We start from the raw sequence: 72089 nt of genomic DNA, 5'->3' as shown, positions 1-72089 counted from the left end.
TTTTATGACATTAAGTTTTCAAAGTAATGGGTGTATGTTCATCTTTTATCTTGTTTTGTTGTAATTTATGTGTGTTGATTAAATTCCTGGGCAGACTTCAGCGTGCTTGTGAGTGAGCAACAGTTTAATGAAGAACAAACATTTTCAGTCTTTATCTACCTCAAAAAAAAAAAAAAAAATGCTGTAGAGGTCTTCTTATTTTCAAAGTGAAAAATTCTACCTACATGGTGTTATTATTATAATCCCAGAATTGGTCAAAACAATAGACCAGTATTTTCCCATATCTCATGAAATATGGACCTATGTGCGATAGTCATTTTTTTTTCTTTTTGTTCAGTTTATTTTTGTGTGTGCAAATTCAGTTTTGAAAGGCAGTCATGTATGAAAAATTAGTACTGATTATAGATTTTTAATTGGCTGCAAATGAGAAAATCTTTTTATTATGATTTGTGATGACATTCTGTATTCATTGTTATGTTTCAGGACGTCTGTCGATCACAGACTCGCCCAGAATCTCTCCTTCAACTCCCCTTCAGCAGCGTCTCTTCCAGTGCTTTATGGAAGAATCCAATTCCCTGAATCCCTCCCCGAGCACCAGCGTGAGACTCCACAAATCTGGCCCCACGACGCGAAAGAGGCAAGCTGTTCAGGCTGATTCAGAAGTCGAGGACCGATCCACTGGCAGTCCCGTGGCTAGCATCCACAGAGGGCGTCCTAGCGGGGAAACGCCTCGATCTCACAAGCGAGGAGCTTCCAAGACGAGGGGCGGCAGCGAGGAGAAAGTGGATGATGGTGATGCTGAGAAAGCTCTCAAAGATGAGGACTCCACTGTAGAGGAGGAGAGACGGCCTGAAGAGAGAGAGGATCTCTGCGTGATGAAACCATCCTCTCTGGTGGCAGATGATGATGGTACTGACAGGAAAGTTCTTGTCCCAGATGAACGTGATACCAAAAAGGGGCGTGGTCACAAGAGGAAGACCTCTGTGGGCACTCCATCAAGGAAAAGTGGCAGTGGAACCAAACCAAGGGGGCAGGGATCTAGGAAGAGTCAGAAAAAGAAACGTGATGGAAATTTTGGGGATGAGCCTCCAAGTGCTGAGCAAAAGTCAACAACATCATCTTCAGCGGCGGCATCATCTGACTCGCCGAGGAATAATTCACTTGCTCCCACCGATGGCAATTACAGCAAGGAACGTGCAGACAGGCAGTCCCAGATTGCTGAAGATGTTCCTCAGGGGCCAGCAAGTAAGAAGCGCAAGCTTCTGTCCTCCCAGCCACAGATGTTGGACATTGACGGTGTCTCACTGCAACCACCAGAAGAGTACCCACTCCACAACAAAGAGTACACAAAGGAAGAGGAGGAGGGTAACAAAGCCACCTCTTCCAAAGGAGGAAAATGGCCATGCAGGCTTTCGGGACCTACTCAAGCTGAAACCAAAGGTACACTATAGGCGTTTTCACATCAGCCCGATAAAAATCCAAGCTCGAGATATTTTTCGCCATCGCAAATTAGTGCGCTATTTCATTTCCTATTCACATCAGCCCAAAGAGAATTAGCCCAAAATTTTTTCGAGCTAATTCGACAGCTGAGCATGCGCAAACAGTACCCGCGTGATCGCCATTTTTGTGTGCGAGTTGCCTCAACCGATTGATCGATTACACTACACGCACGTTTTGTTTATTAGCTGTTCTGATCTCGCTGATTTCCTGCTCTAGATTTGTTCAGTTTTGTGTTTTATTGTATTCATCGCTCATGGAAGTTGACGAAACCCTGCTTAATATTATGATGCGAAAGAGAAGACGCCGTGAGGAGAGGAATCATGAACGATTCTTCGAATTTGTGAAGAGAAGGAACTGTTCATTTCTTCTGCTCACTGCCATGGTGTTCACGTTGTTTCCACGCTAGGCATTGTTGTTTTCACGCTAGGCATGATGGGATGCATCGCGCTAATTCTTGAGGCGATTTCACAGTATCAAATAGCGCGCTAGTTCGCAAATTATCCCGCTATTTCGGAAATTTCCCGAGTTGGACTCGAGAAATTTTCTCGATCAGAGCGATGAAATTAGCGCGCTAATTTGTATTCACATTATCAAATAGTGCGCTATTTCGTCAGAAAGTAAGAAAATAGCGCGCTATTTCAAAACATCGGGCTGATGTGAAAACGCCTAAAGAACGCACAGGCAGCACCAAGACTTCATCTTTTAATATCATAGACATACAAGTGTACATGCAACTTTGAATCGATCCATATGAAGTGCCATCTCATAATGAAATGATAAAATCCCTCGGCCAAAACAAGATAAATTCAAACTTTTCACTTCTGTCCAATACTTAGATTATTGCTGTATGTGCACCAAACATTGTTTTATACCTTCTGTTCCACAATGTGTTCTAATGCCCCATTGTTCTCCGTGAGTATCCATAGATTTTATATGAAATATTTGTGTTTGTCATAGGAGAATTTAATACTTCACAGAGGTTCCAAGAGCACTAAGTTTTATGTCAGAGACCCTTCTGCCTAGGTTTATTCTTGTCAAAAAGAAAGCAACTAGAAGACGAAAGGATTATTTGTTCATGGTTGTAAAATCTTTTGATTTCCAATGACAAATCTCTTGAGATACTGATTCTTACTCTGATGTTATATGTTTTCCTTTGCCATTAAAGATGAAAACTGCCAACCAGCTAGTCTCCAGGAATGTAAAGTGGAACTCTCATCTGCCTTGTCGACAGACCTGAGCAGGTCATCTGTACTCTCATCATTGGACAACCACAACAGACCAAGCATTGAAGAATTCAAAATGACAGGTACAGATGTATGCCCTGGCATCAAATGCAATGAAATGGCAATAGTAGAAGCCCTCGTGTGCAATTACACTCAGTTTCCAACAAACATCATCCATGGTTAGCACTGGGTCATGATCATCTGACTGTTGTGAATGTTGATTTTAAATCATACAACACTTGGCATCAGCTATATCATTGTGAAAATATTGCAGCTCACTTTTTATTTCACTTCTTTCTAAAATTAAGTGCTTCTATCAGCATGTAATATCAATAGGCAGGGTATTTCGCATTAGAAACGAACAATAGAAAGGCATTGGCAATCAATGGTGTGCCTGCAGTTTGATGTTACAATGTATGCATGATTTTATATGAAGAAACCCAAAACTGCATTTTCTGAAGTTTCCAACTCTCTCAATCATACCAAAACCTATATCCAAAACTGTGCATCTGTCCATGGTATATTCTTTCAAAGGCATGTTTAAACATGTACAACTTAATTACAGGTACCATCACTTCCTGAGGAAGAATACCACTTTTATGCCGTACATTTTGGGACTTATATGACAATTTCTTGAGTGGTTTTAATGTGGGATTGAGAACTGGAATGAAAGATGAGAAATAAAGAATTATCCCTTTTCTAATGAAAAGTATTAGTGATTTCCACCACGATTTTTGGTGCATTCGTGCTCTTGGAGGAAATATATTTGCAAGTTGTTAATTTCACAAATACCAGTCGACTCAAAATTCACTGAGAAGACTAAAGTAAAAACACTTTCAGATATTGTGTATACTGTGCTTGTGTGTACATGCTTTATAAAAAGGCGTATTATTTCTGATTTATTAGTGGAAAAGTCAGCAAAGAAAATGGGATTCCATCGGAATTCAATCCCGAGACCTCCAGATTGCTTATTTCCGATTTAATGGACTATCACTCCCTAGGAGCCAAAAAGCTGTCAGCTACCAAGAAGGCAGGGAGGAAGAATGCCAGGCAAGGCAGTGAAAGCAGCATTTTGTCCACTTCTTGGGCTTCTTCCAATGATGATGAACAGGTGGACAAACGCGACAAAGGTAAAAGCATAAACTCAACTTGAATGTTCATTAAAAAAAAAGAAGAGGTCAAATTGGATAAAGATTAAAAGCTTTGTGTCTGGTGAGGTAAGTCTTGACATCAACATTGCTAGATACAAAATATGTAAGACCTTTTGTTTGTTTCTTCATATTGTCACTGCAATCTAGATGACACGTTGGGCAGTGCTGCAAACTTACGACGCTTTGGAAAAAGTATTGTATCTTATTCACACAGATTCTGTCATTTGCGTAGATGCTTCAGTTTTGTTTAGTTTTAGAACAAGCCTGTTTGTATGCCCATGTCATAGCAAAGTATGTGAAGGGAATAACATTTTGCAACTGAAACTGAGATAGGGAAAAGCTCAAGGATTTTATGGAGTACCAATAGTCAAAGAGCCAGAAAGCTTTGCTGATGTAGCAATGACTAATATATGAAATCTATTGAAATGCATGAAGTTTGCTTAGGTGGCTGGAAAAGCCTGTAAACTGGGTTCTCAGGGAAATTATATATCAAGTTTTAAATTACTAGTAAACCAGCAAGTTTGGCTGCGTGTCTTCTGTTGAACTACAGGTACATGTTATGTTGTTGATGAGAGGCCTTTTCAATGTCTATTTGTTTGCAATATATGCCACTGATGAAGATTAGCATTTTTATGTACATCTGATATCTAGTCTACTGCATCATGTTTTGATGAAACTGATTGATTTGTCATGATAACCATAATGAAGGTGATGCTCAGCCAGAACAAGACAAGGCCAAGAAGAGGAAGAAGGTGAAGATAGTGGAGGAAGGTAGAAAGGTGAGACAGGGAACATTTTGATTCAGACTTCTCCAGTTGACTGATAGATATTGAAATGGAAAAAATCAAATTGGTGTTCTTTGTGCAGAAACAAAACAAAACAATTTTATTTAATTATATAATCTTGATGTCTTGAAGTTAAACCTGATTCTTATGACATTTGCGACATATATTGATAATATTTGATATTGATAATAATATTTCGCAAATTGGAGTGGACAGCCTTTTTTATTTGGCTTGAAATCTTCACGAATTGCCACTGGCATTCAATGCAAAATGATTCATGGTAATGTAGTCTAAACAAGAATTTTCTCATGCGTTTTTATTTTCGTGAATCTTGGCTTTCGCGAAATTTTTGAAATTTTTAAAATGCACTTATAGATTTCTGATTTTACAGTAGCTGCAACTTAAAGGGACTGTACAGTACTGGTTGAGGTGGGGATTCATGTTTTGAACATTCCTAAGTGAGATAATGAAAAGCCTTTTATGAAATATGAAAGAGCATGTAATTTTAAGAAGGATTCAACGTTTATTTGATGAAAATTGGTTTTCAAATGGCTGAGATATCCCAAAAAGTGCTAATAATAAAAGGCGACATGCCACAACTTTATTAGGATCTCTTTGTTTCACCATGTTTTGGGATATCTCAGCCATTTCAAAACCCATTTTCATCAAATAAACTTTTGATACCCCTTAGAATTGCATGTTCTTTGACATCTTATAGAGTGGTTTCTGAATATCTCACAAAACGTTAAAAGCTAAATTCTCACCTCGACCAGAACTGTACACACCCTTTAACATGATTACACTTTAAAATGTCAGGGTCTGGGGAGAGTGTTTGTGAAGACTAAATCAAACAAACTGTTGAAGTTAAACTGGTTAATTTGAGTGGTTGTGTGCTGTTCGTAGCTTATTGCAGACAATTTAACCCGTTGAGGACGGTTTGATTTTGCTACGACTCATATTTCCCATAGACACCTGCCCGGGATTCGTCCTCAACAGGTTGATATTTAGCGCAAAGTCAAGACTTTTTTCAGATCTTTACCATCAGCATACACTGTACATTATTTTAATGTCTACACAAGTAGAATGTTTGCTAATTTTTTGTGTCGGACAATTTCATATCTTTCTCCACCATGTGTTTCTGTTTTTCTTGCAGAAAAAGTCAACATTAGTAATGACCAGCTTACACAGAAGGTGAGTGCCCTGATATTCAGTGGTTTGCATAGTCAATCTTTATATCATTGTTAGAACTGGCAAGGTTATGCATGTTGATATCTTCAAGACCTTGTTTTCTCAAACATATTTATGAAAATTATGAGTGAGGTATATTTGTATTATGTATACATTTATGATCAATACATAGAATGATGCTGATAATTTTCAGTCACTTTTCTGTTGAGCAAGTACAGTAGTATGCTGATGCAAGACATGGCTTTGAGGGAGCAGGGTGCCAAGGTCTAATGGTTACCGGTATTCTGTATGAAAGTCCATTCACTGCATAGAATTGGTCAAGAGAATTGCCCAGAGAGGGTAAACATATCACTATGTGCGCATTATAAATGAAATAATCTGGGTATGTCATCAGGGGAAATCATGTTCTGACTTCACAATCCTTCAATTCTACTGACAATCCTTCAATTCTACTGATAATATTGTTTTTAACCTGTTGAGAACAGACTGATTTTGCTACAACACGCATTTCCCATAGACCCTTGCCCAAGTATACTCGGGACTCGTCCTCAACGGGTTAAATTATTTAAGTCAAATGCAGAAAATGGGAATTGATTCATGATTTGTAATGGAACCTAGGAATGTTGCTGCAGAGCCAGAGGAAAATGATTGGTTGAAAAGTGTTTTGAAGTTTGCTGCAAAGAGCAATGTCCTTCAGTGACCTCTAACCCCATGTCTACAATATGTCTATGCTATATTATATAATATGACCCATACTATGGTCATGAAAAGAGCCTTGCTTTTGACAACATGGTGATGTCAGTATGAGATACCAATATAAATGTGACCCTGCATCGCAAAACCACCAAAAAGTCTCCATCCAGACATGGATTTGTTGTTCAGGGGCAGATTCTGAAAGAGATGATGCTATTAAGCTTTGAACTGTCCCAGGTGTTTTCCTCAATACAAGTGGACTTGCCTAACCACGCTATTAAAATAATGGAAAGAAAGTACTCACTCAGGCAAAGTGTTTACTGAGAAAAGAGGCTTTAAAGTCTAGGGTTTATTCAAGTGCTAAATCTCACCAAGCTGTGCTCTATGCAATGAATGGGACAAAAAGCAGGATGTAAAACTCTATAGCAGCCACAATGAAGGGATTATCGGATTAAGCTGATATTTTGCACCCTCTATTTAACACAGTGTAATCATGACTAATCCTAACTTTCAAAGCAGGCACATTATCCCTTCAAAAGTTATTAGAGTTGAAAGTGAAGAGTGTGTAAAGGCTTTTTAACCCAGTCATCCCACAATTCTCTGAGAGCCTTCAATGCCCCAAAATGAGATTCTTTTTTTTTTCAGGTCAACAGAAAACAGACATCATCCTTTCAAAAGTTCTTGGAGTTGAAATTGCAGAGTGTGTAAAGGATTTTTTAGATATTAGAAGGGACCTCTGAGCCATACCTAATCACACAATTCTATGAATACATGTAGGTATTCCAGAAACACTGAAAAAACAAACAAACAAACAAAAATTTCTCATCAGATTAATGATTCCAAATTTCAGAGTAACATAGAAGAAGAATTGCTCTTTCAGAAAATATGAAACAATAAAGATTGGTTAACTTGGCCCATATTTTGAGTCCTCCCGTAAAATCGGCACACGCAACTTTTTGTCGGTTTTGTGATACGCGGTCACAAATGCAAGATCAATTTAACAAAGATTATCCTTACATAGTTTTCTCTGTGTCCGCAATTATGTTACCAGTGACCAGGAGGTCCTGATATCTGTGGTCAACGAGCTCGGCGGCTTCTCCGTCACGGACATGGTGTGCGAGACGACGACCCACGTGGTGATGGGAGAGAACAGACGCACCCTCAATGTCCTGTCGGCCATCGCTAGGGGCTGTTGGCTGGTGTCCATGGACTGGGTGAGCTATTCAAATTGATTTTTGCATTGATTTTGATTCAATCTGATCTACCCATTTTCCGGTCGGATGCAAGAGATGAATTTGATGATATATTTCGTCAGAGTACTCTGACTAACCAATTTATAGAGAACATGGAGTATGTTGCAACCTCAGGGTTTGAAATGCTACGTTTGGAGGAGGTTACTCGTATTATAAGTTGAAAGGTTTATGAGGCAGGTACATTCAGTGGCAGGAAAATTTGCCAATGTGTTTTCCCAGAAACAGCAACAACCCTGAGGAGATACATTTGTAACAAATATATTGTTGCGGGAAAATGGGTGTTGTTGCACTGACTACTGGGGGTGGCAGGATGTTTACCGAGCGGGAACGATACCCCCAATAGAAAGGCACATTTTCCGCAGTGGAAGAGAGTTAATTAGTAAGATATAAGGTGCATCAGGTACATTCACACAATTCATTCACCATCACGATGAGAGGGCTGCAACATAGTTCAATCGGAAGAGCGTATGTTCCGGGCAAAAACTGTTATTTTATTGGCAGATATACTTCACGTTGACAAACGTACATGATCAAAATGAGTTATGACAGGACTTGCCTAATTACTCTAACAGCATGACACGACGACTTTCGCTAAAGTCCTTAGATTCAAGAAGTCGCTCCTCTTAAGAAGTAAAGTGCCAGAAGTCCAAAAAGTTAAGTCCCTTGCTTAGACAGATCAATCGATATTTATACCTTTATGCTCAATGTATTTCTTTAAACTTAAAAAGGTATTCGGGCAATTCAAATTATGCGGAAACTATGAGGAACATAGAATATTTGGGGCGTATACCTTCATATTAGGTAAAACATAGAATTCTTTAGTGGACTATACACAACATAAAATTCCAAACGATGTAATGCGAGGAATGGACAGAATTTACGGAATGTGCAAGGAATGTGTATTTTATCAGAGATTCAGTCTAGAACGGAAACCCACTTGTTATGGAATGTGCCCTACTTGGTACTTTATGAGGTAGAGTTATGCCAAAAATCCCAGGAGGAGAAACCCTAGAAAGTGTCAACATGGAGGGGCGTGCTTGGCACGTGTGGAATGTAAACATTGACCCATGAGAATTCGCTGCGGAGGGTGAGTGGTTTTCATCTACAACAAGGCACTTATTGTTCTGCATGGTCAATGCAGGGAGGTGGGTCCCTGGTCAGTGGTTTCCTGCTCCTCCATATTCGTAACAATATAGTGGCTGCTTTTTTTTCTTCGTTTTTTTTTAATACATGTACTAGGGTATTATGGTGAAATCTCTGTGTTTTGATATTTTCGTATACATGTCACAGGTGTATCGGTCAGTGGAGGCAGGGTCCTGGCTACCAGAGGAGAGGTTTGAGATGAGTGACCACTTCCCAGGGGCAATGGTCAGTCTATTCATGTCTCCAGATGCAGTTTGCTAACATGTATTGATTTTTAAAGCATAATAATTGGAATTCACAAATAGAGTTTAAATCTAATCCACAACAATTAGTCCTTTTTATGCTATTACAAGAGAGACCCTGCTGTGGGTATTTTGGGCAAAATTAATGAATTCTAGTGCAATGATGATATAGAGGTGATTTTGCCAAAATTGCTATTCCAGAGTTAGAGTTGAAATACATTCAGCGTAAAAAAAAAAAAAAAAATAAGCCATGATTGCAATGTCTGATGGTTTTTTTTTTTAACTCTTCTGTTATCTATATTTCAGTTGAATTCAGTTTGCTATGATCTTGTCATGTTGAGATATGAACCACCTGCTGTCAAACGCACACGATAGTGTTGCTTGCCATTCAGCAAATATTTGTTTTTATTTTTTTGTGTGTTTTTGCATTCAAGTTCAGCGTGGATGTTCATAACAATTTGTGCATGGATAAATTGTACCATTGTCCTCCTATCCCTGTATAGAAATTGACTTTTTTTTTTTTACACCTGATTTTGTGTTGTTTGCATGTTTCTTTTTGTTTTTTCATCGGCAAACTTTTTAGTCATGGTCATGTTTGGGAGAAATTAATTGAATGCAAGTTAATAAAATCTCTCTGTAGGTTATTGCCAAACACATTGATACACGTAGGCCTAATCATTCAAATTGTATCTGTCACCAACATCAGGTATCCAGGCTGGCCCATGAGCAGCAGGATGCAAGCGGCCCATCCGACGGCAGGCCAACCGACCTCTTCTCTTCGCACAGCGCCCTCTATGTCGCTCCGGAGAGCAGTCCCCCGAGGGAGAGGCTGACAGAGTTGATTGAAGTGTGCGGTGGACACGTCACGAGGAGAGTCTCAGAGGCATCAATGTGTATTGGGAGCAGGAGCAAGAGGGGATCAACACCAGCTGTGTCTGAAAAGTGGATCCTAGGTCAGTGTGCGACACTCCTCTGTCCTTGTTCTAGTTGTTATTTGCAAACTCCTCGCCCCCCCCCCCCCCCCCCCCCCTGTTGTTTCATCTTTTTTCTCTTTTCTCATTTCGGTAGTTTGTATGGTGCAGGTTCTCTATTAGAGAAAATGTATTGACTTTGTTAGCGAGCTGTAAATCCACGTTCTCTTTTACTGTGTCAATAATTGGGCTTTGTTTGGATCAATAAATCAATTAGTCTTTGGGGAGACTAGTGCTCCTCTGGAGCAAAGCATACACTTATCATTTGATTTAATTTTGAAAGATAGCTATACTCTTTGCTTCCAAACCAAAATGAAGTTAATTGCAAGTTGATGAATGGTGAAAGTGAAAATATGCAGGATATGGAAATTTTTGCAATTTCAGTGACCAGAAACTAGTGTAAAAATAAATCCATGTAGATATTGTGCTTGTTATATGTAATATCAGTTGACCCGTTGAGGACGGTTTGATTTTTCTACAACACGCATTTCCCATAGACGCTTGCCTGAGTATACTCGGGACTCATCCTCAACGGGTTAATGTTATGATTCGCGGAATTAAAAACATGCGAAATTCATTTTAAGTTGCTCAAGCGAAAATTTCCACTTTTACAGTACCTGTAAGTAGAGCAGCCTCCAGATGGATAAACTTGAAAATGAATGTCTTACTTTTTCCTTTTTCTTATTTGTGAGGTGGAGATTAGGTCAAAATAAAATCTAGAACTGTGTTTGCTCTTGCCACATCGGAAAACAAACCTTACAAAGAAATGTAGGGCCTAATAGTTGAGAGTGGCTATGTAATGTTTGACCATAACCTTTGCAGAACATTCATCACTGTATACAATATGAATACTCTAATGAATTTACCCATCACTTTTTTGTGTGCTTAGTTTCATCTCAGATTTCTTTCTGATTCTTTTCACTGCAGACTGCATCACCAGATACCAACAGTTGCCATGGAAACTATATGAAATGAAATGAAGACATGAGCTGATGAGGCGAAGCATGTGTGGTAAACTTTTTTGACCTCTCTGAATGGAGAGACACGCAGAAAAACAAAAGGAGCACAGACTTGAAGAGTAACTGTAACTAAAGGGGTATAGCGCCCTCTTTGGTCTTGATTTACAGTTCTCTCATGGCCCTGGTCAGACCACTGCACATCTAGTGGTCAGATGTGGATCAGTGATGCCAAGTTTCTATAAAACTGGGTGAGAGTGACAAACTGATTTAGCTTCTTCATTTTGGAACTAGAAATTATTGAGCAATTTGGCGCACACTTTCATATAATGTAATTTTTACTTGCATAAACCTCATCTATTGTTTTGTGGAAGATGGCCTGCAAAACATCATTTTGAGCATTTTTTGGCCAAAATTATGGTCAAGGGTGAATGAGTCTGGAGGTATGACTGACATCAGTTATAAGGCGTAGTTTTTAGATATCTCCTTGGATTATTTGTGTAGAAAGGAAAATATTTGTAAGATGCAGCCATCTAGGTGTAATAGCTATGCACCTACTATAGCCAACAAAAAGAATAAGGAAAAAGTTTACCTTTTCTACTCAGTTCAGAATATGTGGGTTTTTTTCATCTAATGCTTATTACTGATCTACCTGCGTGACATTTTTTCCTCTTCTTCTTTGTGGGAGGCGTGAGAAAATTATTGCTGGGTGAATGAGCGTGAGATGGGTTGCTGGGAAGTGAGACTCACGCTGTAGGTGTGAGACTTGGTAAGTCTGGTGGATACAAATAGATTTGGTAGTAGCTTGCCATTTTACACATGCATATCAGTGATTCTCCTTGTTGTAAACCATGTTGGACACATACATGTACAATACAGTGTTTTTTAGGATGAAAGATATGATCAGCACGTCGGTGCATTGTACTACATGTACATGTATTTCAAATTGAGAGCATTTGAGCTGTATTTATAAGAGCATGCATTTTGTCTGTGTACTAATATCACTCTGGCCTTGCCATTGGAGTGTAGTGAGGTGCCTGCACCTTGTCAGGGGCCCTGATGCCGTCACCCTGCTAAAGATTGTTACAAGCACACTGAACAAAAATTTATGCCTGTGACTGTGTTCAGTACGCTTGAAACTTGGCAGGGTTACCACAACCAAGCAAACTGTGGTGAAAACCGAACAGTTTTTCCTGAAAATCTCAAATTCATTTGAGTAATATGTGTTATAAGTATCATCATAGTTACCCGCACATGTCTTTTACGTGCTTTGTTCATGGGAGCATCATTACTGTCACCCGCACATGTCTTTTATGTGCTTTGTCTATGGGATCGCGGGGTGACGACGTGTGGGCTCCTTCCTTAGTGCACAACTATTCCGCATCATTCGCATTTGATGGTCATAGCTGCAAATTTCTGGTATCAATCAGTGAACTTGTGGTTCTGTTGGAATCTTCAGTATTTTTCCTGTATGTGAGTGGGATTTCATAGAATTTCAGTAACGAAATGGGATTTAAACATGCATAAACATTAACTGTGATGAGGCACCGGTCACTCAACTATACTATACAAAGTAGCCCTACCGAACCTCATGGTGTCCACTTATAATGCACTCTTTTTTATTGCATAATTGTATATTTTTTGCCAAAAAAAATCACTGTACAATTGTATGTGTACATTTCTACCAGTTATGAGAGATGCTGTCATAATTTTGGTGTTTGCAATTTGTGACCCGCTACAACAATAGGATCCGAAAGTCGGGAGGACAATTTTCTGAAAATGTCATGATATTTAATATTCCCTTGCTCTTCCACTTCAATTTCATATATAACATGACTCATGAAAGTACTCTGTTGCGGAGATATCGATGATTTTATTAGCGCATATCGAGTGGTTTAGGAAATCAGCGTTTCGAGAAAACTCCCATCAAAGTTTTCCTTCTGACGCTATCATGATCAAGAGGGGAGGCAAGACAGTTTTCACCGCTTGACAATAGAAGGTATGCTCTTAGCAACCTCCACGATGTTCATTCAAGCTTAGCGCCAGCGGTCTACACACGACCAATCAGTAACCAGGATGCCACGCACTGACCAATAAGATCACTCCCTCGTTGCTATGGGCGGAGTCTAGCTGCGGCGCTAAATCCAAATCTTCGGACACGTTTCTGTTCCGTTGAAAGTCGGAAAATCATGGCCCAGAAAAACGCTATTTTCTTGCCTTTCCTTTGCGCATTTAGCTTTGAAATTTCGGCAGATGATAGACAATACATTGGACTTTAAAATTATGTAAAAAACAGAAAACCAAAAGTTTTGACCGATTTTGACGATCTGACTTCAAATTCGATTTTTTTTTTTCAGCTCAGCCATCAGTGACTTTAGGATCCTTTTGTTGTAGCGGGTCACATTTGCTTTTGTCAACTCATTTTTTTGCCTTCTCTTTGCCATTCAGTGAAGGCAGGGCAAGGCACCCAATAAACTGTAGTTGCCCTCATTTCCATAATACAGTCAACCTTGCATAAGTCAAATTCCAAAGAGTGGAGAAATTAAGTGAATTTCAACTTTCACAATAGAAATACAGTAACACATTTATGTCCATGCAGGGTAGAATTTTTCTTGACTTACCAATTTTTTTTCTTTTATTTTTCAAGGCCAATTTAGGCAAGTTTGATGGTACAACTGTGTACGTCAAACTTTGTACATGAACGAGTAAAGGAGTACAGAACCTTCTTCCAACGCCATTTTATTTACTTTCATTAATATTACATGCTTGAACATGTGCATTGTACTCCTACATGATTGTGGAGTTTTATACGATATAGCAGTTGATCGTACCATCTACATGTATATTTTTTATTGTTTCAATCGTGCTGCAGTTTTTATTATTTTATGTTTTTGTGGACAGAATGGATGAGCATTTTCTGTTCCACCACTGTAGATTTTAATTTTTTATGTCTTTTGCATCATTACATTGACTTGTACATAAATTTAATAAATTCCTTTTCTAACATTTTACATATTGCTATTTGTATGGTTCTGTGTCACAAGAGAGCAGATTTCCAAGTGTTGATGAGATGAAGCCAGATATTGAAAGTAGGACGGGATGTACGCCAGTACATACATGCATGCACGCTCAGACACACTAAACTTGTACAGTAATTATACAAATGATGTACAGGTCTGAGTGCATCAGGAGGTCATTTGTGTGCACAAGGTTGCTATGGAACGTTGAACCCACGAGGCGAAGCCGAGTGGGTTTCGATGTAATTCCATAGTTACCGCATGCACGCTATTCCTACTGATGCACAAAGACATGTACATCATCTGTTTTATCAAACAGAGGGACAATTTTTTTGCAAGACATCCAATTTTTACCATTGTACCCCAACGGCTAATTTACTGGATGCTTTTCCTTTTAGCTTGCCACAGACACAAACCATTATCTTGTACACTGTACTGCACTTCCCACTGAACTTAGTGCCATGAAAGGGATGTAAGAGAAGTAGAAGTACATGTTGCAACGTTAACAAAATGTTGATGTCATTACACAAAGGTTAATGTGCTGTACATGTACATCATCTCAAGGGTAGGAAATTGCTAACTCTGTATGCTTAAGTGTGTAAATAAAGTGATTATGTTACATTAATTGTTTAAATGAATGGTACAGTTTCAGCTGAGATGGGGCTTCAGGTTTCCAACATTTTTTAATGAGGATTTTGAGATAATGAAAAACCTCTTATGAAATATGAAAGAACATTATTCTGGGAGGAATTTAAATTTTATTTGATAAAATTGGTTTTGAAATGGCTGAGATATCCAAAACAAAGCGATCCTCGTAAAAGGTGGGACCCAACTTTTGTTACAATTGCTGTTTTACTTTGTTTTTGGATATCTCAGCCATTTCAAAACTGATTTCCATCAAATCAACTTTGAATTCCTCTTCAAATTGTATGCTCTTTAACATTTCATAAAGCAGTTTCTGAGGTATTTCACATAAAGTTAAAAGCTGAATTTTTGCGTCGACAATACTACGCCATCCCTTAAACATTCTGTCCCTGTGAGTTCTTGGTTGTGAATTAAACCGCTCCAGAATTTCTGATTCTTCAAATTCCTGCTCACAAATATATGGTTTGCATTACTGTAAAACAATACATTTCCAAGTGAATAAAAATTTCAGAAAAGAAAAACAAAGAAAAGACTGTTGGCTCCGATTTACAAAATTTCACGCCACAAATATTTCTGGTTTTACAGTTGTTTTCATACTTGGATACACACATACAAAATAGAATTAAAATCATTCTCTAACAGAAATCCTCATATGCTTGATGACCAGGCCAAGAATGTACACTGTAATTATCCAGCATACACACCACACAAACCAAAACTCCCATCATCAGCAGACAAAACTCCCAACATCAACAGACAACAAACACCTCTTTTCCAGGTCAGTTAGCTGTAACAAGATGAAAGCCACATGGCCATTTTAATATTAGTTTCGCTATCATGCATGCTGACAGGCACATAGGAGAGAGGCATTGTCATCACAATGCATTATCATCCTCTAGAATATTCTCATATTTACATAATTCATCCTCTCTTTTTTGTCTGTTTCATGAAAATGGGTATTACATGGATAACAAAGAGATAAACAAATTGTACTGATGATATAAGTTAGGCTTAATACTATGTTGAAATGAACAGCATTCACTAAATCATTAGCACGCAAACATACAGATGAAGGAATATTACTGGTACGCAAGCACACAGCAAACCCCCTTCCATAAATCTACAAACATAAGATTTACAACAGGTACTCATGTACTATAATGATTGTATCTACAGTGTATTTCAACATGATTATTGGTATAAAAAAGTACTCTTATGCTATCATACAAAAATGTCACGCCACTAGTTAGTCACTGAAACACAACACGATGATACATTTGTAAGCACTGTGGTATTAAAACTCCAAAATGTACAAGCAGCATTAATATATTCTGAAACCAAATTTAACTACTTACTTTAGTGATAACAAAAGATGAATTATATTCATCATGGCTTTGTATAATTGTGCCATTTCTGAGAACCTTACTCTATCTTCATCCATTTGTGAATAAATGTAATCCTTTAGTACAATGAAATGAAATAAAGCAGAGCAGTATGCACCCAAGATAAATCTTAAAGCATCTGTTATCCACTATAAATCACAGATATGAGTTGAGTACACATCTTTTGCTTTCAATCTTGTTCATTCTAATGAAACTTGACACCTTGGACAATATTGCAACTACAAAACACACATAAAGAAGGTGATCACAGATGGTGATAGGATTCTAGAGAAGAGAAAATCATTCATGACTTTTTGCATGGACAGGTATGAAAATTGCATTAAATTCATTTACATTTTTTGGACACGAATGTAATCTAGATCGCAAAGGAGGTAATACGACAAAAGGTGGGAATTACTATCATCTATAAAAAGGGGAATTCCCCTTTATCATCATCTTTTTAAACTGAGAGTGGTTCAGTACATCATTGTGCCAGTAGAATGAGAAAGCCTTCACACTGCTTGAGTCATTAATAAAGAAATTAAATTTGCCACATGCAGTAGACTTTGGTTACAGGAGCAAGATTAGAAATGAATATATGCACCTTAAAATAAACCTTATGCATGTACACTCGTGACAGCTGGCATCATTAAAGTTGGTCAGCAGTGAAAAAAACGACATACCAACACCAATGATAGTTGCACTCCCCTTTTTCAATAGGTTGCCCTTCAAAACTTCAGTATTTTTTTTTTTTGTTGTTCCCCACTATCAAGTGCTATATTGCACTTAAATCGATTTGTCACTGTACATTTTATGCAAATCCTGTGGAGATCGGCCACCCAACAGCAATGCTACAGTGACTCAGTTTCCAGTCGCCAAAGCTGCTGTGGTTTACCTCAGAAGTCAGCTTTTCTTCTGTCCCAGCATGTAGTTTTCAAAAACTCCACACAAAACCCTGTGCAAAAAGCATGTCTACCTGCTACGGTATTAAATGAAACGTGTCTTCCTTGTCATAATGACAAATTATGTGCAACAGCGATATGAACATAGCATGGTGGAATGTCTTGGCTAAAGGTTAAAAACATAGAATCAAGTTTTGCTTGCTATTTACATATCACAAAGTTAGTGTGTGTGTTTTTTTTTTTCTCATGTAAATCACTTTAACATTTATAACTTTCCCTCTGATTAATCTTGTATTAAGATTGGAAATATAACAATATATCGTGATTAAATCAAATTGTCTCACAGCTAGATAGACAAATCCTGCACTCATGTTCTATCCACACGGGCAAAGTTGGCAGTCTCCTCTTCTCCATCTTTCATCATCGGTGTGAGCCTCCCGGGACAATGCCCTCCTCAAATGCACACATCCGCAACGATATTCCAGCTCCGTCACTGAATAAGATCTGCATACAATGTCACTTGTTCATCTTCACATGTTTCATGAGTCCCTTTTTTTTAAATCTCCCTCTGTTCCAGCATCACAGAAGCTTTTGGTGAAGATGTTTCATCCTTAGATCTCAGGAATGGAGTGATCCATGGAACTCTTCACGAGTGAGGATGCCAGGCTATGGGGTTGAAAGAGATGGAAGAAAAAAAAACCAGAAGAGACAATGTGACATGTGGTTTGAGCAATTTAAGGTACATCATGTAATTATAAACTGGAGCAGCAGAAATGTATGTACCAGTATTTGTATAAAAACAATTTCAGCTGAATGCTGCCTGCAGCACATATTATATTTGACTAAACTGCATAGCAGTTTCCTCATTCCGGCTAAAGCCTCTCTCTCTCTCTCTCTCTCTCTCTGAACACCCCCACCCCCTTCCCCCATTCTTACAGTATTTATGGCTGCAAGCATTTTTTCAACAATAGACATCACGCAGCCAAAAAAAGTATTAACATAAACTTAGGGAAAACAATGACCTAATATCTTTGAAGTAATTACTTGTATGTCAAACATATAATATTAAATATTGCTTTCAAAACAAACCTGTTTTGTGTTTCATTAAGGGAAGCTTGCATATTTGCCGAAGTGGATGACAATTTGTTTATTTATTTATTTTTTTTAATTAGCTGAGAACACAACTCAACAAAGAGAACAGAAACAAAGTATGCTCTTTTCAGATGATAAAAAATCTTCTACACATTTCAGTACACCTGTAACAACTTTTCATAATTATGTACCTTTGATTCCGTCTATTCGATTTCATTTGTTTCTTCTAAGACATCTGAACACATCTTTTTTTTTTTTGTCACCGTCATTACAATAGTACATGCTTGGAATGTCTTGAGATTAACATAGGGTTCACTTCAAAATGACTGTGAACACTGCTACCAATAAAATAGGTGGATAGCTGGCTGAGAACGGGTAGAGAAAAATGGGGGGGGGGGGGGGAGGGGGTCAACAACTGCTACTACACAACAAAGTTTGCTCACCTCTTCATCATGTGGTCAAAGAAAACATTAGGCATGATGGTCAGCGTTACTGTCTGGTCAACGCCCTCAAGAATGCTTGAAATCTCCTTGTCCTGGTTTGAGGAAAAATGGAAAAATGAAACAAAAATTAACACATCTAATAAATGTATGTGTATCATTGCTGCTGGCAGACTGCAAAAGAGCACATAAAAGATTGATCAATGAAATAGATAGGTGATTATAGAGGTGTTTGTCTAATGAGTAATTGTACAAAATTCATAGAATTACAATATAAACCTATTTATAATCTTCATCTTTGTGGAATATATCTGATGCATTTCTTCACAGTCAACTTCAGTTGCACTTTGAATAGTTTCTTTGGCCATATCACAAATTTTACCTTAAAGGAGATACAGAAAAAAAAAAAGAAAAGAGAGGGAGAATGATAAAAAGGTGTTGGTTTAGGGCTACATGTTCACAAAAAACAACAAAACATCTCACTGATGAGTCAGACTCAGCCTGCAGTATTTTCATGCAACATATTACTTGCTTCTGGGTACCACCAATAGCTGATCACAGGGAATAAATGAAATATAAGAAGTGACTTTACCTTGAGGCCGACAACATTCTGACCGTTGACCTCAAGGATGGCATGGTCAATGAGCAGTCCGTTCCTGGCCGCGGACGTATCCTTGGCGATCTTGGTGATCTTACCACTCTTGTAGACGAAGCCCACGTAGCCGGCGCTATCTTTCTGGAGTGAGATTGTTCTCTCAAATGGCCTGGTGGTTGGAAGAGAAGATTATAGTTATCACCATTTATTGCAATCATGCAAAGATTTTATATTCCAGTGCAACCTTGTTATAATAAGGTGGGCTTTAGCTTTAGCATTACACAGTAATTTTGCAGGTCCTACTCTTTACATATTCATTTGTTTTATTCCTGATATAACGGGATACCCAAAATTTCAGTGGTTCCAAGTAGCTCGTTATACTGAGATTCCCTTGTAGCTTGTAATGCTATGTACAATAGCAGTCATTTTCAATGACAGTGTGAATCCCTCACTGTAGGAGAATTGTTAAATATCACAGCCGTGACCAGAAAGTTTGCTCGGGCTTGCTCGAACCTGCGATAATAACTGGATACAACAGAGACAACTTGACAAAGGCAAAAAGAAGATTCACTGAATTAAATATTTGGCAGTAGATGCACTCGCCATTTTAAGATTGTCTCCACACTATTACATTCAGACTAATTAACATTCATCTGACTATAGAAAAAACTGCTGATTAATAAATAGCATAAGTATGAGTGTATACTACTTTTCTTGTAAACTGACTTAGAAAAAGTTAATGAACATATAAATATGGCAAGAAATACAAATGGATAGGAGACAGTCACGGATGGCAATTAAAATAGAAATCGAAGTGAGAGTTATGTGCTGAAAAACTTGGCAGATCTTACAATGTATGTTCTGTTCATGGTTGCTCCCAGGGAAGCTGGGAGGGGTACCCACCTGTCTCTGATGGCCAGCCGGATGCTGCTGGGGCTTGCCTTCTTCAGGATCCCCATGGCCTTGTCCTTGCTGTAGCCTGCCACGTTCTCGCCGTTGATCTGCAGGATCTGGTCGCCGAACCTGAGCCCGCCCATTGCGGCCGGCGATCCCTTGTTGACGAAGGTGATGAATATACCCTGTTTGGGGGATTGAGAAGAGAAAAAGATTACAACATGACATAGGTGATTTAAGAACTGATAAATTATGACACTACTGTATAGTGCCACTGTTGTAGAAAGTGGGGAAAGAAAGAGTTACTAGTAAAAGATTGAGATACAATGTAGCAGAAGATAAAGGGAAAGCAAAAGAAAAATCTATGACTGATAAATGAACAGAAACAAAAATAATTCAGTAACAACTAGAAAAGCACTCTGAGAGCGCAGACCTCCGCCAAGCAGCTACTTTCCACCGATGATCTTGCTCTTCCCAAAGAGATTTTTCTTCTCTCCACCAGTGGGGAAAAGCACTTTGGGCTCTCCCATAGAGATCGATTTCCACCCATTGGTATACATGCTGAAAAATCGCCCGATTTTCCAATATAGAAGCCTTTGTTAGGTCATAAACCCTCAGCTGCAGAAAGTGGAGCACGCACTTTAGTGCGCGTTTGAAAACCTCAAAAATATGCAGCTTGAACTCTCAAGTTCATTGACCCTACCTGTCAAAATATAAAAAAATCCTTCATAAATTCCCCCCAAATTCTCGGATCACTACCAAAATTTAATCATTTGTTACTTGTGCCATTCTCAACCTTTCCTGTAAGTTTCATCCACATCCATTTCCTATTTTTTGAGTTATTTCGCACACGGACAAACAAACAAACTAACAAACCAACGGTAACGAAAACATAACCTCCTCCCTTGGCGGAGGTAAAACTGTGATGAAGAAGCAGAAAGAGATGGAGCAGGAGAAGGATGAGAGCAAAGAACATTATGATTCATTACATCTAATCTGCCGTACAACCTACAATGTACTTTCTACCTATGGTGTCAAAACTCAACAGTAGCATTCCTTTACCTTGCTAATGTCTCGCACGCGTAGGCCGATTTTGCCACTTGCGTCCTTGCACACGACGACCTCGCGGACACCCTGCTTGATCTCTGACCTGGCCACGCCCAGATTTTGACTGCCAGTCACTGGGGCAACGGCACTGTTCTGTGAGGGAACGGCAACGGTTCCAGCTGGCCTGGGTACTACTGCTTGCTGTGGGGAAGAAAAAGAAACATTATGCCTTGAGTACAGGCCTCCCACTTTTCATCATTCAGTAATGTACACATTGTGTAATGCAGATATGCATGTACGTGTATGTAACATGATCATTGTGAAACTATCAGCCCATTGATTTTGTAGGTTATTATTAGATCTTGAGGATGCAACATACTTGTGTAAATTATGATGCCCTCATGATGCAACTCATACCCCATTATTTGTTAGCATGAACATGTATACGTGTAGCATGCGTGTTGTATTTGAGATGGGTGCCCCGATGTACAATAATGTACATTGTATTATCCCTGCACTCATTGCCACAGTTTCACTCCCATTGACAATGTTCACATAGCACTACAGTGTAGTAATGCATAAAAATCTATCAACTAGTTCCAGCTGACACTGAACAGTAATGACCCAAAGTTGCATAAAACAAGACTAAAGAAAACACAACATTGTACATTGCAGATTAGTGCAGGTCTGTACACAATCATAATTGAAGGTCCATTGGCATACAATGTATAATGTGCTGGGTCACATAAATTTATGCAGTCAAACAGCTGTAATTTGCAGAGTTGATGTGCTACATTACATACTGTATACATGACATAAACTGTATCTTGTAAATTTTGGCAAACATTGATGGTTTCACAGTGTGACAAAAGATATTTCTCCTGCTTGCCAAATAAGGGGTTTAGGCAAAATTCCAAATTATGAGGCATGAGCCTCTTGACAAACATGTAGGTAAATGCCCATTCGTTTCACTTGCCCAACAGAACATTTGATTGACCCTGTGCAAGCATGTATACAAAGTGGATTTGCGGCACCCTAATTTTGCAAAAATGTGTCTGTCATACATGTTGTACAAGCACAAACAATGATTTGATCAACAATGACTATGCGTTGTGCATCATACATTTTGGTAGGCAATCATTTAACATTTATGCACAATAGCACATAATGTACATGATGATGAAAATCCTGTGTTTCAAGGCTACTATACCACATTCTCTTTCACTCCCTCCCTCCTGAATAGTTTGTACACGTATGTCATACCAGTACTTAATTTCACCTTTAAACAGATATACCTCAGACAGCCCACATGCTTGGGAAGACATTTTGGCTGCATTTCAAGTCAGCAATTGTCTACAGTCTCTTTTTTTTTTTGTAGAAAAGCAGTCACGCTCACGTGTGCAGTTATCTATTGGGCTCTGCATCAATTATAACACACAAGTGTCACACTTGTGTGCCATGCAACATACATTGTAATAGACAATTGTACGTGCACACTTCAGTGCGACCCTGGAAGACTTTGCCCTCAGTAAACATTGCTTTTCATCCCATGACCGTGACTTCATTGGCTGGAAATACAGCATGACATTATACATGACGTCACTACTGGTCCAATATAGAGCATTCGATAATGATTATGCATCGCCATGCCGTGATTACTGCTTGGAAGGAGGGCCCTTGAAAGGTACCCACTTGTCAGCAAAACTGAAACCCATACTGCACTTGTATTCCCAGACACTGTCCCATGTACAAGTACAGTATGCATCTAGACCTGCTCATATTCTACTTTCTATGTGAAAAGTACATAATTATATTGACCACTCACAATTGAAGATCAACTTTACCCACTACATGTAATTCAATACAAAATCTAAAAGAAGCCTACAGTGTAGCTAATTTTGAGGTGATCTACTTGTACGTAGTTGTACAGGCTGCACAAAAATATTGAGTTTAATGTAACTTTTTAAAATACAAGCACAAGTTGTATGGGCCCTCAAGGAATTTATTTGCAGACTTTACAACATAAACAAAATAAATTGTGTTTTTACTGCAGAACTTTGAAAAACCTCTTAATCCTTCATTTTATTCGAAAAGATTGTTAAAATGGCACATATCCTAGAAGATTTATTAAACTAGTTCCTTTTTCTCTCTCAAATTGATAAAATTTTGTACCTATAAGTTTCATCCATTTAATCTTTCTATAAAACCAAATATGCGGCAAAATTCAAAGGTGCCAATTCGGTAATGAGATTGAGAAGATAACAATTTTCACTACAAAATTCCCAAACGAGTGGTATGAGGGTGCATTATATATGTGACCCGCTACAACAAAAAGGTCCTAAAGTCGCGCACGGTCGAAGCCGTGAAAATCGAGTTTGAAGTCAGAGCATCACAATTGGTCAAAACTTACGATTTTCTGATTTTGACATATTATTGGAGTCTGACATGTCTTCTATCATCTGTCGAAATTTTGAAGCAAAATGATGAAAGGAAAGACCCAAAAACAGCGTTTTTCTGGGCCATGTTTTTTGGCGTTTCAATGAAGCAGAAACTGGTTCGAAAATTTGGATTGAGCGCCACAGATAGGCTCCGCCCCTAACAACGACTGGAGTGATCTCATTGGTCAGTTTGCTGCTTGCCGCTAACCGAAGCGTGAAGCTCGCACACTGCCAAGTTGACTGGAGCGTGCGGGCGGGGTGCGCTATGCCCAGCCGCTTCTCCTGGCATCCTGGTCACTGATTGGTCGGTGAGGAGACCGCCGACGCTGTGCTTGAATGAGCATTTCGGGGTTGCTAGGGTTTACCTTCTATTGTCCGTAGGTGAAAACTAACTTGCGTGTCCCTTGATTGCGACTGCGTCGCAAGGAAAACTTTCAGGGCGCTTTTTTTCGAAACGGTAATTTCCCAGACGTCTCGACATGCTCTCTTTTAAACATCGATATCTCCGCAGCCGATTATTTTCATAACATGAGTTATATATCAATTTAAAGCAGAAAGATTAGGAAATATTGTCATACAATTTTCAAATAATCGACCTCGCCCAACTTTAGGATCATTTTGTTGTAGCTGGTCACATATATACTTACTGTCTGTGCAGCATAGGCCTGGAACTCTGCCGGTGGGAGACCCATCCACTCTTCAAGGGATGGGTAGAGAGAGCCCTGCGTTGTCACGACGACCGTGGAGCCGGGAGGAGCCGCCGCGATGGCTGGAGCGGCGGCCACAGCAGCCTGGGCTTGTTGGTGGAAGTTGGCCTGGGCCTGAGTTTGAAGAAAAATGAGAGCAATTTGTGTAACTATTCAGAACTGAAGTCATGGAATGTTTCTTGGAAACTGTCCTCTCAGAATACATCAGTACATTCATTTTATACTCTTTTGATGAGACCATTCACTCATTCATTTTTCTACCTTCAAAAAGAAAAACAAAACAAAACAAAAACTCACATGAATTCTTCTTCTTTTTTTCTTTAAATATTGATATAAGTGCCTGTATATTGACATTAAATTTATGGATATGTATACCACCTTTATGGATTTATGGATAAATCATCTTTACAAGAACAGTTTGGTTCCATCTGCTCTGACTGCCTGAATAACGTGATTCAACACACCACGCCGGAAATGGCACATTAATCAACAAGATCATGATGACTTTTCTGTTTCACCTTTGAAATGTAAAGCAAGTGAAAGTAAGCTGCCAAAACTGTAATCTCAACCCATATCTTTCCTTTGCTCAGTTTTTTTTTTTCCTTTTTAAAATTAAAAACTGGAATGATACTGAGGCTTGTTGAAAAAATCAGAAATCAAAATATTCAGGTGATTTTGATACATGGAAAAAGCAAAACGTGCACAGACTTGAGGGCGGAAAAAAAAAAATCTGAAATCAGATTTAAATCTACAGAATATCATGCCTGTAAAAAAATTAATGACAAATTGGCTTTAATATCAATATGCTACACTATATGCATAATGCACAATTTGCAACTAATCACAGCATGTGTACAAACCACATATGTAAAGACATCAAGACTACACAAATTAACAAAATATGAAGGAAAAGGGGAGATTATAAAGAATGAGCACTGCACACTAAATGGCAAATCAAATCAAGTGCTGACGTACAGAATGAATAATCGAGAGCACTCAACTAGAATAAATGTTATAAGTTACCAAAACATTTACTCATATATTACAAAGAAACGCAATTTCCATACCTGCGCCATCTGGTCTACCTTCATATCCTCAAGTGATGGATACAGCGACATGGTGAATTCTCTTTGTGGTAGTTCTCTTCAAACGTAGAAATAGATAATCTATAATATGAAAAATGAAGATGAAGTATGATTGCACAGCACTAGCGATTAGGATGAAACTACACCGTACATGTAATTCAGCAATACGAAGACATACACAGGTCTACAAGATTTCATAAATGCTGTTTAAAAAAAAACCCACAACATATGCACACACAGAAACAATCTGAAAACACACACCAGGAAGTAGCCGAAGAATTGTCCTGCTTCAGCACAGCCAGGCTAGTTGTGTTTCTTTGCCTGAAACACTGCAAACCATAATAACACACTCCTCAAATCTACTTAACAGCTTTGCAAGCCGAGAGTGAGCAGGCTTATCTGTTAAATCCTTTGTGGGCAACAGGATGGCGAGAATGACTTACGCGAAACTAATACAGCCTAACTCTACACACTCATCTTGTCACTGTTACTTTGCACAATGACTTTGATGGTTTCTCTTCTTACTTTCTCCTACCCCCCCCCCCCCCCATTAAAAAAAAAGAAATAACTTATCATACAAATAATGAAAAGAATACAGGGGAAAAATTATGGAGGGAAGATAACAGGAAGAGAGGGAGGGGAAAATTATCCACTGGAAATCTCGTCACAATTTGACAGGAAATATCCTTCTGGCAAAATTAGTCTCCTGTTCTAGACATGACTTCTTTTCTTCTTTTTTTTTCCTTTTTTTAAAAACTTTTTAATCTATACTTTTCTTTGCACACGTACAGGTTGTACATTTCACAATATGACAGGAATTTCCTGCTTTGCTCAAATGGCCTAATGCCTCTTCCTGAATGTAAAAAAAAAAAAAAAAAATGAAAAAAAAAGTTCAGTCATGGCATTGGGATCACAACACACTTTCCCATGGTCATGGCTTGCACTATACAGTAATATTTCAATGGGTGGGTTTCTACATGACAATGGTCAATGCACCACCTGTGAGTCCACAGAATTTGAAGCTTAGAAGTCTGCACAATAGTGTCAAGTCAAAATTCAAAGCATGCAGTGACAAACAGTACAACGTGTACTTCTAAAACAAATGTAACCCATACAAAATTTTCCCTTTCATTTCTTTAATGAAGCAGTTCTATACAAATCCAATATCAATTTGGTTATTTTTATTGTGCCCAGTCACATATTGATACATTTACAATGGACAAAATTACCTTACGGTACAGTTTGAACATTCCAACACATGCAACTTGTAGCTTTATTTATAAGAGTTAACAAAAAAAGTTTGACTCTTCAAGCAGAAATGACAACATAGCATCTTTCCCCTCAATTTTAAATCCTAAGACAAAATGAGAAAACATATATTTCTGAGCTACAGTAGTTGTATTTCACCTTTTTCAATGCCTTAAACACCAAAATGTATAAACAACACAAAGAAAACAGTTTTGCCATTCAGAATGTAAGTACTAGAAAATGAATGTTTCACCCTTGCCACCCCCCACCCCCCCCCATTCTTGAGAAGATGACAATTTTCTCTTTCAAAATAAACAACAGAAAAAAAATAAAGAGCATAAATTTTGCTACAAATAAAAAAAGGAAGAAGCTGAGGAACAGACAGGAGTTGCACTAGATGTAATGTAATGCACTTCATCAAGTAAAAAACTGTATGTTCCTGATTACAGTGAATACAAAGTTTTTAGAGATTGCAAAGCTTTTAAAGCGAACGAATACTTGCAGTTCTCATCTGCATTTTGACATCATTAATTAAGATTGCAACAGAAGGTATGCAGGTACTCTAATGAAATTACAAGTTGTGCCCCTGCCCCAGCCCCAGCTCTTGCATCCCAAGTTGATTCTAATGACCTGAAAAAAAAAAAAAAAAAAGAAAAAAAAAGTCGGCTGAGCTGCTGCTCCCTCTGCACCTGTTGTCCAGACTGATTGCCCACTGTGATTGCGACGATGTTCGGTGTAGCGCTTGCGACTTCCTACTGCTTCTAGTATTATGACAGAACTGTCAAGACAAATCAATACTGGTACACTGTGAAATACATAATGTAGGCCTATGTACTGATACAACTATGATTGTACCTTGAAATTGCTTTGAAGTCACGTAAAAATAACAATTTTTTTTTTTTTTTTTTTTTTTTTTTTTTTGGGGGGGGGGGTCTTTTTTTCTCTTTTTACCATAGGGTTCCACTTTGGAGAATCTCTAAAACTCTTTAGGCCTATTATGCAGCCAGTCTATGATTATGATTAGTGCTACTGTAGCACTCAGATAAAAATAATCATTTTAACAGTAGCATGATCATTCGATTGTGATTCCAATTATTATAAATAACTAATGTCATGACTTGGGATTCTATCGATCCTACATGTGGTTATACTTATATGTTAAATTTATCTATATTGCTAGAGTAGTTGTACGCAACTCTTGTATTTTCCAGGATTACTAAATTTAGTAAATAAAAGAGCCTCCAGAGTACCAATACCATCTAACTAAGGCCAAGCATCTGCATAAAAACGGTCTACCCAGGGTCAGGAAGGTGGAAGTTCCACCTCCCTGGTCTAACATCGCCCTATCGGATTCAGACTGGTATACAAATATACTTGGCCTTGAGAGTTTCTTGTTAAAACTATGGGCAGAGGTGACTCCAAACTAGTACTATTCACTGAGGGATGCAGCCCCGAAGTGAATAGTACTAGCTTGGAGTCACCTCTGCCCATAGTTTTAACAAGAAACTCGAAACTAGGCAAAGTATATTTGTTTTATATTTTGGATCAAAATTTTTGAATAAAAAGTGAAAATCATTTTATATAGGCCCTAGGCTTAGCCGCACTGCGGCGGCAGCGCAGCGCCTGCAATACGCAACAGTGCGAGAGATCGGAAATTGAAAAACGTAGTAGCCGTGGCACCGCCAGAGTTGGCCGTCGCATGTATCCTAGCCTTTAAACAAGGCGACTCGCTCTGCGTGCCCCCGTATATAGCGTTTACCCCACAAACCTGTTGGCCGGCGAGTGGAGCGAGCCGCCTTTATCCACTCGTTCAGGGATGTGTACTTTTGTCGTTGTTGTTGCTTTATATTCTTTGACAAATTTGCGTACAAATTTGACGCAGAAAATACACACGGCACCAAGGCAAGCCTCGTTAATATTAAGAAACTATTCTTATTCTACTTAATATTAACGAGGCTTGCCTTGGTGCCGTGTGTATTTTCTGCGTCAAATTTGTATGCAAATTTGTCAAAGAATATAAAGCAACAACTGTAGTGTTGTTATAGCGCCAGCTATGTCAAGACCGGGTCATGCGGAGAAGGATTAACATGGCCGGAATAAAGTGACAGGCCGATGTGGATGTTATTCCCCAAAAGATGTGTATCGTGTTCTCCTGTGACTGTGTCGCGTGAATGAGAGTGATTGCTACAAATGGCGACGAGGTAAATTACGGAAAATGACACTGAATTCCATTTACTGTCATTCTGAACTGGTGTAACTACCGATCGTTTCGAGCGAGATATGTTGATCTGCTTCGGACGTAGGCCCTACTGTAGTTACATGCAACTGAACTGTGCCTGACGTTGTACGTGTATTGCGGTAGGCCTACACCGCGCAGCTACGTACGGCCTACATAGTACAGTACGCAACCCATAGCCATACATGTAAACAGTCTACCGTGCATTCCCGTAATCAGCGGTGTGCAGAGTTTTCACTGTGAGGTGATAGTCGTTCATCAGCAGCTCTACCACGATGAGTCAGCTGGGACTCCCTGCCTTCCCACCCTTTGTGGAAATCGACCAAAATCCAGGGCCACAATGGGGTAAGTGGCTTGGCCGTTTTGAGCGATTGATGGTTGCTATGGGCGTATCAGATCCTAAGAGAAAGAGAGCACTTCTTCTACACTATGCAGGTCCGAAAGTGGATGAGATTTTTGACACTTTACAAGACGTTGGCCAAGAATCTGACTATGACAAGGCTGTAGCTGCATTGAATAAGTATTTCAGCCCCAAGTCCAATTCTCTGTATGAGACATACATTTTTCGTCAGGCCAAGCAAGAAGCAAATGAATCGATAGACCATTTTGTCACACGTCTCCGCCAACTTGCCCAGAATTGCAAATTTCACAATGCTGATCGTGAAATCATGGTCCAGATAATCATGAATGGTTCATCTCCACGGTTACGGCGACAGGCCCTCTGTAAAGGAGAAGACCTAACCTTGCAACAGTTACTCGAAACCGGTCGTTCCCTTGAGGCCAGTGAGCAGCAGGCACACATACTAGAAGGGAGTAGATCTAGACCTACTGTCAATTCAACCTTCCATAGCAATGGGAATAATCTCGAGCAGATGCAAGCAGGTGACCATGCAGACGATGTTAATGCTGTTCGCTCTAATTTTCGAAGCAAGAAAGGGCAGAGATCTCATTCGAGGGGCCGTAGTCAGTCCAGAAATAGGGACTCGCATGCAACCTGCTACTTTTGTGGAGGCCCGTACCCGCACAAGGATACTTGTCCAGCCACAGGGCAAGAATGCAGGTTATGTCACAAGTTTGGTCACTTTGAGCGAGTCTGCCACTCAAAACGGAAGCAGAACAATGCAAGGAGGACATATGGAGACAGGAAGGTGAACAAACATAAGTCTAAGAGGGTCAATCAGGTAGCGGAATCGGAATCTTCTGATGACCAGTACACGTTCACTGTTGGTGACAGACAGATGGTAGCGTATCACCTGAATCATCTACCTATGACCGAGGTTTTTGCTGGGCCAACCAAGATCAAGGCTGTAATCGACTCTGGCACGACTGTGAACATCCTAGATGAAGAAACTTATCAGAAGCTTGGAAGCAAGCAATCCTTGCCAATGTCCAGACCCACATCCCAGTTGTATGCCTACGGCTCAAACACACCCTTGCCAGTGAAAGGCGTGATTCGAGTAGAACTGCACTCGGAAACTGCGTCCTGTTTTGCAGACTTCCATGTCGTCCAGGCCAAGGGGAATCTCCTCAGCTACTCAACGGCGAATAAACTGAACCTAATCACAATTCACCAGGTTTCAGATCATCACTTGACGACCGATGACATTCAGTCACAATACCCTGACATGTTTGAGGGTATAGGGAAGGTGAAAGACAGGAAAATCAAGCTGCACATTGATGAATCTGTTCAACCCAAACTACAGAAGCACAGACGAATACCTTTTCACACACGGAAAGATGTGGAGAAGGAACTTCTTCGACTTGAACAGCTGGACATCATTGAAAAGATTGATGGCCCAACTCCTTGGGTGAGCCCCATCGTGGTTGTCCCCAAGTCAACAGGCCAAGTTAGGATCTGCGTCGACATGAGGGAAGCCAATAAAGCCATCAAGCGGGAACGGCATCCAATGCCTACCCTAGACGAATTGATCGAGGACATGAACGGCTCCTGCGTGTTCAGCACACTGGATCTGACTGCAGGTTATCATCAGTTTGAGCTGGACGAGTCAAGCAGGTACATCACTACCTTCAGTACACATGTGGGACTAAGAAGATACAAACGCCTCATGTTTGGTGTGAATGCAGCTTCAGAGATATTCCAATCCGCAGTTGCAGAACTCCTCTCAGGCCTGGAAGGAGTTAAGAATGTGTCTGACGACATCATCGTGTATGGGAAAACACAAGCTGACCATGACAAACACCTGAAAGCAGTCTTAGATCGTCTCCAGAAATACAATGTTCGACTGAACCGAGACAAATGCAGGTTCTCACACAGTGAAGTCAAGTTCTATGGTCACATGTTCAGTGAGAAAGGACTAAGCCCAGATCCAAAGAAGGTGGCAGCCATCGTCAATGCTGAGGCACCAACAAATGCTAAGGAGGTAAAGTCCCTACTTGGTCTTGCGGTGTACATCTCCCGATTCATACCAGACTATGCAACAATCACTGCACCGCTGAGACAACTCACACATCAAGACACTGCCTGGAAATGGGAAGAAGAGGAATCAGAGGCATTTGACAAACTGAAGAGAGCTCTCACAAACACAAAGATAATGCCGTACTTCGACCCAAGCCAACCCACTGAACTGATCGTTGATGCAAGCCCGGTTGGGCTTGGAGCAATCTTGTGTCAGAAACAACAGCCAATCGCATATGCCAGCAGATCATTGTCTGACACAGAAAGCAGATACTCACAGACAGAACGAGAGATGCTAGCTGTTGTCTGGGGAGTAGAACACTTCCATCTCTATCTCTATGGGGCCCAATTCAAGGTGATTACAGATCACAAACCACTACTCAGAATCTTCCAGAAGCAGACGCCCATGTCAGCAAGGATAGAGAGATGGCGTTTGAGATTGATGCCCTACAATAGCACCCTGATCTACCAGAGGGGGCGAGATGATGAAAACCCCGCTGACTTCCTAAGCAGACATCCAAGATCTGATGAATTCGCCAGGAAGACAGACGAGTACCTGAACTATGTCTGTGAAAATGCCGTGCCGAAAGCAATGACCATAGACGAAGTCAGAGAAGCAACAGCAAATGATGACACAATCCAAGCTCTGATGCATGCAGTCACTACACAGAAGCATGAGAACTGGACAAAACCAGAGCTACGACCATATGTTTCATGCAAAGATGAGTTCGCAGTGCACAATGGAGTGATGCTGAAAGGAACCAGGTTGGTGCTCCCGATGTCATTGGCATCCAAAGCCATTGCACTTGCGCATGCTTCTCACCAGGGAGTTGTCAAAACAAAAGGCCTACTTCGAGAGAAAGTGTGGTTCCCTGGTATTGATAGGATGGTGGAAGACAAAATAAAATCCTGCCTACCATGCCAAGCAGCTCAAATTGATGGAGGTGAAAGGATTGAGCCACTGAAGATGACACCGCTCCCCACAGGCCCATGGCAAGAAGTATCAGCTGACTTCCTTGGCCCTTTGCCAACAGGGGAATATTTGCTGGTTGTCATAGACGAATACAGCCGGTACCCAGAGGTTGAGGTGGTGACCTCCACATCATCGAAGGCAACCCTGCCGGCACTCGACGCCATATTTGCCAGACAAGGTATCCCAGAGATCTTAAAGACAGACAATGGCCCTCCATTTACCAGCCACGAGTTCTCGGAATTTGCCAGCCATCTTGGTTTTACCCACAGAAAGATCACCCCATACTGGCCAAGGGCAAATGGCGTCGTGGAACGTTTCAACAAAGTGCTGGTAAAGACCATCAGAACTGCCCACACAGAACGGAAGAGCTGGAAGCAGCAGCTCTTCAGATTTCTTCGCCAGTACAGGGCCACGCCACATGCAACTACCAACGTTTCACCATGTTTTGCTCTGAACAGTCGTGAGTTGAAGTGTGAGCTACCCTCAATCACCTCACACCATGCAGACAAGCAGCCCAACGACACCATGAAAACTAGAGATGATGAGCAGAAGCAGAAAATGAAAAAGCATGCAGACCAACAGCTGAAATGCAAGGACAGCAGCCTGAAGAAAGGAGACGTCGTCCTGGTGAGACAACCCAAGACGTCTAAAGCAAGCTCCCCGTTTGACCCCCGCCCGTTCAGAGTAGTTCGCAAAATGGGTACTACCATTGTAGCACGGAGAGGCAACAAGGAAATAACGCGTAATGTCTCATTCTTCAAGAAGTTGGATGCTAGAGTCGCTCGCCGCTCTGAAAACGACAGCGAAGACGAGTTTGACAACGTCACAGATGCGTTCCACCCAGTCGCTGACCAGGCTGAAGCTGACCGACGACCTCACCCAATCTTGCGCGGTCCTCTTCGACGCTCCCGAAGACAAGCGCGAATGCCAGTGAGGTTCCATGATTATGTTGTCTACTGAAATTGAATTACCTTTTGGAAAGTGTGTTCGCGATTCGCTTTTCTCAACCCCACAGGAAAGTGTGTGTTCGCGTTTTCAATTTTTCCTTCGTTGAAATACCTAAAGGAAAGTGTGTGTTCGCGGTTTTACATTTTTCCTTCATTGAATTACCTCTTTGGAAAGTGTGTTCGCGATTTGTTTTTCTCAATTGCACAGGAAAGTGTGTGTTCGCGTTTTACCTCATGGAAAGTGTGTTGTTCGCGATTTGCTTTTCTCAACTGCACATGAAAATGTGTGTTCGCGTTTTACATTTTTCCTTCATTGAATTACCTAATGGAAAGTGTGCTATTCGCGATTTGCTTTTCTCAATTGCACAGGAAAGTGTGTGTTCGCGTTTTACCTCATGGAAAATGTGTTGTTCGCGATTTGCTTTTCTCAACTGCACAGGAAAATGTGTGTTCGCGGTTTACATTTTTTTTTCCTCTCAATTGAATCACCACTAGGAAAATGTGTGTGCTCGCGATCTACATTGTTTCACAAGTGATTTGTTCTACCCTCGAAAAAAACAAAAAGGAAATAGTGAAAGTGTCAGTGCTCCGAATTTCATTTGGATATCTCCTCTAATTTTCAAAAGTTATATTCACAAGTGACGACATGAAAGAATGTTTTAGAATCATATGACAATTTTTGCTGCATCGGAAATCCCACACGGACATGACTTTAATTATTTTGTACCAACAGGAAGCGGTTTTGGACTCCATGGATGCCTGAAAGTGATAGAAAATCCACGTTTTATTTTCAAACATATGAACACAGTACAAGTTAATGATGAGTGACAATCTTTACGCAAAGGATAAATTTTGTGTGTTGGTTGGACGAAAAAAAAAATACAAACCAGAACTGCTGCGCAGTGAAGGCAAGAAGTGTTAATTTGTGGACTTTTTTTTCGTGGACTTTTGAACTCTGAAAACTGTTGTGTTAATCGGTTTTCCATGTTTTGCATCTGCACTCAGTTGAAGTGTACATACAGTATATTTACTTGTGTGTTTTTTTGTCATGCCTACATGACATATCTTTTCGTAGCTGACATGTTATGGTGGAATACAGGATAGTTCCCTATATACCTGTATTTGATAGTTGTATAAGGTGTTCAAAAGAAACTTGCATTATTAGTACGCGTGTATACACAAGGAAAGAAAACGAGTGTACATGTGTTTAGTTATAGTTTTAAAAAAAAAGAAAGGGGATGGAAGAGGTCAAAAAAAAAAATTAACAGACAAAAAAAAAATCTCTCTGAGAGTATTTGAGAAAAAAAATTCTGAAATGATATGGAATATCAAAGTGCATGCTTCTCAGTATTTTATGATACTTTGCACTCAGACAAGCCCAAACAGTTGTCGTGATGTTTTCTTTTGAATTAGACCTAATGGAAAAAACCCACAAACAACAACTTAAGATGCATTAATTTTGTTTTAAAGAAAACAAAAGAAAGTTGTTATTCTAACAACATGTATACGTATGTTGAAAGAACAGATGATGAGATTTATCTTTCAAAGGAAAGGGGTGATGTAGTGTTGTTATAGCGCCAGCTATGTCAAGACCGGGTCATGCGGAGAAGGATTAACATGGCCGGAATAAAGTGACAGGCCGATGTGGATGTTATTCCCCAAAAGATGTGTATCGTGTTCTCCTGTGACTGTGTCGCGTGAATGAGAGTGATTGCTACAACAACAACGACAGAAGTACACATCCCTGAACGAGTGGATAAAGGCGGCTCGCTCCACTCGCCGGCCAACAGGTTTGTGGGGTAAACGCGCTATACGGGGGCACGCAGAGCGAGTCGCCTTGTTTAAAGGCTACATGTATCCAAGCGCTCGTATGGCCGCTGCAAACCTGAACACTAGAATTCGGGACCGGACGCGGACGGGTACACTTGATTGTAAAGAAGGGTGATTGTGACATCATTTTGCAAATAGTATTAGTATACTATTTGCAAAATGTCGTCATAAAAGTTATGTCATTTTGCAAATAGGTTACTTTATCATGTTTATGAAGTGTCAAACACATCAACACTCTAAAATAGTTCAAAATACCTATAATCACGTGCAGCTCTTTTAACCAATCAATGGAAGACAAATTTTTGATCCAAAATATAATATTTAATATAAACTATTTTTATCAGGGCAAAATCGTGAAATCGGTGTTACTGCTGTTACACGAATTGATCTGGAAATAAATGTTCTATTGAAACACAGCCGACACATCACATACAAGTATTACAACCCCAAGAACTCGCACTTCAAACAACACAACATTCTCTAGTCTACTGTAGTATCTATTCTCACTCTTCGAAACTCTCGGATAACGTCGTCATCAAGGACTTCCGCCACAAATCCTCACCACTCACGGAAGGAACTACCCACACACGCTCGCTCTAGCTCCACACACCGCTCCCATCCAGGTAGCGGCAATAGGTATAGAACACCACCAGTCTAACGTTAGTTTACGTACTGAAGATGCTACGTAGAACCATACACACCATCTCATCAACCCAGTCGTCTAGCGTAGCGGTCTATACATCACTGACTTCTTACATTAAAAACCAGTGAGGAGAGGAGTGCGACTTACTTATTAGCTTGCTCAGCTGTTAATAGTCATCACATTTTGCAGATGTAATTAACAACATAATCATCACATGCATCGATTACAACCACAGCATATACCAACCTTAATTCGTCAGGAATCACAGCCTCTTGTGTTTGGTATCTGCTAGGAATTGGTCTTTTTACACTCACTCGATCGACAACTCGTTATCAGATGACCAGTTAGTATAAATATTGACGTCAGAACATGTGATATGATGATGTCATTTTGTTACTATTTTAAATCTTACAGTAGGTTAGTCTTACTTCGCATACCATTTTCACCCACGGCCTGCTTCATCATCAGCATCATTTTGTTACCAAACTGTTTTCATATAATGTACAAAATGGTATGAGTGTTGAAGTATTTTCATGTCTTTGCAGGGCAGTAAACACACTCACGTCAAAGAAACTCAAAAGGGGACAATGTTTATGTATTCTATCCTAGAGCGGCGGTGGATAGTGTCTAGACTAGTTAAAAACCCGAATTCAGGTGGCGCCGCCCCCAAATAATGACGTCATTATCAGCTGGTGCTAAGCCAAATTGCTACCGGTATTTGGTGGTTTACAATAAAATGACTAAAAGGATCTGAATGATCAAGGTCGATTATATCTGTCATTCCTAATCACACATAGCTACCTCACCACGTTAACACGTGTATAGGCTTATTGTTCAAATGAAGCAAAACCACACAACTTACACACAATATAATTATGTTATATTTGTATGATGGGTAAATCTGACATCATTAAAAGCACATGCACACACACACACACACACACACACACACACACACACACAAAAACAAACAAATACAAAATTGCAGCTTTGTCACAAAACAACATACCTCGTGTGGGATTCTAGGTGGAATTGCAAGTCTTAGGCAAATGAATTCATCTTGAATTAATAATGTCAAAGCTTATGTATTTCTTCTTTTGTTTTTTAATTTGCCCGCCTGTCCCACAAGATGCAGATTATGAACAATGTCCTTGAGATGTGTATAGGAGTTAGTCGGGAGAAAACGTTCCTTTCATAAAATTTATGCAGCTTGTTTTTTCTCTTTCTCACACACAAATTGTGAAGATAAAAAAATGTGAGGAAAGGACTTTAATAATAGAGTACACCATAGAACCCTTACTTTGAGGTCTATGGCCTCTCGACATCACCTCTTCAATGTACATTTGTAGTTATCATTCTCTTTTTTGGCTCCTTCTTTTCCTTTTCTTTCTCTCTCCTGCTCTTACTTTGCAAATATTTCTTGTTTTAATAGTAGGTTCTTTTTGTTTTTCAATTTTCAGCACAGTAGGACTAAAGGTATTCAAAAGTGCATTTGCATTTTTTAGTCTTGTGCACATATTTACTACATACAATGTATTTTATATATATATATATATATATATATATATATATATATATATATATATATATATATATATATATATATATATATATCTGTTGGGTTGTTTGGTACTCCATAATCTCTGGTTGAATGAGTGCATTCATGGGACGTCTCTGCTCTAGGCATGTCTGGGGAAGACTCCTGTATGTTACATTGTATTCGATTTATAATGTGCAGTCAGTGTTCAAACCTGTTCTGATGTTCTTCTTCAGGCATCACTGTTCATTCACCATGTCTTCATGTACAACCTGACATTATCATCACATTTGAATAGTGCTTTACTTCTATTATTTTTTTCTTCTGTGGGTTATATGCTTCGTTCATTTTATACAAAGCGACATAATGCATACGCTTGCCCGATGTTAAGAATTTATGGAGTTCATCAACCATGTTCATAAGGATCAGCTTGTAAAATGGTATGCCAATTAATAATTGGGAAAGTTTGAAATATTACTTTGTATTGAATGTACAACCATAAATTGTTTTTTCTATTGATATTGCCAAATACACTGTATCATTTTCACTTTATATTACGTGAATAATCATTACTTACGTATTACAGATGCTTGTCAGTGAATTTAAAAACCAACATGCCCTGCTAGTACAATTTACATCTTTTTGTTCAAGCGCAGAGTAAAACCTAACACTTGGTTATCCTCCTGAGACAATAGTATGACCAAATGTTCTTGTATGGCTCATGACATCACCTTGTTCAAACATATCACTTCGATCACACCAAAAGCAAAAGATTAGTGTATTATGACAATAAATAGATTAAGTGATACAATTATGCTCTTGACCCTTAATACCTCTCTCACAACTTCAGTGCGAGTATGCTTCAATGTACACTACAGAGCCAAAGCAGGAATTGAGTCCAACGAAAAGAACCACAGGAAAATGGAGGCCCTGGCAAAGTTTGTTTATCTTTATTTTGCAAATATTTACAGAGCATTTATTATAGTGGCAGGGGTGTCTTCCAATCGCTTATTGCTGAATTCATGGCAAAAGTGTACAATTTGTGCATAGAAAACAAAAGGAACAAGAGACCCGCGGGTCTAGCGCTCACCTGAGTATCGCAAGTTCACCTTTCACACAGTCACTAACCTAAATTATTCACAGCTCTACCAAAATTTGACCAGGCATTCTCAAGTAGAAGATGAAAATGTACAATAAAGGCCCAATTTTTTTTAAGATTCCTTAATTTGGGGGGATTGGGGCCCCCTGGGGCCCTCTGGGTGGGGCATGGTGCCCATTTTGATAAATTGAGATCCTGACCCCCTAGGGATGCTACCTGCCAAGTTTGACAAAAATCCATCATGAGGTTTTCAGGAAGAAGATGAAAATGTACAATTCAGGCCCCCATTTGGACCCTTCCAACCACCCCCCCCCCCCTACCCAAGAGGGGCACCCCTGGATCTCCTATGAACAAACTTGAAACTACAGTCATTAATGTACTCACTCATAGTATTATCTCAGCTCTATAACTTCTGATTCTAGAGAAGATTTATAAAGATTCCTTCATTTGGGGGGTTTGGGACCCCTGGGGGCCCCCTGGGTGGGGCATGGTGCCCATTTTAACAAATTGAGATCCTAACCCCCTAGGGATGCTACCTGCCAAGTTTGGTGAAAATGGGTCATGGGGTTCTCAAGAAGACGATAAAAATGTACAATTTAGGCCCCATTAGGACCCCTCCTCACCCCCTCCCCTGGGTCCCAAGGGGGGCACCCCTGATTCTGCCATGAACAAACTTGAAACTACAGTCATCAATGTACTAACTCATAGTATTAACTAAGCACTATCACTTCTGGTTCTAGAGAAGAAGATTTTTGCAGAATCCTTAATTTTGGGGGGCTTGGGCCCCCTGAGGGCCCCCTGGGTGGGGCATGGTGCCCATTTTATTAAATTGAGTTCCTAACCCCCTAGGGATGCTACCTGCCAAGTTTGGTGAAAATGGGTCATGGGGTTCTCAAGAAGAAGATGAAAATGTACAATTTAGGCCCCATTAGAACCCTTCCCCACCCCCCTCCCCTGGGTCCCAAGGGGGGCACCCCTGATTCTGTCATAAACAAACTTGAAACTACAGTCATCAATGTACTAACTCATAGTATTAACTTAGCTCTATCACTTCTGGTTCTAGAGAAGAAGATTTTTACAGATTCCTTAATTTTTGGGGGTTTGGGCCCCTGGGGGCCCCCTGGGTGGGGCATGGTGCCCATTTTAACAAATTGAGTTCCTAACCCCCTAGGGATGCTACCTGCCAAGTTTGAGGAAAATCGGTCTTGGGGTTTTCAAGAAGAAGATGAAAATGTAAAATGTTTACGCACGACGCACGACGGACGACGGACGACGGACGACGCACGACGCACGACGCACGACGCACGACGGACGCCGGACGAAGGGCGATCGCAATAGCTCACTTGAGCCTTTGGCTCAGGTGAGCTAAAAATGCACATGAGCTGGCATCCATGCAGTTAACAACATTTTCCTTTCCATATTATTCATTTCAGGACTTGGAAAAAGACTGCAACATAAAGTTCTGGCAGAGGCCAAAATGCAGCAAACTGCACACAGATATCACTTCATCCTTTTTAGGTTTATTTCTCATTTCACACAGGTGTCACTTCATCTTTTTTAATCCTATCAAGGGCCGGGGGGTTAATCACCCCCCCCCCCCCAACATTTTCCGAGACCATTCTGCCGCACAATTATTTTTTGACCGCGCCGCTTGCTGACTTTTTACTTTCAAGTCTCGCACATCTAATGAAACCATTTTCGCAAAAATCGTACATACCCTTACGACGCTGCACGACCTTTTATACATGCTTGTCAGACCGAAAATCGCTCAAAAAAGTGATTTTGAGTACAAAGTCTATGATGCGAATAGAGTTTTCTCACCTTATTCAAAAAGATATTAAATTTTCACTTTCAATGGCTGAAATCAACTAATTTTAGCATAATTATGCTTGAAATAGGTTCTGTAATAAATATTGAGGAAAAAAAAGTTGAAAAACAAGGAAATACATAAGAAATGCATAAAACAATAGAATAAATAATAAATTAAGTTCAATACAAGCTTTTTTTTCAGGCACATTATGCTACAAGGAGTAATGTCACCAAAAATTAGCTTTAGCTTTATTTTCTGAATTAGAGCAGAATTTATGATTTCACGTAATTAATTGATATAAAATATAACAAATGAAAAATTCAACTTTTTCTCTTATACTTTGGTAGATTACGCAACAGGTATATGCCAATTTTCAGGGCGATTGTGCGATCAACAGCCTAGATCACGGTGGGGGTTGAACCAACCCTCCCCCGGCCACAGAACAGGCCAAAAATCCCGGCCTGGTTTAGGGTTAATCTAATACATGTAGTAAGCTATGCACACACATTATGGCTTATGAATGGGGGGGGGGGGGGGGGGGGGGGGGAGAGGAGGGAATAAAGTTGTGAACAAAGATTACAAAAAATGAGATCCTTATTTGTCACACAGTCCCCTCCTTACAATTGCAGTCCAAGAGATCATAGGACAATGCATAGATTCATATTCATACACATAGTGTATACATACACACTACAATTGTATTTTGTTTATTTAATTCATTGCAGAACAGAACATGTTATCCGTCGGACAATTCAAGACATCCCTGAAGGTTTTTCAGTAGAAGTGGTTGGAGAATGACTTAATACAATTTTCATGAAAAGATTTGTAGGTTGACTTTTTCTAACAGTGACTTCCATTGCAGAAACAGCAGCAACAGTTTCATGATTTGCATTTTGTCTTTGCCACAAACATATTAGTTACCCTGCAATAATGAGAAACATTAAACCTGTTCCTTACGTATGTAAATTCTTAAAAATCCTTAATTGCCCTCAAATGAGATCTTTTTGCCTGTTGACAGGGAACAAACAGGTTGGTAATCTGTCTATATGGCAGCAGTCAAGCAGTACTGTACGTGTATCCATGTTCCACAGTCAACTGCTTGTGCCATCAAACAATGCAAAACATTGATCGGACATGAGGTGTGAATAGAGAGTGCGCTGATGGGCTCGTGAACTCCTCTGTTATGCACTATAAGGGCACATGAATAGAAACATTGAAAGTCAAAATATAGTAAGCTCAGCCTTTTAATGGCTATGTATGTCATCATACAAGATTTTTTGTTTGTTTGTTTGTTTTTGGTTTGCTTTATTTTTTTCCAGCAGGGGAAACATTCAAGTGAACTACTACTTAGAAAAGGTAAATTACATAAAAATACAGTGTACACTGTACATGCAGTTTTGATACAGAAAAAGAAAAGATATTGATAGAAGGAACTCTAATCTTTAGATGAAAGTCACTTTTTTGGTCAGCACAACATAAAATCATGAATTTAAGCAACAAATTCAGATACTTTTACAGTGCACTCCCGTTATAACAAACACGGTTATAACGAAATTTCGTTATAACGAAGTAAATCTTCTGGTCCCAAAATAATCACCATAAAAGTCTATGGTAAAAGATTCGCCTATAACGAACACGGTTATAGCAAAATTTCTGTTATAACGAAGTCTTTTCCGAGCGCCATAGACAAAGAAAAACAAAAGAATGTGCTCCGTTATAACGAAATGCGAATTGCTTTCGAAAACTCGTAGCGGAACAAGCATTTATAGCTTCTCTGCATGGGTGAACGCTTCACTGCACTGTGTGTTCGCTCTTTGTGTCACGCACAGTTTCTGAGGGGAACTTGCGTTTATTATTGTGATACAGTTATCCCATCACATTTCACATAGCTTTCCAGTGTATGATGAGTATTCAGCAAATAGAATATGATATATACATGTATACATGTACGTGGTTTTCTTGTTTTCGTTATATATTGTATTTGTTCGGTTATAACGAAATTTCGTTATAACGAAAGAAAACTGCCGGTCCCGAGCATTTCGTTATAACAGGAGTGCACTGTATCTGGGCAATTCCGCAGTTAGATGGACATGACATGGATAAAAGAAATGTGCCTCTTTATCTTACTCTTTAATCTAGGTATCAACTAATGCCATGGATGTTCACCAATCATTAAGGTCTTTCAAATGCAGTAGATTTTATTTTTCGTATTTACTGATTTCGCGAGATCTAAAACCATCATTTAAAATGAACATATGGGACTAGGGACGCTGAAATTCACTTAAATGCAAATTACAGTGGGTTCCTTTGAATTTTTTTCCTCAAAGTTTTGCTAAAGGGTAAAAGATGAATACATTTAAATACTCCAGAAGTCATGTGACATTCTGTCAATTACAAAAGGTTGAAATGACCTGCGGAATTACTCCGGACAAATGTAACGTTACTAACCGTAACGTTACTAACCATGCTTTTGGGGGTCTAGCTAAGAAATTATTGGTCGAACTGCTCAAAAAATTTGCATGAACATTAGTCATGATGCAATAATTGAAATTAATGCCACACTTTGTTTGAAGTAACCTGAATTTTTGCACACTTTTAGTTGCAAGACATTGATTTTTTTGTCATGTCCTTTTTTCGTATTGTTACTAACCAGCCCTTTAAGTTGCCATAGCAATTCTAATATTTCTTGGATTGTATTCATTCTTTTCTGTATCATAAACCTGGGAAGGATGAACATGTTTTTGACGTAATTTTGCCTTGAAATCAATAAATGGTAATTTAGTAGTAAAAACAAATATCCAAATTTGTTCAAATGTAACGTTACTCACCGCGGAATTGCCCATCTACATTTTGGGAAGCTGATATGTCAGGTTCCTGTTTATTAGGAGTTGATGCCACAGCAGGTATACATTGTACCAGGATCCCGTAAGAAATGGGTTTGAAGGAAGTCAGACATTGTCAGAGGTTGAAACACTTTAGAGAGCTTGAAATATCGTCCTAAGGCATTTAATGATGAAATCTATTTGCATGATATGTACATGTACCATCTTTGCTAGAACAGGGAAATCAAAAATCAAACATCACAAGTGGCAAGTAGTTCACACAAAATCCCTGAATATCCTTTGACTGCATGCAAGTCAACATGTTCCCTCCATCACAGCACAAGGGAAATTGTTCATTCAATGTAATGGTCATGATGTGACTGCCTGGGCGTGGCTCATGTGTTCCTTTACGTGGGGTGCAATCTTGATCCGTTTCCGCCTCCTCGTCCTCTTCTTCCCTCCACTCTCACCATCCTTGCCATCCACTGGTCCTCCTCCTCCTCCTCCTGAATGAACATCCTTTAACTTTTTCTTCTTCTTTTTCACTGAGAGGGGGTTTGGCCCTTTTGGTCCCTTCCTCTTCCTTTTTTTCTCAGGGTCCTTGTCACCCTCGCCCCCCATGAGTTCTGTCAGCATCTTCCTCTCACTGTCTGTAGGGTTGACTTTACGTGTGGTGAGAGCTGTCGCCTGGGTAACAGAGGACTCGGAGGGTTTCTCCAGGACGATGGCATTGAAGTGAATGTAGAGGAGGGGTGTTCCGGCCATCCTGTTCACTGCTCCACTGAGATCAGGATCCTATGACATACAGCACACAAAGGAGAGAGAGAGTTCATCTCAAAAAGCATGTTCCAAAACTGAATCGTTTGTCAAAAGAAGAAACTGGTACTAGAACACCACAGCTCAGTAACCAAAGGGTTAAAGCACAATTAGAAGACAGACTATGGCATAGCTTTGCCATGATCCAGCTACTGCTCTGTGCAGTGAATGCCAAGATAGGTACAGTTGAACCTCTCGTATCCGGACAAGTCGGGACCGGGGCTCATCCGGATAAGGGATTTGGCCGGATACGGGAGACTCAATGCTTTATACATGTACATACAGGGGAAACTCGGTATAACGAACACTGCTATAACGAGATATCGGTTATAACGAGGAAATTTTCTCGGTCCCAAATTTCCTTCCACGCAAGTCTATGTAAAATGCTACTCTTATAGCGAGATCGGCTATAACGAAATAACTGCTATAACGAGATAAATTTTGTGACTTCCAAACAAAGAAAAACATAGTCAATCAAACCTGCTAATAGCGAGGTAAAGCAAGATGCCTTCGGTAAAGCTTTACTTCGCCTGTGCTATCATCTTCCGAGATTGTAAAGCTTGCATGCGCCAAAAACTGTCTTGTACACACATAATCATTTTCTTCAGTGCACTCCAGCTAGCAGTGCATGTTGTACAATGTACGTGTAAGTGTGTGTGTGCGCGCACACTGATACATGCAGAAAATGTGGTGGGACGGCCATATGTATACATGACATCATCATGACGTTTAGCAGGTGTGAGGCAATCTGATGCTGTGATTGGCTTTCTACGAAGGGAATTCCCCATCTTCACACACACGCAGTCATAATGTACATACAGAATGTGTCACATACACACACAGCATTGTGCAGACCACTGATATTCAAGCTTTCCACGCAACACACACCCATACAAAACCACATGCCAATCCACAGACGATCTTGATACAATCGCAAGCTATACGAATTCAAACATTGACTATTAATAAGAAACACATTCTTGATATTGGATTTCCTTGGCGAAAAACATCTTCTTACCCATAAAGGTGAGTAATTCCCTCACACACAATATCAAGTTATCAGTATTGATTGAAATATGATGGGTAGTCCCACATGTGCAAATTAATGTCTTTATGTTATGCCTTCTTTTATGCCTACTGATATAACGAGATATCGGCTATAACGAGGAAAATGACTCGGTCCCGACCATCTCGTTATATCGAGTTTCCACTGTATACATACACATGTACTAATGTAGCCCATTGTAGTACCACATGTAGTAATGTGTATACCGCAACCTTTTCATTGTTACACTCAGTAACAGACCCCAAAATAGAGGTTCGTGTTTGCAAGAATGAAATCATTTTCTTTTATAAATTCTTGGGATGATTTACCTAAATAATTATTAAGAAATGTATCAAGTACCGGTATATGTAATTCATATGTGTTTGTGTAGGAGTTCTCAAGGAGTTGGGAATCCCCCTTTCCTCCCGTAATTCTTTAAAAAAAAAGATAAAAAAATCATGGCGATATTGCGTCCGGATAATAGAGAGATCCGGATAAAGGGAGGCCGGATAATAGAGGTTCAACTGTAGATTAATCATACGTGTACCAAATATAAGCAGTGCACAGCATATTTGGTTTGGGTTGTCTTTTTCCGTAATTCCTGGGTTTTTCCCCTTCGTTCCATCACAGAAATCATTGCGGGAATGCTGTAGGAATACGTAATTCATGTTCTGAACTTCAGAATTGTACATGCATTTCATAATGGGGCACTAAACACGTAATGTTCAGTACTCATTTTAGCATTTTTTTTTTTGGTCTTTCTGTCAAACCCAAAACAGTTTACTGTAAAACGAGAAATGTTCGCGTGCATTTTAATTTCGCGAATTTCGCGGCACAAAGATTCCCGAAAGTAAAATGCACGCGAAAATTCTTGTTTACACTATATGCATTGAATGCCAGTGGCATTTCGCGAAAATTTCATGCCGCAAAAAGAGCCGTCGCGCTCCAATTCGCGAAAAATTCATGCCGCGAATATATCATGTTCTACAGTATTCTAATTTCATATCACAATGCCTAAATGTAAAGAAATATTTGTGTTGAAATTTCTAAAATCTGTACTGTCTGGAGCCCTTGTACACAATAAGCAAACAAAGAAATCTAAATGATAAGCTTGACACACCCCCTGACACCTTGGTAAGATTAGCCCTGTTGGGGAAGTAACTCTACAAACAGAATGGTTTTATTGGAACTACACTCACTGAAATTTTTAATCATTAAACAAAAACAAAAAACTAAACAAACAATCAAAAAATAAGAATACACAACCCAAAGAAAACACCACCACACAAATGATGGCACAACAAAACAAACAAACAAACAAACAAACAAACAAAATGCCTACAACTATGTCTGACCTGTGTGGCAACAAAGTAGTGGTTCTTGTTTTGGTCAGCTATCATGCTCATGATGCAGCGGAAGGCAGACACCGGTTTCTCCTTGTGACCGCATCGTCTCACCTGGTATCGCTTGAGGATGAGGTAGCCTCCGTAGACAGCCTTTCCAAGGGCTTCAACCTCAGAAAGAATGCAGTTCGTAGTTGTCAACTGTCCAGAAGGAACAGAAAGAAGTCAAACAAACAAAGAATTGGATCACTCTCATTGTGAACAGATCCCTGAGGATGATGCATATTGACTGTCTGACTAAAAAATTGATAGGATAAAATTACTACGAAGTCTGTGGTGCATTCTACAGCTTAAACATGTAAAGAGCAGAGACTTAAGGACTTATTGTGATAGTTGTTTTCACCAAAATTATGCAGAATCATTTACCTAATTATCCATTTAAACTTTATAGATGTGACAGTAGCATGTGGATGACTTCAAAACGGTTGGCTAATCACCGCACATTTGAGACTACACAAATAAACATGCACACATACAAGCATGTACAGAGTACACAAGAGTGAACACGCAATAATTTGTGGTGAATTGTATGGTTTTCTCCAAAAATGCATCCCACTAGCATGTTGACATACAATGTAAAGGCAACTGTTGAACTCTTTTGTTCTCTGTGCCTGACGAGTGAATTCATCCATTATACATGTATACAACCTGTACAAGTACAATTGTAGATACACATAAACACACACACACACACACACAAATAAACACACACAATGCACCACACACATAATGCATCACACACACATAATCATGTAGGCCTATGGACAATAATGAACACACCTGAACCTCTCCACCCAAATACTTTGGCATTTGCTCCTTGATGTTGATCTTGCGAAGCAGCGCCATTTGGGTGAACGTCCCGTCGACCAGGATCTGATGAGGCTCGCGGAAGTTGAAGTTGTTGCGGTAGAATCCGAGGTACTTGCGGGCATGCTTGTATCTCTTGACCTTCATGGCTACACTGGGGGTGTCAGTCTCTTTTCTTCCACTGTTTTTATTGGATTACTTTATCCTGTGTCTGTGATAAAAGATGTGTGTGTGTGATTCCCACTGATATGTATTTTAAACAATAAAGTTTTCTGAACACAGTGTATTTCATTTTTCAGCTAGGCTCACAATAAACATAGAATGCTAAATGACAAAGTCCACAAATATGACATGTGACAAATGTTACATGGAATTTTCAGTATGGTTCATTCATGTGAGTCTAATATCAATGTTGCATATTAAATGAATTGTACACAACATACTGCTGTACATCTCACTAGATCATAGATGAATGAGGCAAAGGCAGAAAAAGTTGTTTGCATGACACAAGCCAATCTAAAATCATCGAGATTGACTAATGTCAAAGGGTGCGACTGAGAAGAGAACAAAAAAGACGACGTAGTTGAATAAATCACCTCTTGCCATTTCACAGATCTACTCAGCTTTTACTTGTAGTATTAAATGACATGTACCGCCTACCGGTATTTCATGATATGAATGAAAGGACTCTGAGCGAGTCTGAGGGGTATTTTTGAGATGTCATGGGATAAACTGGTGCAGCAAGGTATTTCAGAGCATGTGATATTAAGATTAAAGACTCTCCTTACTGCCCTGTACTGCACTGATAGTTGCAGTAATTTCATACAATAGAATTTTGATCAATAATTACATTCACAGCAATTCAACCATTTTAACTGGCATGCCATGACTACGTTGTGAGTAGTAAGACTGGTAGTAATCAAGTGGTACTGCCCAGAATGTGAAAATTTGACATTGCAAGCTTTTTTCTCTTTTTTTTCTCTTTTTTTTGTGTGCTAAGAACACAAATTACCCTCAAGCTAAAATTAAGACATGTATAAAAAACATTATTAACAGCCAAACAAAGCAAAGTCAAACTTAAGTAAGACTAAGAGCTCAAAGACCAACTCAAGCATGATGAGTCGTGATCGTGAGTGATCCGCCAGTGCGTGCCCATCGCTTACAACGAGTGTGAAAAAACTAAACAAAACAACCCAAACACAAAATTGAGATTTAAGTGTTAAGACTTCCGACTTCGGCACAGAACATGAAAGCTTACCCGTACGACAGTTTCAGTTGTGGCCGACGCGACGATGTGGGACTTCTCGTGCTTGCGATTGTGCCATGGGCCATGCGACAAGACAAACAAGAACACACCGCTCAGCGGTGTGTTGTAAGGACGGCAAGCCGAAGCACCGGGGTTCTTCTTCGTGAGACTTCCGTTGGTTTCTTCTGAGCCGCAGCCAGCGATTCCGAATTACGCGCGGTGATGCAACTTGTCACTGTCGATTTTGACACTTTTCCTGCCCTTCGAAACAATAGTTGTAATCTTTGTAAATTTACATGCTATTTAAAGTCTGCCGAGTCATCCACATTCATCACCGAAAGCAGTTTTCAAATAAAACACTTGGTGTTCAAAAGAAGTAGCAACAACGTTCCGTGTCAGCACGCGTCGCGACATGTAGACCCTACATACAGTAGACGGAGATCCACGTGTGGCGAACAGGGAGTGGGTAACGTTTTAACCCAGAGGCGAACGTCTCGTATCCTCAGACCTACCACATCACCAATTATACAAATCGCCCATAAAACTCGGCGGGAATTTCAGACGATTTTCAAAATTTCACATCACGTAGCACATACGACAACTCCATGTATAGATTTGTGGAGTTTACTATGGTCTTTAAGCAGAGACACCAATACTCTGAAAAATCTTTACAAATTATTACACTGAACAATGTTGATGAGGTGTAGAAGTGTATGCATGCCTTTTTCTTTTGCTCTGCTTCCAAGTAGTACGAGCCCCAACCACAGAAGTATCTGTGGCCCCAACTCATGATGATGAGGCTGCGTGTCATCATCCTTGTTCGTTGCGATTGGTTATAAAACTTTTGAAAACATTCTTATTCTTCAATACAATCACTATAAATTCTGAAGCTGTGGTACTACTTAGTATATATAACTAATCTATATTTGTTCAAATGTAAAAGTCTGTTAATCACCCCGATGTCTCCTTTATAATAATATGGAAGGGACCAATCGCAATAGTGCTCACAGCTAATATGTTGTTGTTGTTGTTGATAGATAATTGCTCATGATAATGATATGATTTTATCATGTATGGTTGTTGATTTTATAATTGGCAATCAGGGCCGGCAGAACGGGGGGGGGGGGGAGGAACTCGCCCCCTTTGAATTGTGAACAATACATTGGAATATAATTATAGTGTGTGAACCCCTTTAAGGCCCCGCCACATTTCTCTTTCTTTTTTTTTTACCTCGGAAGTGGCACCAGGAAAAAAGATAGAATGTGGTAAAACAAACTCTTGTCGGTCGCATGTTGAATTTGGAGTGGGTAAGGCCTTTTTTTGTTTTTGTTTTTGTTTCTTTTCTTTTAGTCTTTCTTTTTTTTTTTTGCTTGTCATGTGAAGAAACCTGAAAGTATAGTTGTGCCAAAGGGCTTTTTCTTTTCTTCCCCACCCCCTTTTTTATTTTTTGCCGCTAGTGTTAGCTGATGAAACCCGGAAGTGGCACCCAGAAATACGTGCCTACTGCCCCCCCCCCCACACACACATACACACACACACACATACACACACACACACACACACACACACTTTTGAAAAATGTGGTGCCAACCGTGGAATTGGGCATAAAAGTTTTCCTCGCACTCCTTAGAAATAATTATATGAAAAGAAAATAAAAATAAACAAAATGGTAGGCCAAGGCCTATTATGGCATAAAATTGAGAAAATTGTTTATCCTCATCTACTCTCCCTCGGTTATGGTTGATTTTGATGATACTGTAACCCATCCTGAAGCTTGAAGTAGAGGTGGACAGATTGAAGAGCTGAGAAAGAAGAAAAGGCATGGCCTTTGGACTTTGTGGGGTCACGTTGAGACCATTCCAGCTCATCCAGGCATTGTGATACTGCACGCATAGAATGTGAAAAAGAAAATGCCAAATTGTCATAAAACAGAAATATATTTCAACAAAAAGGAGCAAAATGCACATCCGAAGTAGTAAATAAAGAGTGTCGTAACGAATCACCACAGTACTACACGTTGTATAAAACCAAAGATAACCAAGGAGGTAAGATCGTGAGAAAAGCTTTTGGTCGAGTTTTTTTTTTACCTGTACCTCTGTGCGATTTGTACACGGGTTGACTTGACTCCGTGTGCCCCATCTGTACGTCCAACGTTCCTAGCTCGCCCTTCTTGTCCTCCCGGAACATTCTGCTTTACCTTTACACGTCGCCGGTACGCCTACATCCGACTTAGTTGAAGAGTTATGCTATACAGTCATCATGGTTTTCTATTTCACCAGTAACGGTAAGAAAGGCATAGGGGTTTGATGACGTTTGAAGTTAAGTTTTTCTTGATGAAACATGCATTCCACGACCAGATTGTGTATAGAACAGGAGAGGTGTGATGGGAAACAGAACATTGCAGTCCCACCCGTTGAAAATAGCGTATGTAGGTTCTACAATTTAAGTGAAGAAGCTGATTGAGTGATGTGTAAGTGTCGACAGTCTAGATTCTAGATCTACACTGCACCGTGCTGAGAATGGTAGTACAAATACCCACAATAACGATTTAATGATGCATCACTTATTACACGCACAGCTAGAGCTACAGTGTCTTTGCAGAAATCTTATTTCTAGCAGTTAGATCTACCCCATATGGCATATCAGTTCAGGAAACTCACTCACAAGGGGGGGCCCCTTCTTATAAGTAACCCGTCCCCCTTATAAGTAACCCCGTCCCCCTTATAAGTAACCCCCGGGGCACCCCTTATAAGGAGTCTCCACGCTTTTTTGCTATGCAACGTGAAAATGAAAGGACTGCGGCAATTCGCTTGATTATGTCCATAAAGCTTCACAAGTTTCCTAGTTACTCACGAATAATTTGAGCAAAATCGGTTCGAGGCATCATATCTAAAATCATGGATTTAAATGCGATGTCAAACGACCCATGCGAATGCTGAAATGCGAGCGATTACTGGCGTGAGTGTCGCCAGGCGCGGCGGCGCGGCAATGCTTGAGTGCAGAAGGGCAACTGAGTACGGAGACTTTCGTTCATTCAGGTGGCTTTATTTTTCCTTCATTTAAAGCCACCTGAATGAACGAAAGTCTCCGTACTCAGTCGCCACGTCTGCACTCAAGCATTGCCGCGCCGCCGCGCCTGGCGACACTCACGCCAGTAATTGCTCGCATTTCAGCATTCGCATGGGTCGTTTGACATCGCATTTAAATCCATGATTTTAGATATGATGCCTCGAACCGATTTTGCTCAAATTTCGTGAGTAACTAGGAAACTTGTGAAGCTTTATGGACATAATCAAGCGAATTGCCGCAGTCCTTTCATTTTCGCGTTGCATTGCAAAAAAGCGTGGAGACTCCTTATAAGGGGTGCCCCGGGGGTTACTTATAAGGGGGACAGGGTTACTTATAAGGGGGACGGGTTACTTATAAGGAGGGGCCCCCCTTGTGAGTGGGTTTCCCGAACTGATATGTACTGTAGAAATGCCAAATGGGCCTAGCACGGCGCCCAGGGGCCAGGCCCAGCCCAGCCAGGTAAATTACAGGCAGCTACACCTAGCCATTACAGGGACAGGTTCCTTGCCTGCCAACAGTGTGGTAAATTGCTTTTGCAGTAAATTGAAGTCCAAAACTGCAAAAGATCGTGAAGATCACACTCGCAAAACTCAACAGAACAGTCACACCTACTCCTCTTGCTTGCACTGATCAGTTCAATTGCAGCTGCGCCATGTCTGTTCTGTGGCTGGCTGTGTTTTGTGCATGTTGTGAGAAACTAAATCATACGGTAATCCACGTTGCAATTTTGTGGAAAATTTTGCCTAAATTCTTTTACTTTTCTAATCTGGGAGTCTTACTTAAAAGACTAATTGTTGAATTTGGGTTAGATAAATAGATGTGAATGTGACAAGTACAAAACAACCCCCCCCCCCCCCGACAAATATTAATACGCTTTAGAACACTACCATGGTATGTCTTTTTGATACTAATGAAGACATGACTTGCGCGCAAACTCACACAGGAAGAATGACCTACATACTAACACTTACATCTAAGTTGATTTGATAACTAAATGAAGTGACGACTGATGTATTCAACTTATCAAGGTCCAAAAGACAAGCTAGCTGGTAAATTGCTTCGGTCATCGCCAGATCACCACAAACGCTGATTGGCATATCACTTGTATAGAATCTACTATTCTTCATATCTATTTTTCTTGTTGTTTTATTTAACGTTAGGTTTCCCCCCATTTTTTAAACTTTGAAAAAGTAATCATAGACCTAGTGTAATAAGATTTCCTATGTTAATAATGCTAGAGATATAGTAAGTCTGTATTTTTTACAATCTCATTGATGGAAAATGATATCCAAAGGTCAAATCTTTAATATCAATGATATAGAATCTCAAGTTTCATATTTTTCTAATTACTAGGGCAAATGTCTTTCGCAATACACAGAGCAGCGTATTGCATATGGTACATGTATGCACACAATACATTTAACAAAAGTCAGTAGATATGTTTTACAGTGAATTGCATTGCAATGCACACATGTGCCATATAAAATGTATGTAAATGTAGTAGACCATGTATTGCAAACTAGCTGCCTGTATGAAGAAGATGTTACCAGCAAAAAATAACTCCATGTGAAATACATTATAGATTTGATGTACATCCCGTAACAAATCTGGAAACATGACGTAAGAATAACCAATTAATGGAGAAGACAATCATGTCTTTTTCACAACCTTTATGATTAATTCAGTGCAAACTAATGACAGAACCAAATGAATTTAAGTACATGTGATTAAATGTATTTTAGCTTTTGATTCCTTGCTGATTCCATTTTTTTTGTCCCCGCCGAATGAGTTCGAGCAGGGGACTATGAAACGGGCTCCGTACGTGTGTGTGTCCGTGTGTCCGTGTGTCCGTCTGTCCGTCTGTCCGTCTGTGCGTCCGTGTGTGATCAAAATGTTCAATTTGCTACTTCTCTGTCATTTATGAGCCAATTTTGATTCTGTTTGCTTTATATGATAGCACTACATGGGAGCTTTGAAATTTCTACACAGAATTTCAGTTGTGACCTTTGACCTTGACCTTTGACCTATAATATTGTACATTTTGCTTCAAAATGCTACTCCTTCGCCATTTTTAACCCGATTTCGATTCCGTTTGCTTTGTGTGATGGCACTAGGTGAGGGCTTCAAAACTTCTACACAGAATTTTGACCTTTGACTTCTTTGACCTTTGACCTTGATTTTTGACCTATATATTGTACATTTTGCTACAAAATGCTACTCCTTCGCCATTTCTAACCCGATTTCGATTCCGTTTGCTTTATGTGATGGCACTAGGTGAGGGCGTCAAAACTTCTACACAGAATTTTTACCTTTGACTTCTTCGACCTTTGACCTTGATTTTTGACCTGTATTGTACATTTTGCTACAAAATGCTACTCCTTCGCCATTTCTAACCCAATTTCACTTCCGTTTGCTTTATGTGATGGCACTAGGTGAGGGCTTCAAAACTTCTACACAGAATTTTGACCTTTGACTTCTTTGACCTCTGACCTTGATTTTTGACCTATATTGTACATTGGCTACAAAATGCTACTCCTTCGCCATTTCTAACCCGATTTCGATTCTGTTTGCTTTATGTGATGGCACTAGGTGAGGGCTTCAAAATTTCTACACAGAATTTTGACCTTGACTTCTTTGACCTTTGACCTTGATTTTTTACCTATATTGTACATTTTGCTACTAAATGCTACTTCCGGCGGGGACATATATTACGCACCGCGTAATTTCTACTTTTTTAAATCTACAGTTGTATCGCCACCATACACAATCTACGTGGGAGAGGACAAGTATGAAAGTAAGTTTAAAGTCAAACCAACAATATTTAAAGCAGATTTCTGCACTTTCTTTTTCCACTGCAGAATGTTTCTTACTTTATAAAACCCATTGCATGCCCCAGCCAGGCACATACAAGCTTAACCTGTTGAGGACGAGTCCCAAGTATACTCGGGCAAGGGTCTATGGGGAATGCTTGTTGTAGCAAAATCAGCCCGCCCTGGGGGGTGTTTCATGAAACTTTTTGTCAGTGATATACACCGACAACTGTTAAAAGCTACTGAAATCCTTGCGTCTGATTGGCTGATAGCAAATTTGTCGGTGAAAACCTCCGACGAACTCGTTGATGAAATGCCCCCCTGAATGGGTTAACATGCCAAGCTGTTTTATCAGCAGTCAGTAATCCATCCTTACCGTCTTTGTAGATTAGCAAGCCCACTCCGGTGAAGCAATGTGCGTCAGTCTAACAGGCAGGCCATGTTAACACAGTTGGGATTAGGGGAATTAGATTTTTATCTCTTTTCATTGACAATTCAATCTGTGCCAATCAGTAAAGAAAGCACTCCAACATGCATGCCAATCAGTGAACATGGGACAGTAAGGGTTAATCAAAATTGCCCTCTGTCAGGGGAAGATAACAGTATATTAATTCCACATGCCCACCTTTCCATACAAATCTATGTTTTATTTCTGATGGTTTACAGCATGTTCATGTATTAATTTTGCCAGTCCCATAATCAACGATGTTTCAGTTGGAGTTGTCTCATCTGCAACATTCAACTGCTTCCATAAATAACGACAATGCAACTGTATGTTCTATGTATTCCATATTTTATCTTTCTATCTCTCACTCTCTCTCTCTCTCTCTCTCTCTCTCTCTCTCTCTCTCGCTCTTACAGATGAAGAGCTCATCAAATATGGCTTCCCTGAAGATGTGTGGTAGGTGTAAAACTGAAGTTACCGTGGGCTACTAGCTGTATGAACCGTCAGCCAGACATTTTGATATTGCAGACCAAATGTTCACAAATCTATTTTCGTGCCGAATCCAGGATGCATACAGCCACCAAGAATGAGCAATCAAGAGAGCAACTTTAGCATACAGAGTGGCTACATGTTTGGAAAACAAAAACAAATAAACAAACCTGCTGGAGTAAAACTGCAGCAGGTAGAAACCAATGATTTAAAACTAATTATAAATATTACATTATTATGTTCGTCCTGGTTTGTTCTGTAAATTTGTATCAAATTTCTCCACAGTTTGGTCCTTCACATAACAGGAAATCTGTGCTTTATTTCATCTCAGACTTATTCATTCCAGATGGACAAAGATTTAAGATTAAAAAAAAAAAATATTTCTTTTCACAATGAAAGATAACTGCATCATGATATGCTGTAATCATTTATTTGGTTGGTTGTTTGTTTATATTGCATTGATGATACAAAACGTAGATATTTGTACCAAGTGTCTCAAGACAAATTCTCTGATGTTTGATTTGTATCCCCCTGCAAAATGCATAACAGATTTATCTAGAAACCTAAGTCAAGTTACCATTTCAATGAGATAAAAGTGGTCACTTTCATTTCTACATATATGCAGATGCAAATCGCAATCTGAAAAAAATGATAAAAACTATAACAATGATATGAAAGTAAGCAAAGCAAAGGCAAATCTTTTGCCGTTAAGTACATTAATTTGACATATATTATTAAGATAAAGACTGAAAAAGAGGCTCTGACCAACGTTATGTATGTAGCCGTAAGTTCAAATGAAGACTGATCTCTATTCTGGGGTTTAACTTTCAACTGCTGAGTACAGCTCGAGTGTATGCACCAGTGACTGATATGTTGACTCTATATAAATGTTACAGCTTTTAGGTGAGCAATGATTTTCCTCATTTTCCAGGTTCCATGTGGACAAGCTCTCCTCTGCCCACGTTTACCTGAGGTTAAAAAAAGGCCAGACGATGGACGACATACCCGGGTCAGTGTTAGAGGACTGCGCTCAGCTGGTGAAAGCAAATAGTATACAAGGTAGATATTCAAAGTCAGGGGAAAAGAGTAGGCAAAGTCAACTTTGATAGAGATGCTGCTACAAGTGTACATGTAGGTGTATGCCAAGCAGCCTGACATGCTATGCAGCAGTGCCCTTCATTTGACCTGCATGCCACTTGTGACGTGTGATTGCAGACCTACCTCGTCTAGCGCAAGTGGCATAATGTTTACTGCTCAATGGTCCTCAACCTTGTAATTGCGCATTTTGATATGCTACAACGTATGCGATCAAGCTTTACAAAATGACTCTGGAAAGATATGCTGTAAAGTATTCACATCAGTTGATCATACATTGTACATTGTAATAATGCAACAAACAAACAAATTGATTGTTGACCCTGTAATATGATTAAAATGGATCAATAATGTTAAGCTAAAGCTATAGTCTTTGCTCAAGACATTTGGCAATTTAGAAGAGATCATTATGTGGGAATATTAGGCATATTTGGGCTTTTTCATTGTGGATGGTTTCATTATACTCCATGTATTTATTCTGGGATGTGAGTGTGGTACTGAAAAGAACCTACTCAATCTCGACATTTTGTTAAGCATGGTCTTACCATTCTCATTACCTGAGAGGAAACCTTCAAAGAATAGATCGAGGCTAATGGTGCAAAAGATAAACTGACCTCTGTCCCTGCTGGTTTACTGTTTCCCTTTTTGTTCAGGGAGCAAAATGAATGACATCGCTGTGGTCTACACACCTTGGGAAAATCTCAAGAAGACGGGGGACATGGCTGTAGGACAAGTGGGCTTCAAGAAGGCCAAAGAGGTTTGTAGTATTCCCTGCATTTCATTTTCCACTCATGATAGGTTTCAAGCATTGAGAAATGGAACAAAACAAAGCAAAACTTGAAGCTGACCGATACAGCTGGAGACCGTGTAGCAATTCTGCCATTGTACAGATGAACCTCATAATTTGTACCTGCAAAACTTAGATTAGATGAAAAATTAGTATATTATTAGTCACTTGAGCATAATGATGCCAAAGTTTATGGATACCAAAGTGATGTGATACAATTTAGGTAAGGTTTGGTGCTAAAAACTAGAAAAGCTGCTTGTAAATAGAAACATAGAAACCAAAACAGTGGCTGAAAGTCAAGTTTCGTCTAGTCTAAAGCTTAGTTTGCATTGTTCGCCAATTGATACTAATGCTGGAGTGCCTTCTTTGCTGATTGATGTAGATGTCAGGACACTAGTTGTCAATGAATGGAGACTACCTAATCCCCCTAATCCCTATCGTGTCACCATGGCCTTCCTGTTGGACTTAGGCACAACAATGCTACTCCTATTATTTGTGACCCACTACAACAAAAGGATCCTAAAGTCGCTGACAGCTGAGCCGAGAAAAACGAGTTTTAAGTCACATCATCAAAATTGGTCAAAACAATCGGATTTCTGTTTTTGGCATAATTTTGTAGTGTAAAGTTTTGTCTATCATCTGCCAAAATTTCGAAGCTAAATGATCAAAGGAAAGGCTAGAAATCAGCGTTTTTCTGGGCCTTGATTTCCCAACTTTCAACGTAACAGAAACGTGTCCGAAGATTTTTTTTTTAGTTAGAGCCGCAGCTAGACTCCGCCCCCTAGCAAGGAGGGAGTGATCTTATTGGTCAGTGAGTGGCATCCTGATTACTGATTTGTCGTGGGTAGACCGCTGGCGCTAAGCTTGAATGAACATCGCGGAGGTCACTAGGAGCATACCTTCTATTGTCAAGCGGTGAAAACTGTCTCGCCTCCCCTTGATCATGATAGCGTCAGAAGGAAAACTTTGGAGGCGTTTTTCTCAAAACTCTGATTTCCTCGACCACTTGACATGCGCTAATAAAATGACCGATATATCCGCAACCGAGTACCTTTAGGAGTTGTGTTATATATATGAAATTAAAGCAGAAGAGTAAGAGTATTATGTCATGCCATTTTCAGAAAATTATCCTCCCCCGACTTTCGGATCCTTTTCTTGTAGTGGGTCACATTTGAAAGTGGGCTAGAGCCTGCATACAACTGGTCAAGTTAGGATGGATTACTGAATGCTGTTGACAATGCTTTTGTAGCCTAATTGTAGGTGTAGCCAAGTTCCTTGGCACATGAATAGTTAAATATAGTTTAATAAGTTTAATAAGTTATCTCCAATGAAGGCATTTGGACCCATGCTTATCAGTGTCATTTTTTTTTTCTTTTCTTTTCTTTTTCAGGTCAGGACAGTAAAAGTGGCAAAGAAAATAAACGAGATTGTGAACAGACTCAACAAGACGAAGAAGGAGCTGAAGCCTGACCTGAGGCTAGAGAAAGAGGCCAGGGATCGCGAGGAGAGGGAAGAAGCAAAGAAGGAGCTGAAGGAAAAGAGGAAGCAAGAGGAGGAGATGTTAAAGCAGAAAAAAGAGCAGGCAGAGCTTAGGCAAGCATTCCTTCACATCCTTCATTTCAAAGTCTTTTCTTTCACATCACTATTAGACAGTATAAATTTGCAGTTTTGAATATGGTCGAACCTCATTATATCAATTAAGGAACTTGAAAAATACCTTGACATATCGTGATTCTTGATATATATTAAGGGATTACAAACAACCATAAATGTGACCCTGCACCTCAAAACAAACAAAAAGTCGCCAGACATGAATTTTTAGTTAAGACCATATTCTGAAAGAGCAGACTCTAAGCTTTAAAATGATGTATAACTCAAATCAAATGGACTCTCCTAACCTATCTAAATGTTGGAAAGAAAGCACAAACTCAGGAAAAGTGTGAACTGAGAAAAGAGGCGCTGAAGTACAGTGTCTATTCAAGCGCTTAACCTTTACCAAACCGTGCTGACTGTGCGATGAATGGGACAAAAAACAGGAAGTAAACCACCAGAGTGACAACAATGAAGGGATTATTAGATTAAGCTGAAATTAAGCATGCCTCATTAACACATTCTGTCCATAATTAGTGCAAACTTTCAAAGCAGTAGCACTATCCTTTCAAAAGTTATTAGAGTTGAAAGTGAAGAGTGTGGACAAGGTTTTTCAGAAATGAAAAAGGGATTCTAAAGACACACCTAATCACACTATTCTACCAAAAATGTTTGAGATAAACTGCTAAAAAAAATACACTTTCCTGCCCGTTTCATGATACCAAATTTTAGCATAATGTAAAAGAAGACCCGCTCTTTCAGAAAATATGAAAAAGTCAAGTTCGGCTAGGTTGACCCATTTCACTTATTTTCAGTCCTCACGCAAAATCAGTTTGTGCGACTTTATGTTCGTTTTGAGGTGCACGGTCACAAATGACAAAATTACTCTGTTATAATACTCTTTTGTCCAATCAAACTTAAGAACAGAATTCTTCTGCACCTTTTGTATACCTCCGCTAACGAAGTGGCCGGAGGCATTATGTTTTCGGATCGTCCGTCCGTCCGTACGTCCGTCCGTACGTCTGTACGTCCGTCCCGTTTTGTTTTTGTCGATATCTCCAGAACCGTGTGATGGTTTTACATCAAACCTGGTATGAGGGTATATCCTGGGGGGATAATACATGTACTTTGTTTGGATTTTAGGGTCATGGGGTCAAAGGTCAAAGGTCACAGGTTATTTTGTGAAAAAAAACCTTTTGGTACAGTGTTTTGCATACTATGAGACATGAACGTTTAACTTGGTGTGAGGGTAGAGTATGACAAGACAAATATTCACTGGTATTTTGGGGTCAAAGGTCAAAGGTCACAAAGGTCCTTATGATATAACAAAAATAAAATATTTTTATAATATTAAAAATGTTAGACCCATAAACTTCAGTTTAAAGCCACTGATTAACATTGTGTTTGATCGATTTAAAAAAATTCTTAAACTGAGCTGCCTGACCAGTCTAATAATGTTCAGATGGATGACAAAACAAACAAGAATGCAAAAATAATGAAAGTAACACATTAACTATGAAGATATCTATGATAATTGCATTTATTCTTGGTCTGAGAATAATTCTAGCACAGTAGTCTATCGAGGTGATTTATGATAAGTTTGAAGCAAAATATTTTCACAGCTAATTTTTTACACCATATCAGATATTCTGATAGCATTTAGGACCATGCAGCTCAGATTTTTTAAACCGAACATAATGTTAGCCAATGCCTTTAAGTGTATGGTTATTGGTTAGAGTATATTGCCAAATATTTACCATTGAAGGTGAATATTCTACACATTTGTGACAAACTTATCATTTTAATATTTTGCCAATTTTGTGAAAATGTAATCACACATTGTCCACATGTACTACTGTATCTAGACCTATTAGGAGAATCATGCATTATGGCGGAGGCATACCAGTCGCCATAGCGATATTTCTAGGTTTTTTTTTTTTTTTGCTATTAGCTGTGTAATCATTATGTAGCAGTTGTTCAGGTGTTACGTAGGTTTTGAGGGTTTTGGTGTTAAAAAAAAAAAAAAAAAAATCCACTCCATGATAATCATAGTTTGCCTGCATGATAAGAAGTGAAATAAAACCAAAGAATTAAAACATTGAAAGTTTCATCAAAGTATGACAAAAGAAAAAGGATAGATTAATGGCATTTTAAAGTTTCACATACATTCAAAGAACAGTGACCACTCTCATCAACAATGTAATGACCTCACAAATCTGCCATCAGTCTGCTTACATTTTGTGTGTGTTTTTGTGTTGAATATCTACTGCTGTTGTTGTTGGGCTTTTTTATATTAAATAACATGAGCAACATCATCCTGCACATCAAATAGTACTTTTAGACATTGACTATGTCCTTTTCTTATATGCAGGTGTGAATGGCATAGAGACGAAAGTTTCACAATAGATGTTAAACTTTAATTCCATAAACTTTCTTTAGTTTTGTCTAATTTTGATAGAACTCTATACATACTGTTGACTTGGACTTCCCTTTTTAGTTACAGGCAACAGTGAAATTCCTTTTCAGAATAAAGAATGATCATCATAGATATGAGCTTAATGCATCTAGGTGGTAGAAACATTTAGGGAAAAAAAAAGACTGTTTGGGCAAGTGAAACAAATAATGGTATGAAGGAACAAGCAAACTGCTGTTCATGTGAAAATAGACACTAGACTATTTTGATTCCATAAGTTTGCTTATCTATCCCTGTATTCTCTCCTGATATTGTGTCATCCAGGAGTTACAAGTCACTAATGAGGGAGGAAAACATGACATCCAACGCAAACAACACAGAAGAGGATCTCGAGGACGACTTCATGTAGCGAATGGCAAATCTGTTGTCACTGTGAACAGATTGACATGGTTGTCTTGTGACTTTTGTCAACGAGAACAAAATGTAACACCTGATTCAGACATTCAGGAATGATCCTCGATCTACAAAGTGGATTGCACAGAACAAGGAACCTTGCAAAGACCGAAAAAAAAGCAAGCTACTGAACTCAGGATACTCTCTTGTGCATGTACCAAGATAGAGGCTCTGGTCGTAGTTGTCTTGCTTTCGATCATCAGTGCAGGAATGCAGTGCGCTCTTCTGGGAGCCAGTGTCTTCGCGAGATGATACCAATCTACTTGTTGCATTGGAATAGGCAGTGCTTCAGTTTCCTGGTGAATGTTGTATAACAGTTTGGAGGCAAAGCTGTGATATGTTGCTTAAGAAATCAAAGATCACTATGCATGGTTACGAGCAATTTTTGTTTACCAGAAGATCATGCATGCAAAGGAAAGAAAGTGACTGCCACAGTGACGTTTTGCCTTGTAAATCTGTCGGAGACAAGCAAAATAGCAATGGCATTATATGTTCCTTATCCAATGTGGATGTAGCAATGATGCATTTCTATATGAGATTATAAACAAAGCTAGACAGAAAAAAGCAAGATGGCTGCTTCAATTAAATAAATGTTCTGTGATCACTGCATGGTTCCCATCAATTCCTGAGTACCAGAATATTGTAATGTAACGGGTGGTGTTACATTTGGAATGTTATTATGAAGCAGAAATGAAGGAGCTCAGGTACAGTTTTGGTACATTTCATCGATGCAAAGTGTTTATTCACAATCGTTCAGAAATATCATGATGAAGTTCAATGACAAGTTAAATGACGAGTATGTACATCAGAGTAAAATATAGAAGTATCAAGATGCAGGAGAGAGAGCAAAATCAAGTAGAGGTTGACTCTCTGATGTCGAAATCATGATCTCTCTTGGGGCCTTGGAAAGAACACCAAACTTGGAAATGTTCAATGGGTGATGGGTGAGAATTTTGGTAAGACATCCAATCAAAAAGGGATAACTAAAAAGAGTGACCAAAGGGGTTGTCCTAAGGGGTGATGTTTGACCAATTAAAAGAGGGGGGTTCTTTTGTGGCGGAGGAAGTATTATAAGATAAGGGGCAGACAAAGAGTCTGGTGGTTCACAAGGTGTGTGTATATAATCTTTGAGTAATTAAACCGGGGACAAAGAAGGGTTGTTACAAGGGTGATTGAATGACTCCTTGATGTAAACATCAAGCAAGGGTAATTAACGACAGGAAATTAATAGTAAATAATCTTGGTGTTATATTCTGAGGTGAGTTTACAAAAACAAGGGAATTTAAGTTGAGTTGTTAATGAACAGGAAGTTATCCCCAAAATATCCTAAATATACATTACATCCCCTTTTGTTAGGAAATTAAAACTCCTCTCTTATTTTTGTTTTGTTTTTGTTTTGTTTTTGTTTTTGTTTTGAGCTGGAATGGGTTTGAACACAATAATTCAGTATATACTGGGTGACAAAATTAAAGGCGATTGACCATGTACAAAACATGCTTGTGAAACCGTTTATCATTGTTCCAGACTCTTTCATACTTTCTCTCTTGCTCAAATCCCTACAATAATAATTTTCAATTAAATCAATTAAACCACTTACTGTAAATGAAATGCACGATAAAGACATTTACCTTCTGCCTAAATAACTCAGTCGTGCCAAGGGGGTTATGACACATATAATATGATTTTACCACTGAGTGAACTTTCCTTGTCTGGTATGTATTTTCGGGAGCTATTCAAGTTACCAAGTCAAAGAACACTTCATATTCAATAATGTCTATACCCCTTTTAAGTTATAGAATAAAACAAGACAAATTAAATTGTGCAGACTTATGCACTATAATAATACATGTATTTACACAATGTTGTGCAGACTTATGCACTGTAAACAAGCATTAATGTGATTTTGCCTATCAAACAAAGGCAATTCTGGTAACACAAAATAAAACATTCGATCTAAATAACAACTTTGAGTGCTTGCATATAATGCACTATCCATGCATATATCTGTATAATAAAATAATTGGGAAGATATTAGGAACGCTCAAGGAATGAAAGTCAAGTCTATGATCCAGGCAAAATGTCATTCAATTTTGAAGGACTATCATAGAATGTCATGGCTTACAAACCTTTTCTATTTAAGCATAAATGCAAATTTCCCAATTGATAAAAAGTAAAATATGAAATGAACGAGGGAACAAGCACTTTCAAGCTTGCTTTCCTTCTAACAAGTATAATCTCAACTTGCAAGTAAATGAATGTTCACTTAATGAAACAATAATCGTTCATGACAAGTACTTTCAAACTTGTATGTATTCATGTCACATGTATATTACTAGAAACAATCAAATTGAGTCAAATGTCATCCATCAATCCACATTGAACTATACTTGATCAAATCTTTCACAAAAGAGTATGCTGAAATAACTTCAAATTTCATCCACTGAATATCTCATCAATATGGTGGAAGGTCAACAGGGCACTAAAGGTATTCATAGCGTCTATGTTAAAAGGGGCCCATATACTTCATATTGAAGTATCAACATAGAATAAATTCACTATCAATCCTATCCTGTTAAGCAAAGGTTTCCTTCCATGCTCTTCCATACTGATGTCAAATTGATGAACGATTGAACAAGTACTTTCAAACTTGTTAGTATCATTTAAACGAGTCATTCAAGCTCGTTACACATCAAATATTGATGCCATATATGATTAATATCGTTCAAACACTAGCTGGGCATACTGTCTTGCAAAAGATAATAGTAGTCAACATTAAAATGGACAGGATGACTTTCCTAACATAGCCTTTGTTTCACACTAAAAGGAAGTTACATAACGTGAGAACATAACTGATAACACAACATAACGTAAACAAAGCATAACAATATTCTTTTTTTTTGTTCACCTGGAACTCTATGCTACTTAAAAAAGATACATGAGACTATTTACATGTTATACAATCATCACGAGAATTGGTCAGTCTTCTATTGTTTTCCCTAATTAGGTCTGTATAGTTAGTACTCATGTACTATCTTATGTCCAAAGGTGAAGTCATGTTGTTATATTGCCTGAGGAGGCTGTCATGAACTGGTCAACTTTATTTTGTGTTAGCTGTCCAGCTACAATATCATGTTATTTGTGGTCAAGGTTGTTAGTGGTGAACAGTTCAAGTAATTATTCGCTGGGCAGTAGTCATTGGGGGCACATTGCATTTCATTCTGTCTGTCGTCAAGTCTAGGTTCAGTGGAACTGTAATTGGGTCTGTTAGTGTTATGGTCAGTGATGGTAGGACACATTTTACGTCATTGTTACATGGTGAAAATGAAAGGATATTAGTTGTGCATGTTGTTTAACCATGCTGGTAGTGATTATTATTTTTTTTTTTTAATAATAACAGAATGAGAAACTCTTGATTGTTGAAAAAGAGAGTAAAATTATACCATTGACTTTATCTCTAGTGAGTGCAGCATCCGATAGTACAGCCTATCTTAAAAATTAGTGCAGACTGCCAATAACATTGCCAAATTCTATATAATGTACTCCATATTCCACTCTCATGCTCGCTCTCTTTCAAATTGGAACAATGAAAGTGTGTTTCACTTACCGGTCACGATGAAGGGTTTCACAAATTAATGTTGATACATAAGATGCCAAGGATGTGTCGAAACAAGGTAACATTCACACAAATAAACAAAAGAATAAGTGCATGTGTCCAAATTGAAGTGTCACTGTTCGGGAAATCAATTCCATGGATTAATTATCAATTTCAAGTGTCTATAATGTCTTCTACAAATTTTCTGTGGGTCCCGGTAGTCCTCGTGGGTTGTTGGGGTTGAGTTGATTATGTCGTGTGTCGATGCTAGTTGACGATGTCCGTGTCGTACAGCTGTGGTCGCGGGAACATACATCATGGGCGTCGTCTGGAAGGTCTGACTGTCATCAGCGGTGGGGTGATCAGTCTGTCAATCCTGTAGTAATAAGGGTAGTTCATTGTCTGGGTCGTCGGTATCAATCATCTTCAGTTCTGGTGGATGGTTCGTCATTGAATGGCAATGTTTGGTTGAAATTCAAATTCAGTCAGGCAAAAAATGGTTGCTAAATGTGAATGCAGCGGTTCTAGTGAAGAGTTGTCACAGAGCTGGCAAATTGTGCAATGATAAGTTTCGTCAATTAGTCTTTGACATCCACAGTACAGCAAGACAAAAAATTATTGGTCCTGGGAAGATGAAACTTTGCTCCCTTTATTGGTTATAGGTGGCAGTTCTCCACAACTTTGTTTTGCTTGCAGCAGCTGATGTTGATGTTGATCAGCAGTGTTTCCTTGTTTTCGTAGCAGTCAAGTCAAAGAAACCGGATTCTCCTCGATGTTTTTGTGATGAATTCAAGCCGGGTTCTCCACCATGTAATGTAACGGGTGGTGTTACATTTGGAATGTTATTATGAAGCAGAAATGAAGGAGCTCAGGTACAGTTTTGGTACATTTCATCGATGCAAAGTGTTTATTCACAATCGTTCAGAAATATCATGATGAAGTTCAATGACAAGTTAAATGACGAGTATGTACATCAGAGTAAAATATAGAAGTATCAAGATGCAGGAGAGAGAGCAAAATCAAGTAGAGGTTGACTCTCTGATGTCGAAATCATGATCTCTCTTGGGGCCTTGGAAAGAACACCAAACTTGGAAATGTTCAATGGGTGATGGGTGAGAATTTTGGTAAGACATCCAATCAAAAAGGGATAACTAAAAAGAGTGACCAAAGGGGTTGTCCTAAGGGGTGATGTTTGACCAATTAAAAGAGGGGGGTTCTTTTGTGGCGGAGGAAGTATTATAAGATAAGGGGCAGACAAAGAGTCTGGTGGTTCACAAGGTGTGTGTATATAATCTTTGAGTAATTAAACCGGGGACAAAGAAGGGTTGTTACAAGGGTGATTGAATGACTCCTTGATGTAAACATCAAGCAAGGGTAATTAACGACAGGAAATTAATAGTAAATAATCTTGGTGTTATATTCTGAGGTGAGTTTACAAAAACAAGGGAATTTAAGTTGAGTTGTTAATGAACAGGAAGTTATCCCCAAAATATCCTAAATATACATTACAATATTATGCATTATGCAGGTGGAAAAAAAAAAATGGTGACTGCCATGGTGCCATTTTGCCTTGTAGTTCTGTCACAGATGGGCAAAGTAGCAATGGCATATTATGTTCCTTATCCATGTGGATGTTGCAATGATGCATTCGTATATGAGATTATAAAGAAAACTAGGCAAAACAAATCATGATGGCTGCTTTGATTATCATTATTTGTGATTATTGATATTTCTGTTTCCAGTAGGATTCAATGTTCATGAAAGATTGGTTATGGTTTAATATGTAAAGACTTGTCTTTCTCAAATGTCATCTTCTGCTTCATTAAAGCTCTCATTAGTCTTTTTTTGTCATATTCTTTTTTTTTTTTTTATTTCAGAGGGTTGATTGAGGGGGAATGTGCCTTACTCTTTGTTTTACAGAGGATCCAAATGAGCTTGTCCAGTTGAATAGTATTGTTCTTAGCAGACGCTGCATTCTTGAGGTAAAGGCAAAAACTAGTACAGTAATGAGAATCCTGCAAAGAATGTACTCAGGGGATTTCACAAAATGATGGTCTCTGTGAACTCAAGCTATGTTATTTGTTGTTTTTGTTGTTGTTTTTATTTGTTTGTTTATTATTGGTGATTTTCTTTTCTTTATCTAGTTTTAAAGGGGGCTATATCCTGACCAAAGCATCTATTAATCTCATGCTACTGTAATGATATGAAACTACTGATTATTGCATATGTAACAGTGAAAGAAAGCACATGAAACAACAAATCTGCTGTAAGAGCAATGATTGGCAAAATCATTTGATTCGTGCAAATATTGGTTTTCTGGATCCAATTGTGAGAACTTCTTGGCATTAGTATCATGCAGTTTAAATGGCCAGTTCTGTATTGTACACTCTGTGTGCATGTACTTCTGCATGTTTTCGTCACATTGGAGAGTAAAGACTCAGTTACTCAATAAATATGAATTTCTTTTATGTGCGTACACCCTGCAATGTGTGTCACTTCCTTTATTAGGTTGGTTTTCAACACCGGCCACAGACACCCATTGTTTGATATAACTGTGTGGTTATTTTTTTTCCCCCAGGTTTTTGTTGAGGGCATTCATAGACAAGTGTGTGAACAAGTATCATGTAGACAAAAGTCATGTGACTAGTGAATTTACATGCAACAGGTACTTGTTTCTATTTTCTCATAGTGTCTTCTTTTGTTTTGATAGTTATTGAGCTTTACAATACATTGCACAATAATTACATTTGTACAGCACTCTGATAATAACTTTCATTTATTTGTTTCCTAGCACTTTACATCATATCATCGTCTATGAAGCTGTTGCTACACACTGTATATACAGTAGTACATACATGCACTTTATGTTTACTCAATTTCTCTTTAAATGCTACAGTATTGTACACACAAAACAATTTCACCTTTAACAAACCCTATTTTATTTTCAGTTTAACAAAAGAAATACGTCCGAGCCACAAGGATATGACCAAATGTCTACAAACTGCATGGAGACAGTTGCGGAAACTTATCGTCACTATGATCATGATTCCCATGAGGGGAAAAGAGGACTGTTTAAAAAACAAACAAACAAACAAAAACAAACAAAACAAAACAAAACTATCAAGCTCCCTGGGTCTGACTTCAATCGAGAATAGGAGGGAGGATTCCTCTTCATGAAAGATCGAAGATTCAGGCAATTCTTGGAATTAGTGACCTATAGGTGTTAGAAAAACTCTCTTTTGAGGTCGAGGACCTTAAACTGTGGCACAGCAACACATCATTCGCCTAAATATTTTGCTACGATCAGAATCCCTGCTTCCTTGGCACCGTAGCCTTCTCAAGAGTGATTTTAGAGATTAACTCAGAGAAGCTAACATTGAAAAGCCCCTATCGTGATAGTGGAGCAATTCAAGACAGGTATGTGCTGAAGGTCTTTAGGATGGTAGACACCAGATACATGCACAATGTAGATACAATTCACTCTGTAGTCTCAGTCATAATTATGTGCTTAGGATGGCTCTCTGTTTGAAAAAAAAAAATAAAAAAAAAAATAAAAAATAGAAAATAATGATCCATGTATTGCACTCACGAGAAGGCTACGGAAAACCGGGGATTTTCATCATATAGTGAAACATTTACAGGGGTGGTATGGTATTGGGTAAGGTGAGGACTCGGCTTTCAACTTTTTGCAAAATACATGTATTTAGATACCACCTTATAAAATGTAAAAAAAAAATGCAAACATACAATTCTAATTCCAAGTTTATTTAATGAAAATCGGTTTTGAAATGGTTGAGATATCAAAAACACGGGAAAGAATTATGCTCTTTTGTACACATATTTCATAAAAGATTTTGCATTATCAAAAAAAAAAGAAAAAGATAAGCATAAAAAAAAAAAAATTGGAAACCTGAAGCCCCATCTCAACCGACACTGTACCACCCCTCTAACTTAGCTCCCCAGCAAAATTACTAAAGGTTGATAGAAGCCTTGAAGGGATGGTACAGTTTCTGTTGAGGCGGGACTTCAGGTTTCCAGCGTTTTTTTATGGTAATTTTTTGGAGATAATTAGAAATCTCTTATGAAATATGAAATAACATATTATTCTAATTGGAATTCAAAGTTTATTTGATGAAAATCGGTTTTGACATGACCATGAAATAAAGATTCATGGAGAGGTTTCTAAGTACCTCGAACAAAAAAGTTATCAACTAAATCCTCACCTCAACCAGCACATTGTACTATATCACTGCTGTTACCTTGATATTGTATTCAACCATGTGTTTCTTCTGCTTATTTTCCAACCGCCTTGCTGCTGTCATTGAAGTCAAGCGTCAAGTCCTCGTGCTCTTTTGGGCACTTACTTAGTTCACAAGGAATTGCTTGAATCTGCGATATTTTATGAAGAGAGGTACTCCCTTATTCTTTGTAGAAGTCAGATGGAGCTTGATTTTCAGGGGTGCACGTCATGAGATCGACACCCACGAGTCATACAGCCCACAAGTCAAACAGCTCACAAGTCATACAGCCCATGAGTTATACAGCTCACGAGCAGGCGCGCCGGAAGCAGTTTTGGATTGGGGGGCAAACACTGGAGGGGGCTCAAGATTAGACCATGCATATGTTACACAATATACACATACACACACACACACACACACACACACACACACACACGCACGCACACACATCTATTATATATATATATATATATGTATATGATGTATGTATATATATGTATATGTCATGTCATGTATATATATATATATATATATATATATATATATATATATATATATTTATATTATATGTAAAGTGGCGTACGGTGGGTCGAAACATGGGGGGAACCATCAAGTAATTTTGACGGTCTGTATGCTTGTGCGTGTGTGCGTGAGCAATAATGGGACTACAATACATTACGGAATGTGATACATTCAACAACGCAGTCATTGAGGAACATTGTACGTTTTCCTTACATGGATTATGGAATGACGGTGTGAAACGATCGACAAATTATATACTGTCAGCAACATAAGGTGAATGGCATAACAATAAAATGCGAGCGAGCGAAGCGAGCGAACTTGAAAATTTTGATATTCTACAGTTCCAAAACTGGAGTTTTAATTGTAGCTATATATTTCGCTTTGGAAATTAATGGGGCGGTGCATCGGGCGCAACTGCTGGCAATTACTGGCAGCAACATTAGGAGAATGGCATAAGGATTCAATGCGAGCGAGCAAAGCGAGCGAGCTTGAGAATTTTGACATTTTACAGTCCAAAAACTCCCGTTTGTAGCTACATATTTCGCTTTGGAAATTAAGGGGGGGGGGGGGGCATCGGGCGCAACTGCTGGCAATTACTGGCAGTAACGTTAGGAGAGTGGCATAACGATTCAATTCGCGAGCGAGCTTGAAAATTTTGACATGTTACAGTCCCAAAACTCCCGTTTGTAGCTATATTTATCTTTCGCTTTGGAAATTAAGGGGTGGGGGCATCGGGCGCAACTACTGGCAATTACTGTCAGAAACATTAAAAGAATGGCATAACGATTCAATGCGAGCGAACGAAGCGAGCGAGCTTGAAAATTTTGACATTCTGGAGTCCAACAACTGCCGTCGTAGCTATGTTTTTCGCTTTAGAAATTAAGGGGGAGGCGCACCGGGCTCAACTGCTGGATGCGAGCGAGCGAAGCGAGCGAGCTTGAAAATTTTGACATTTTACAGTCCAAAAGCTGCCGTTTGTAGCCATATTTTTTCCCTTTTATTCATATATATACATATCTATTTTATTTTCTTTGTTTATTCATTTATTCTTCTTCTTATTATTATTTTTTTTTTGGGGGGGGGAAATGCGTTTTGCCCCCCCCCCCCCCCCCACTTTTTGGATGGGGGGGGGGGGGGCGGCCGCCCCCCTGCCCCCCCCCCCCCCACTTCCGGCGCCTATGCTCACGAGTCATACAGCCCATGAGTTCGACACTAAGCCAACAAGGCCCACGAGACCTGTTGAACTCGTGGGCTGTTTTTACCTAGTGTCGAACTCATGGGCTTAATTTGCCTAGTGTCGAACTCATGAGCTGTATGACTCGTGAGCTGTATGACTCATGGACCTGTTTTCAATGTCGAACTCGTGAGCTGTATGACTCGTGGTGTCAGTCTAGTGGGATGACCCCGATTTTCAGTTTTATTCGTTTGTTCGTTTGTTTGTTTGTTGTTTGTTTGGGTTTTTTAAGTAAGATTTCCCTTTTCACTGGTTGGAGTCATGATAGTGATGATAAGTCTTCACGACTGTCTCGGTGCAGCTACGTAGACATTTGGTCGTTGCGGCCCCTGAAGACAATGTACAACCTCAATCATACTGTGTTATGTATACCATTGAAGGAAAACCACTTGACGTAGTGTTCGGTGTTTCTTGCAATGAGCTGACAGATATTCATAGGTTTCTGGTCTCTAGAGATTGTTCATATTCACTGACTGAGTTCTAATAGTATAGTTTTGGTTGAGATGGGGATTCAGGTTTCAAGCTTTCTTTGTGAAATAATGAGAAACATTATGAAGTTTATGGAACCTCCTATAGTGAAATTACGAAAGGGCACGAGAATAAATAAGAGGTAGTCAAAGTTAACCTGTTTAAAAATTGGTTTTGAAACAGCTGAGAAATCCCCCCAAAAAGGTCCTAATTAAAGGTGGGACCCAACTTTCATTACCACCATTTGGTTTGATACATTTTTGTATATATCAGATATTTCAAAACCGATTTTCGTCAAAATAGACTGTGAATTCTTCGTAGAATTGTATGCTCCTACTAAATAGTTCTTGGTTTCAAATTAGGCCTATCTCGCCAAAAACTTTAACTTGAATACACATCCCAACCAAAACTACACAATCCCATTAATTCTTTCAGCAGCATTGCTGGCAACGTTGACCAATCTTTTCAAATAAGAATGATGGTTTGAGACAAAGTTACAGTGGTTTGCTCTTTCGTGTCATCTACCAGTCTCCTTCCTCCACTTTTTAGTTTTAATACTTTCTAGATAATGCCGCTTATTTCGAACTCTAGCCATTCGCTCTGTCTCCACAGGGCATCCCAGCATGATCCCAGAATGTCGATACAGGACTGGCG

General features: G+C 39.2%; 4 protein-coding genes across 4 annotated transcripts in view; 2 read left to right on the top strand and 2 right to left on the bottom strand.

Annotated features, from left to right (window-relative positions):
• Positions 1-11129, top strand: part of LOC139729407 (microcephalin-like) — a 19600-nt gene extending 8471 nt beyond the window's left edge. The window contains exons 8-16 of the mRNA XM_071640335.1: positions 484-1440; positions 2666-2806; positions 3725-3853; positions 4583-4653; positions 5813-5850; positions 7592-7754; positions 9084-9161; positions 9885-10131; positions 11077-11129. Coding sequence (XP_071496436.1) covers positions 484-1440; positions 2666-2806; positions 3725-3853; positions 4583-4653; positions 5813-5850; positions 7592-7754; positions 9084-9161; positions 9885-10131; positions 11077-11129 — 1877 coding nt within the window. The remainder of the gene's footprint in view (positions 1-483; positions 1441-2665; positions 2807-3724; positions 3854-4582; positions 4654-5812; positions 5851-7591; positions 7755-9083; positions 9162-9884; positions 10132-11076) is intronic.
• Positions 11130-17410: 6281 nt separating this feature from the next.
• On the bottom strand, positions 17411-35988 carry LOC139729396 (syntenin-1-like). Its single transcript, XM_071640325.1, has 8 exons — positions 35889-35988; positions 25332-25430; positions 24205-24378; positions 21135-21320; positions 20082-20257; positions 19176-19347; positions 18587-18678; positions 17411-17717 (listed from the first exon to the last, which is right to left on the bottom strand). Exons 2-8 carry the CDS (start codon positions 25380-25382, stop codon positions 17663-17665), a joined length of 906 nt encoding a protein of 301 aa, XP_071496426.1. The 5' UTR covers positions 25383-25430; positions 35889-35988; the 3' UTR covers positions 17411-17662.
• A 7216-nt stretch (positions 35989-43204) lies between these two features.
• On the bottom strand, positions 43205-48598 carry LOC139729395 (rRNA-processing protein UTP23 homolog). The gene is made up of 4 exons (XM_071640324.1): positions 48240-48598; positions 46955-47192; positions 46127-46315; positions 43205-43705 (listed from the first exon to the last, which is right to left on the bottom strand). The coding sequence occupies exons 2-4, from the start codon at positions 47126-47128 to the stop codon at positions 43280-43282; spliced, it is 789 nt and encodes a 262-aa protein (XP_071496425.1). The 5' UTR covers positions 47129-47192; positions 48240-48598; the 3' UTR covers positions 43205-43279.
• Positions 48599-50395: 1797 nt separating this feature from the next.
• Positions 50396-62014, top strand: LOC139729394 (coiled-coil domain-containing protein 25-like). Its single transcript, XM_071640323.1, has 7 exons — positions 50396-50511; positions 54043-54090; positions 54968-55007; positions 55972-56099; positions 56789-56892; positions 58313-58515; positions 61250-62014. The coding sequence occupies exons 1-7, from the start codon at positions 50487-50489 to the stop codon at positions 61332-61334; spliced, it is 633 nt and encodes a 210-aa protein (XP_071496424.1). The 5' UTR covers positions 50396-50486; the 3' UTR covers positions 61335-62014.
• The last annotated feature ends 10075 nt before the right edge of the window (positions 62015-72089 follow it).

Source organism: Diadema antillarum, unplaced genomic scaffold (genome assembly GCF_040938485.1).
Source record: "Diadema antillarum isolate AM-2024a unplaced genomic scaffold, OU_Dant_1.0 seq00000238_RagTag, whole genome shotgun sequence".
NCBI lineage: Eukaryota > Metazoa > Echinodermata > Echinoidea > Diadematoida > Diadematidae > Diadema > Diadema antillarum.
This window is presented reverse-complemented; position numbering and strand designations above follow the sequence as displayed.

Coding starts and splice junctions, on each gene's coding strand:
- LOC139729395 (XM_071640324.1), bottom strand. CDS start 47,128: ATGAAGGTCAAGAGATACAAGCATGCCCGCAAGTACCTCGGATTCTAC. Junction 46,316..46,954: donor ATTTGGGTGGAGAGGTTCAG/GTGTGTTCATTA, acceptor CCTTCTGGACAG/TTGACAACTACGAACTGCAT. Junction 43,706..46,126: donor ACTACTTTGTTGCCACACAG/GTCAGACATAGT, acceptor TGTATGTCATAG/GATCCTGATCTCAGTGGAGC.
- LOC139729396 (XM_071640325.1), bottom strand. CDS start 25,382: ATGTCGCTGTATCCATCACTTGAGGATATGAAGGTAGACCAGATGGCG. Junction 24,379..25,331: donor AGGTAGACCAGATGGCGCAG/GTATGGAAATTG, acceptor CTTCAAACTCAG/GCCCAGGCCAACTTCCACCA. Junction 19,348..20,081: donor CGGCTGGCCATCAGAGACAG/GTGGGTACCCCT, acceptor TCCAACCACCAG/GCCATTTGAGAGAACAATCT.
- LOC139729394 (XM_071640323.1), top strand. CDS start 50,487: ATGGTTTTCTATTTCACCAGTAACG. Junction 50,512..54,042: donor TTTCTATTTCACCAGTAACG/GTAAGAAAGGCA, acceptor TTAAATCTACAG/TTGTATCGCCACCATACACA. Junction 56,100..56,788: donor GAAAGCAAATAGTATACAAG/GTAGATATTCAA, acceptor CTTTTTGTTCAG/GGAGCAAAATGAATGACATC.